General features: G+C 48.6%; 1 protein-coding gene across 1 annotated transcript; it reads right to left on the bottom strand.

Annotated features, from left to right (window-relative positions):
* Window positions 1-36,298: 36,298 nt before the first annotated feature.
* Window positions 36,299-69,897, bottom strand: C7H14orf132 (chromosome 7 C14orf132 homolog). The gene is made up of 2 exons (XM_060388125.1): window positions 69,521-69,897; window positions 36,299-41,853 (listed from the first exon to the last, which is right to left on the bottom strand). The coding sequence occupies exons 1-2, from the start codon at window positions 69,545-69,547 to the stop codon at window positions 41,629-41,631; spliced, it is 252 nt and encodes an 83-aa protein (XP_060244108.1). The 5' UTR covers window positions 69,548-69,897; the 3' UTR covers window positions 36,299-41,628.
* Between the last annotated feature and the right edge of the window lie 1,740 nt (window positions 69,898-71,637).

Below are 71,637 nucleotides of genomic sequence, written 5' to 3'. Positions count from 1 at the left end.
TATTTACATGTGCATGTGTGTATGTCTACATATGAGCATGTGTACATGTCTACACATGTGCATGTGTGTATGTTCATACATGTGCATGTGTGTGTGTGTTTACATATGTGCATATGTGTATGTCCATACATGTGCATGTGCCTGAGATTAGAGACCTCCCCTGAACTGGAATTACAAGCAGTGGTGAGGTACTTGATGTGGGTACTGGGAATTGAGCTCAGGTCCTCTGCAAGAACAAGACAGCACCGAGGCATCTGTCCAGTTCCCAAACCTAATTTTCAAAATGTTGTAGACTGTTAGAACTCTGAAAAAATGGTTCCGACTCTCTTCTGAATGTAGTCCATGGAACTCAAGAACCTTGCCATCCAGTGTTTGTGAACGGCATTTACACAAATGCTGAGAGATCCATCTTTAAAAGTCATAATCCTAGCCTGTAGTCCCAGCACTCGGGAGGCAGAGGCAGGGGGATCACTGTGAGTCGGAAGCCAGCCCAATCTAGGACAGTCACTCTACCTAGTTAGACCCTGTCTCAAAAATAACAAACCAGCCAAACAAAAACAAATAAACAAACCAGCCAAACAAAAACAAACAAACAAACAAACAAACAAGTCATTATCTTATATTCCTTTTTGTCTATGAGTTTGTGTCCACTTCTCTTTCCTCAGTTTTATATTAATGAGCATTTCCGGGTGTGGCGTGAAAGCATGGCTGCAAACATGGACGGGGAGATCATAAAAGCCTTTGAATACGTGTTCTAAGTGTTAAGACATCTTCTGAACTGATGTATCAGTACAACCACTGTTGTTAATAATTAAATAAAACAGGAGTTAGAGTGGTTATGCAATGAAAAAAGGACAATGCTTCTGGAGATGCATCTCCTATTGGCTGTGCCGGATTTTCTTCTACTGTTATTCAGTCATATGATAGTCCCGGGTTAGTTATACAAAAAGACACCAAGAGCTAGCATGTATGTGCGTGTGTGTGGTGTATGCATGTGTGTTTGTGTGTGTACACACTTGTGTGGTATATGCCTGTGGATATGCATGTGTGTGTGGTTTATGCGTGTGTTTGCAGGTATATACCTGTGTGTATGGTGCATACATGTGTGTATGTGTGCGTGTCAGGAGAGTGGGGCCTGCAGACTTCAGCATCAGGGTAGATATAAGAAAGTTGGCAGGTAAAGACTGGACTCCCCTCCTCACCTGGGATGCTTCTAATGAAAGCCACCGAATACAGAGGTGAGAGGCAGGCCCTTGGGAAAGTCATTTGGTAAAGGGCTGCGTATTCATCTGTACCCTAAAGCTTTTCTGCTTCTTCCTCAGTCTAGCCCATTCTTGGGAGTGCTTTTTCTTTCTTATTAAGCTCTCTCTGTTTCTATTTCTAACCACATGTCCCTGGGGTGATCCTTTGCCCTGGGACCAAAAAATAAATTAAAAAAAAAATCCTTGAAAACCTCTATAGATGCCAGGAGGAGGGAAATGGAGAGAAAACATTTTTTTTTAAAGTTAGGTGTGGAGGTCAGAGAAACAGTGGGAAAGTCCCGAGTGTCAGGGAAAACATAGCCTCGTTGAGCTAAGGACGTGAGTTCGAAGGATGTCTTATCCTGGGTCTCTGTCAGGTGTCTTCCCCTGTCCTATTTTCTAAGGGTTCTCACCGCTGAACCAGGACCTGGCTGATTTGGCTAGACCGGGTGACCAGTGGGCTCAGAGGATCCCAGTGCTCAGGTTCCAAAACTCGCGCTGCAGCTCTTGGCTTCTGGGTGGTGAGGGGGATCTGAGCTCACTCGGGTCCTCAGGCATGCGCAGTGCACATCTTACCCGAGCCCCCTCCCACCCCAGGGGCTACCATTTCTATAACTCTAGGGTAAACTTCTTTAAGTCTATGCGAGTCTCTAAGCTAGATGCCACTTGCTTTCCGAGCCACCTTCCAAGTGTGTGCTACAGATTGCTGTCACCGCTCTGACACAGCCTTGGGTGCATGCAACTGCAGTTTCCTCACAGGTGTGAATCGGGGATGGCCGCCTCATCACACGGCGTCTCTCGTGTGCCAGACACTTTTTAAACACACATGACTCTTACCCTCACCTGCCTTCAGTGCAAGCGGAAAACATCTGTGACTCGTTTCCTCAGTAGGGATCTCTTGGGGCTGGCTAGATGGCTCAGTGGATGAGCATTTGCTGCAAAAACCTGAGGATTTGTGTTCAAATCCCACCGTGTGATTAAAAGATGGGCACAGCCACTCGAGGGTCAGCAACTCCAGTGCTGAAGGTACTGGAGACATTAGGATCCCTGGTAGGGCTGTGGTCATAGTCTACCTCAAGGTTCATCGAAGACACAGCCTCCAAGGAATATGGTACAGTGGGATTCCTGGCATCTTTCTCTGGATTCTCTCTGTATATTGATCTGTCCATATATGTATCTAACACACACGCACACACACACACACACATACATGTACGGGCACACATACACACACGTGTGCATACAGAAGGATTTCTTGGCCACCTACTCATCGTAATAGGTAAGGTGATATGGAATATGAAAGTCTGACAGGCTAAAGTGTTCCCAGAGCAGGGAAGACACAGGTGTGTGTGATGCATGGAGTGGCTTGAATACGTCACTGGATGACCTAGCTCCTGGTGGCATGCTTCTGCACAGTTCCCTTCAACCACTACTGCTCTGTGTGACCCGCATCATATGGCAGAAGAGGGGAGGGGCCGCATGGTCCTCTGGTTCTCTAGCTGAGTCTCTAGTGAGGTGTCTCCGGGGACAGGAGGGGGCGTTGTTCATGACAGGAAACTCCAGCACCAGGCTCTGTGTTTGCCCATGGATGTTTCCAGTGTGGCTGTCACAGGGAATGGCTTTTTCCTGGCAGATGGCCTGATGTTTAAGAACCTGGCTCAGGACACAGTGTCGGTCTGACAGTAGACTTGTTTATGCTGGCCGACAGGCTCATGGGTCTTGTCTGACGTGTGTCCAGCTGTTCCTCCAAAGTGGTTGTCTTCGGGAGAGCCTTGCCTGAGAGAAAAGTTAATGGCTTGGGGTAGGATCAGGCGAGGCACAGAGGAGGTGGCTGAGCCCAATCCACGGGGTATAAGACAGTCTAGGATAGAGCCCAGATAGGGACAACTATTTGCCCTCTAGGGAAGAGTAGTAACAAGAGCCTGGGAGCAAGAGTAATGCCTTTCCTGACCTCTGAGGTGTTACCCAGTCAAGGGCTCTGATCAGTGAATTTACAGAAAGCTACTAGGCTGAGACATTGTGACACAGAGGTCTGGCCATGTCAGGTGTCTGCATGGAGCCTCTCACAGAGTTAAGTGGAGTAAAAACGGGAAACAGATAACAGCGACTGAACCCAATATTCAACATGGCTGCCAAAGCAACTTGAGAATAGTACAAATTCCCTAAGCAGTGGGTTCTCCCCAAGGTCAGGCCTTACAAGACTGTAACTTTGCTCCCAGCTTGCTCTGTTGCCTCACTCATTCTGGAAGCCAGCTGTGGGCAACTGTCAGGAGAGAGCAGAGTGGGGCATTAAGGAATTTTGCCAGCAGCAGGAGAGTGGATTCTTCTTGGTGAACCTTCAGGTGCCTGCGGCCCTGCCATCAGCTTGACAAACCTCCCAAGTGACCTGGACCACAGCCAGCTCTGACTCTGGATCCCTAGCTGCAGGAGATGGTGCCTGTTCTAAGCTGATGAATGTGAGGAGGTGTAAGTTGTTACATAGCCGTAGGTAGCAAATACACGTAAATCTAAGGATTTGTGGTCGAATACTATGTGGTAAGTTTACAGATAAAGACATGTAGATTAATCAGTGATATGTGATTTACCTTTAGGATGCTGCTGAGGGATGAAGTCTAACCGTCATCCAGTCCAGCAATAAAAAGGAATGCACAAAGGGCCTGTAGCTCAGTTGGTAGAATGCTCGCTTAAGCATGGACAAGGCTCTGGGTTCCAACCACACACCATCTCAAAACTAGATGTGGCAACACATATGCCTATAATCCCAGTGCTTGGGAAGTAGAGAAGGGAGAATCAGAAGTTCAACGTTATTTTTGGCTACATAGCAAGTTTGAGGCCAGCCTGGGTTACATGAGATTCTGTCTCAAAGCAAAAAACAAAAAAACAAGCCCCTTCCCTAACCCAACCAACCAACCAATCACCACCACTACCAAACCAGAAGAGACTCTGCATTAACTGGCCAGTGCAGAAAGAAGCTCTGACCAAGGTTAAAGGTGTCACTAATCCATGTATATAAATGTAAACATTTAGAAAGCAATTTGACAATGAGTTCATTTAGTAAGACAGTACTAGTATGTTCCCCATAGCTAGGACCCACGAGCTCTACGACTGTGGGCTTTTGATCAGGTTCACAGAGCAACACACGTATTTTTCTCTTGGGCAGATGGCCTCAAATCCAAGCTCAAAGTGGTTGGTAACCACCATAACATTCACGCCACTATTACACGAGCGGGCATCTTCATGAACTTCCACAACCGCAGGCTCACAGAACATCGTGGAAGAGGGGGTGGAAAGTACATAAGAGCCAGAGGATGAGGAACAGAGCTATGAAATACCATCTTCTAGACATGGCCACCACACTCACGAACTCACAGTAGCTATGTTGACCTGTGCAAGATCAAGCTGACAAGGTTAGTGAGAATTCCAACAGCCACCACTAGTTGGACTCGGCAGGTTATCATAGAAGCATATTTAAAGTAGGGGACATGAAGTGGGTGACATGCTACAGGTGACTAGGGGAGTGGAAAGAGGGAGTTGGAGGTCGATGTGATCAAGAGACACTGCTTATATTAAATAATACTAAAGAGAGAGAGACCGAACAAAACTAATTATTATTTAAAAGCTTTATAACATCAAAAATTATCAAGCACGCATCTAGACCCCCCCAACCTTTCAACTCTTCTGCCACGCACTGAGTGGTCTCCTAATCAACACACAGTTTCTTGAAGCTTGGCATCAGCCCTCTCTCATCCTTCACAGTTGTCGTGGCGATCATCATAAACTTGTAGGATTTTGTGGTATAAACCAGCCATGGCCCTCCCACGCATTTAAGCAAACATTCCCGGTATGTATTATATATATAACCTTATAACAAACAACCACAGACATGCTTTTTCCACTCCCTTTCCTCTAGTTTCTTTTGGATTTGTTCCCAGAAATGGAATGAACTGAAATGATAGATTTTTTTTTTTTTTTTTGGCTCTTGGTAACTAAAGGAATGCCTCCCGGAGAGGCTACTGAATGTGGTGCATTGCCCATTTCTGACAAGGCTAGAGGGGCAGAAGGTGGGTTCCCTCCAGAGGCCCACTATATGGAGGTTTGGCTGGCATCAAGGACAGACTGAGTCAACTCTGAGAGAAGGCTGAGGAGCAACCGTGTGTTGCTATTTTTTTGACAAACCAGTATGTGTATATGTCAGTCATATTACATTTACGGTTTTCCCTTAACGTTGGAACTGTGAGCTAAAATAAAATGCTTTCTCTAAGCTGCTTTGTTATCGGGCTGTTTTATCCCAGCATCAGAAATGAAGCTGGAAACTGGAAACTCAGACCTGTGAGCCTTGGTATCTGTGCCCTTTCGCTACGCAATACTGTCTTAAAATCCACTTTGATTGCAAACTGGCGTCAGAGTTTGTTGACTACACTGACCTCCAGCTTTCTCCAATTGGTTTTATCTGGGGACACCAGGTCACAAATGTGCAGCCCCCACTTACTCAGAAGCTCGCTCACGCTGGCCCACATACACCTCTGAACTTGAAACGGGTGGGGCTTGTTCAAGTTCAACAGGGCCAGATCAGCAACCCCCATTCCAGTTCACTGTTTCCTAGTTCACTGTTCCCCGCCCTGGGGACACCTGTACCCCAAAGAGAGCTGAAATTAACACGTTCCTCTTGCTCTCTGAGGAGAACTAGTTGAGAATCCGTTTACTCAAGTCTCCTCTTGTAGAGCGAGGGTGTGGCCCATTCCTGCATCCCCATTCTTGCAGCCAGACAAAGCCGGACCCTGACTTCACTGCCACTTCGGAAGGCACAGGAAGCCTGGAGAGAGGCTGCTGCCAAATGTCGAGTGTCCCCTTCCTTCCCAGTCTGCACCGCAGGACAGCGGTCCCGTTGCCCACGGTAGTTCCTGCGTGCTGCTTATTTTTCTTTGCTCTGTGTGGTTCTCAAAATAGGTGCGCAGGAACTGGCTGCGTTTTACTCACTCACTGCGGGAAGGCGTCTCTCAAGAATGGCAGAGACATCCTGGGATGGAGTCAGGGAAAGGGAAGGCAGAGAGACAATTGTACCTTTGGGGTTGGTCATTCGGGTCGGGACATTTCGTCTGATGCTGATGGAATTAATGAGCTGGCGGATGTGGGGTGGAGGCCTGTGCTCACAGGAGTGGCCTGAAGCAGCCGGAAAGTTGCTGTTTTTTTTTTTTTTTAATTGTATTTATTTATTTTTGATTTGTTTTGTTTTAGAGATGATTTCTTTTAGTGAAATCTACAGGAGCATAAAATGAACCACCTTAAAGCCTAATATTCAGTGGTATCCAGTAAATTCATGCCTCTGTCCAATCATCATACTGCCTTGCTCCAAAACATGTCATCAGCCCCAAAGAAAAATTCTGTAACCATTAAGCTGCTATCTATTCTTTTGTCCCTCCAGCACCTGGCAGCAACTAATCTGTTTCCTGTTTCTATGAACGTGACAGTTCAGGTATTTCACACATGGGCGCATGCCTAAGTTGGCTTCTTTCACTGGTTTGTATGTTCATGGTTCTTCTCTGTGGTGACATGTATCAGTGCTTTGATCTTTTTGATGACTGTGGTGGTTAAATAAGAATGGCCTCCATAGGCTCATATGTTAGATGCTTAGTCACGGGGGAGGGGTGCTCTCTGATAGGATTAGAAGGATTAGGAGGAAGTGTGTCACTAGGGTTGGGCTTTGAAGTTTCCAAATCCCATGCCAGGCCCGGACCCTCTCTCTTCCTGCTGCCTGAAGCTCAGTATGTAGCCTTCAACTATTTCTCCATCATCACACCTGTCTACATGCTAACATTCCTCTCTTTCAACCCTTACCTTCTCCACTGTCCTATTCTTGGATATAGGTTTAAAATAATTTATGTGCATATATGTGTACCTGGGTGTATTTTATTTGTATGTTTGTGGGTATGTGCATACATATGTGTGCGTGTGTGCCCAATGAGGTCAGAAAATGGCACATGATCCCCTGAAGCTAGAGTTACAGGTAATTGTGAGCCACTATGTGGGTGCTGGGAACCAAACCCTGTTCCTCTGGAAGAGCAGCAAATACTCTTAACCACTGAGCCATCTCTCTAGCTCCCCTTGGCTTTAAAAAAAAAAAGTCAGTAGTTTCCATATCACAGATAACGAACACCAATCAGATATGGTCCCTGGATTTCTTTCAAAAGTCCCTCTCTTTTGCCCGTACTCTAAAAAGCCAACTTCCAACGAACATAGAGTTCCCTCAAATGCATGCCTCAGCCATTATGAGCAAAGTGAATCTTGAATTCAACCTCACATTTGTCTCTCATCTCTGAGTCCCTTGCACAGGGGGCATAGTGTGTCATTTGTGCTGTGCATCGTTTTTGACCAGAAACAGCTTCTAGAAGGAAAGGGTTTTGGGCTTATGGTTCCAGAACATAAGACTCCATCATGGCAGCCAGGCTTGGCAGTGGGCAGACATGGTAGCCGAACCAGGAAGCTGAGAGCTCACTTCCTCAACCTCAAGCATGAAAGAGAGAGAGCGAGCAAATTGGTGGCCACTCAAGGCTTTAATCTCAGAGCCCACCCCTATCCATATGCTTTCACTTCCTAACCTTTCCCAAACAGCACCACCTACTGGGGACCAAGCTTTCAAATACTGTAACCTGTGGGGGACACTTCCCAAATTCAAATCCCTTCACACAGCAATTGGGATGCTTGGCTCCAGCTCTGGCTGAGGCATCATATCATTTCTTCTACCCAATATGCATGTCAGTAAAGCCCATAGCACCAAGTGTGGGGGTAGCCCAGTCAATGCTGGACACAGGATGCAAGCAAAGATTTTCTGTTTTGCATATAACCAAGAGCAAGGCCAGAGCAGCAGTAGCCCCAGGAGGACCAGATTCACTGGAAGCTGCCTTTCTGTTTTCTACGAGTTGAAGCAGCACGGAACCCTCCTCAGATGCAGCCCGCTGATCTTGGACCTCCAAGCCTCCAGACCACTGGTCCTTAGCTCTGAGATGTTTGTTCCTAGCATGGTGCTTGCTTCTGTTTCTTTTCTAGTGTTAAGCAAGAGCCTCTGGCTGGAAGCTCTTAGCTCTGAGGGAGTCCCATTGTAGATGCAGTCCAAGTCCACCACTCAGAGGTCATTCATGGGCTCTCTGGGTGTTCTCCTAAGGGGGAGGTCCAGCAGTTATCTGCTCCCATCCGGAAGGAATGTGCGTGTGTGTTGCGTCAGTCGGAAACTTTGTTGAGATGACTGAATAATTCCACATGGCTTATTGTTTTATATTGAATTATTTTGTGATAAACATAAATCATTTTAGAAAACCATCTTTTGGTTTCATTTATCACATCAAAGCCAGTGCAGGGTGGGACATGCCGCCCATGAAAGCTTGTAGGTGCCTTCTTCCTCTGCTGTGATGGGAACATGTCCTCCAAAGTTTATTTTTGGGGTCTTAATTCCCAGTGGAACAGTCCTGAGGTGAGGGGGAGCATTTAAGAGAACATTAGGTTCCTAAGAGAGATTAATGCCTAGATCTGGGGACCAGGCCTAATTATCTCAGGAGTGAGTGAGGTTTTGCCATCCAGGGATGGAACTGGTTATCTCTAGAGAGGACACAAGGCTGCCTGCCCCAGGCGTTCTGTGTCCTCTGCACATATCTCCTTTCTTGTCTCTCCCACCGTGAGTTGAAGTCACATGAAGCCCTTGAAGGCCCCACCACATGTAGACAACCAGTCTTGGACTTCCCAAGCTCTGGGACCATGAGCTAAAGTGAACCTCTGCTCCAGTTCATACTCTGTTGTTGATAACACAAGACCACAGGCTGGATAAGCTGTAAAGGAGGTTTATTTTGGCTCATAATCCCGGTCTGATGTCAACTGGCCACATCTGCTTCTTGCTGGCAGAGTCCCAAGGCCTCACACATCATCACATGGGTTCTCTTTAATAGAAAGCCACCAGGTTCAATCATGATGGCCCCATCCTGGTGTCCTCAGATAATCTTAATCGCCTCCCCAGGACCCTGCTCTCATCTACAATGGAGTTAAGATTTCAAGAGGTGTTCAGAGGGGGGAAGGTCACATTCAAACCATAGCAACCTCTTTTCTTTATAAATTAGTCTCAAGTATTCTGTTAGAGTAGCAGAAAACAATGCAATGCAATGCGATGCAATGCAATGCTTCCATCGCTCTTCTCGATCAGACACCTTACCTAGTTAGTGCTCTTCCCAGCGCTCAAGCCTAACCTTGATTGCCTTCCATGGCCTGCATCTCGTAACCAACCCATCCTCATCCTGCTGATTCTACCTCCACGATAGCTTGAACCTTGGTCTGCGTGAAGTCTGGCCCAGCCATAGAGTGACTCATGAGAGGGCAAGTTCCCTTTCCTGCACTTCAGTTTCCCCATCTGTGAAGCGACCCTGGAACTTAATACACTAATGATTGTTACTAAAGCTCTCCTATTCCCCCAGACCTGTGTTGGCTTGGGTGTAAGCTATGCAAGGTTAGATCAGTTTACGTGGATATTATGGTGCCTCTCCAAGGTTTCTTGCAACCGAGAAAAATCCCTTTAATCTGGTTGGTTAACGTAAACAAAAGGCATCAGCCATCCTTCAAGTGAGAACTACATTTGTCAATTGTAACCGTGCGTTGACTATGGTCCTAGGCTTCCTGTCTGGGAAGTGTCTGTCCTCTGCCACTTTCTTTGTTTCGACCCCTACCCCTTCCAGGGGAAGCCCCACAGCTGGTAACTAGCCAATTACAGATGTAAAATCCCAACACCTGTTTCTCAGTTTGGAACACCTCCAAAGACCCGTCCTAGCTCCTGAGGGATTCTGAGAAGTCTCGGTGCTCTATATTGGGGATCAGCATCCTATGCCCCACTTTTAGCTCCCTTTCGTACTGCAGTGTCACCTCCCGAGAGAGTTGCCCAGCACCCCACCTGGATCCCATTGCCCTCTTGATCGGTTTCCAGGGCATCAGAGGCCTGGGCTGTAGCGCTGTCAGGACCTTGCAGGGGAGCATGAGCACTCTGAAGGTGGGGTTGCTTGTGATTTGATGTGCTGGCTTTGGAGAAACGGCACGTGCTCGGCTCATCTAAGCTCTGGGGATGGATCTGGATGGACCTGAAGTCTGAGATGGCTACTAAACTGGTAAGACGACAAAGAGGTGAGTCGGAGGCCAGGCTAGGGGTCACCTCTAGCTCCTGCAACATAGGAAGGTGATGCCCAGAGTGGACAGGGGCGTCACAGCGGGCGGGCACAGATGACCCGTGTGTATGCATGCGAGTGTGTGGGGTGCCTCTGCCTGCACTGCCAGTAGACTCAGCTAAAGAGGACTGAGCCTTAAGGGTGTTGTCATCTCGAGTGACAAATTACATAGAGTTGGCCATTCCATTTACAGCTCAGGGTCCCTACATTTGAATTTGAAGCCAGAAAGGGGGGTGGGGTTGGTGCAGCTTAGTGAGTACATACTTAGGATGCAGGAGACTCAGGATTCGATTTCCAGCACTGGCCAGATTTAGACGCAAAACCTGGGTGTGTGCAATCAAATTCATTCGAATGACTTAACATTTTTATTCCTCCCCTGACCGCCATATTTATTAAACAGGAAGTACAAACACCAGTGGAGAGAAGACACCTCCCTTCTCTTGGATTGCTTTGCATTTTGTTCTGAATCAGAGCCTCCCATTTTCACCTCACAAGTGACACAGCAGCTCACAGATGGATCTGGCTGCAGAAGGGCTGCCAGGTTCTGTCTGGGCTCCACAGGGCCAAACAGGGGCCAGACAGGTACGTTCAAAGGAGGCAGCTCTGGTGCAGACACAATGTCTCCTTTGAGGAGCTGAAGTCAGCTGAATGGTTGTCAAAGACTTAAGCAATGTGCTTCCGGTTCTAGAAGGTTCCAAGCACAGACTGGAAGATGTCTATGGGAGAGACAGTAGAAGGGGCTCTTTTAATTGCTAATTGATTAGGAGGACCAAGGTCAAAAACAGTCTCAAAGATGCTGTGTAGAGCTAATAATTCCAAAACTTTTCCTTATGGGAAGATAGGTTTCCTTCTTAGAAAATTCCCTGGGAGATTATTCCAGCACTCAGAACCTCCAGATTATAGTTTGTGTGAGCTCCACACAAGCTCACTCGAATTCCTGAGGCAGGTCACAGGCATTTTATAAATAAAACATGTCAGGGACCCCACGCCCATGTCAGATTTTATGGGCACTTGCTTGGGGCAGGGCGAACTGTCCTGCTCTGTGTGATATGGCTCCAGGAATTGCAGTTTTGGACACGGCTGCTGCAGAGAAGGGATTGCAGACCTGGATGTGTGTTCTCGCAGCATCACACTGACCTGAACAAAGAGAGTCCCAGCAACCTGTGGACTTGGGGTACCTTAACTTTTGTAATCCATCAAGAGGCGCAGCAGCCATGCTATGGCCTGGATTGGAGGGGTGCACTTGACTCACCTCCAAGCCTCCTTTGCAAGAGGAAACCGAGGCTCGTGCATGCTGAGTACCAAAGGCAGGGCATCTTTGTGGAAACCCAGGATCTGCATTCAAACACCAAGCTCTCTGTGTAACCTGGTAGCCTGGTACATGGCACACAGAGAGGTCCTCTTGCCTGCTGTCCTGGCCTGCGGCTCTTCCTTATCTGGTGGTGTGTAACCAAGGCCCCAAGCCTGCCTAAACCTCCAGCTGCCCCATGATCTCCCCTGGTACCAGATGCCAGTCTTGTCCACAGTGACCACCTGCCACAACAGGGCCTGAGGAATATTCTGTTTAGTTTGTGCCCAACTTGACACCTGGGAAATGGGAACCTCAACTGAGGGATTGCCAGGATCAGATTGGTCTGTGGCCATGTCTGTGAGACATTTTCTTAATTGCTAATTGATTAGGAGGACCAAGGTCACAGTAGGGGGTGCCATCCCTAGGCAGATGGACCTGGCCTGCACAACAATGCTAACAAGCCAGTAGGTGTGTTCCTCCATGGTCTCTGGTTCAGTTCCTGTCTTGGCTTCCATCATTGTTGCACTATCACTTGGAGTAGTAAGATGAAATAACTTCTTTTCCCCGAAGTTGCTTCTGGTCAGTGTTTATCAGAGTAACAGGAGGGCCAACTAGAAGAGGAGCCATCTCTAGTACCAGGGGTCAGAGACTGTGTTCCCCTGTAACTGCCACAGTAGAGGCACACTAAGAAACCCATCACCCTTGAAACCAATCACCGCATACCAAAAAGGATGTGTCCTTCTTTCCAAATGTTCTCCCAGCCTGTGCAATTGAGAGGCGTTGGGAAGCCCCGAGCACCTGCACGCCTATGGTGTCCATTCCTGAGTGCCACAGAGAGCTGGTACTCTTGTTCATACTCCCTACCTGAGGTCTATTATAGCATCAGTCTCTCCCCACAGGCAGGTGGAGGGCGCCCAAGCCCTGCAGGTGAGTGCTGTGATTGGGCAAGTTTAAGACCCACTCTGTTTACTTTGGAGGAGAGACCAACTCCTTCAAATTTGCAAGTGCAACATTGTATAACTTTAGTTACAGACAAGACCTCCCACTGGTAGCCTTTTCCAGGCCTCTGGGGTCAATTCCTCCCTTTGTCAATGTATAGGTGAACATTTCCAGCTCCTTTCTCACTCCCACACCTTACCCACACCCTACACTGGCCTGCCTGGGCAATCACCACTGCTTTGAGCGAGCATGGTCCCACTGTTTCACCTACCCCCTGTTGAGATCTCAGAAACAATAAAGTTCCCTTGGTAGCCAGCAACCTCATGTGTCCGACACCTGCCACAACTCCAAGTTGACTTGTTTCGGCAACAATCTGATAACCATGGTAGCCCAGGGGGTTTCCATGTATCTGCTTGCTGAGTCTTGGGAATAGGGTATAGGAACAGGTTGCCTGGTGATTCAGCCTGTGCATAAGGCCTCTCTCCTCCTCCTCTCTTGAAACTGCAATGGCCACCACATATGTCCTGGATGAATATAGGAAAGAGAGCCCGAATCCCCATCAGCTCTTAGGGGATAGCCTGCATGGGCATTTTTTATGCTCTTTGCTTTCTGCAGGGTAAACTGTGGATCAGAGGGTATATCCTGGGGACTGTCTCCCCTAACACAGCCTGAAGGACATGGATTTCTATTCTGTTTAGAAATTGTGTCACATCTGGAGTTGCCTCAGAAGTGTCCACTGCTTGAGGACTTCCTGTTTCATCATGCTCTCATCTTAGGCTATAAAATTGCAGGAAAAGAGTGACTTACACATCATGAGATGTTGGAAATGCCTGAAGATTAGAATTGAGGTTCTGATGTGGGAGTGGTAGCTACTGGAGTCCAGCAGCTGTGCCGTTTGCTGGCTGCCTGGCTGTCTAGTTAGGGTCTCTACTGCTGTGAGGAAACGCCATGACCTCGGCAACTCTTATAAAGGAAAACCCACAATTGGGGCTGGCTTACAGTTTTAGAGATTTACTCCATTACCGTCATGGAAAGAAGCATAGTGGCACACAGGAAGACATGGTCCTGAAGGAAGGAGCTGAGACTTTCTACATCCTGATCCACAGGCAACAGAAGCAGCTGTGAGGCTGAGACAGTGGGTATAGCTTGAGCACATAAAGCCTCAGACCTCGAAGCCTGCCCCCAGCAGTGACACAGTTCCCCCACACGTCCTAATATAGTACCACTCCTATGGGTCAAGCATTCAAACATGTGAATCTATGGGAGTCAGTCCTATTCAAGCCATCACAGGGGCCTCAGAAGAGTTTCTCAACTCTCTGGACCTTGACATAGAATGGGGGTGGAGGGGGATAAGGAGTAGGGTAGTAGACATTTTGGTGTCTTTAAAAATTCAGTTATGTTATGTAAACATGTTTTTGTTTTAATCCCAGATGTGGGATGTGGGACTGATTCAAACTGTCCACAGCAGCAAACTATTTGCCTCATGTGGACTCTGAGAGGGGCTCTTTGCCAGCTGCAGATAGTTTAATTCTGAGGACTCTGGAGAGGGAAAAAATGCCAGAGCCCAGAGAGAGAGAGAGAGAGAAAGGAAGAGGTCTCCAAGAAAGAAGAAGGCTTCTGGTGCTCCCCCTGCTGCTCCTAGTTGTTACAGTTTGACAAGAAGAAGATATCCTGAAACAAAGATTGAGCTTGCCCAAAGAACCCTAACCAGCAGGAAATAACTAAGGTGAACTACACCCCTCTCTCCACACTAACCTTCTCTCTCTCCTACCTGGTGTTGGGGTATTGGAAGGGATTGTGGTGGAGAAGAGAGGAAGAGATATTAGAAACCAAAATAAAAATAGATTTTAAAAAAAGCACCCCGACAGAGTAGATTGCAAAAATGCTCACAGTCCTCTACCTCTGTTCAAATACCCATCATTCGTCATGGCTTCACTGTCCTGTCCATCAAAAAGTGGCACTTGCTCCCCCTCCTGCTCAGAAGCTGGGATTAGCCACCTCCCATCAAGCACTGGGTCAGCACACAACCCTGGACAGAATTTACGCAGTGGACTGCTTATATATCCGGGTTTTAAGGCCTCGTGGGTGGAGTTCAGGTGTCCATTGAAGCCAGAGATATCAAGTCTTCCTGGAGCTGAAGTTACAGCAGATGTGAGCTGCCCAAAGGGGGTGTCGGGCACCAAACTGTGTCTTCGGCAAGAGCAGCGCATGCTTTCAACTGCTGAGCCATTTCTCCAGCCCCTTCACTGTTGAATATTAAGTACATGTGAGTTTTTAATATAGTTTGGACACAAATACTTTGTTAGACCTATGTACAGTTAATATTTGATCCACAATGTCCTTTTCCTTAAGGGTCTCTCTCTCTCTCTCTCTCATACATAATATATATATGAGATAAATACATATATTTATTTATCTCGTGAGAGGGACATGTGTGTGCGCGTGCTCATGTGTGTGTATGCCATGGCATGAATGTGGACAGCAGAGGTCAGTTCTCTCCTTCCACTGTGTAGATTCTAGAAGTTGAACTCAGACCACAGGCTTGACAGCAGGCCCCTTTATCTGCGGAACCGTCTCTCCGGATCTTAATGGCATCTTTTGGAGAGCTGAAAGGCTGGATTTGTATGAAATCCAGTTCATTCCCCCCCTCATGTTTTTGTTTCTTTGGTCTTGCATTTCTGCCTATGCCAGCTCATAAAATATTATCTCCTGATCACTTCTGAAGTTTTATGCTCTTAGCTCTCAGCTTTATGATTCACATAAAATAAATGTCCTTATGCTGCAGAGGGCTGAGGGTTCATTGGCCTGCTTTAGGTACTGAGTCGCTCCACCACTGTTCGAAAAGATTCCCTGTGGAATTGCGCCAGGAACTCTGTGGAAAATCAGGTGACCGTATGGAATGACACTACTTTGGTCCTTTGTCACCCTGCCTCTTAAACTATGGGCTGTGACCCCTTATGGGGTGTCATATAACTGAATATGGGAGCTTCAAAGATTTTTGGTAACAGTAAGAGGGATCTGAGTATCCAATGATCCAATATTAATTCAACATCATTGGACCACGCAACGAACCCGTTTCTGGCAGTGATCTCCACATTGTGTGACTTCACTGCAGCCTTGGTGTGAGCACACAACATGCACATTGGGACTTCCATCCCACTGTGCAATGCCAGCAAGCTCTGTTTGCCACACTTTAGGTCATATCTGAGATTACTGTATGCTGAGAACCGCACTGTTTTCTGCTCTTATGGAAAATTAATGGTTTAATTACAGAAATCGAAGGCTTCTGAGATTTCCCTACCACCATGACTCTGCACAAAAGTGATGTATTAGTTTATCTTTAGACTGTTTTGTGCTAGAACGTTTGGTTTTTAAAAATAGCTGAGTTGCTAACTTGAATTTTATTAAAAAGAAAAACTTCAAGTGAACTTTGACTTGGGCTTAAGACAGATTTTCCAATGTGCCTTGAAATTCTTCTGCCATTTTGCTGGGAGCCAAAGCTATCTAGTGGAGACAAAGCCAAGTAGAGAGCAAAGGTCATTTAGTGGAGACCTAAAGCTATGTAGTCAAAGGGTTATCTAGACCCTAAATCATGGGTCATAGATTGTGAGGACATCCGTTTGTTAGAGCATCTGTAAGATATCTTTAGAAACCATTCTTATGGTATCTTGCAGGTGCAATATTTAACCCATGAAAGCACTCTTCCTATTTCCTGCAGCAGTAGATTAACCTTCCCCCTTTCCTGCCTTCTCCCCATATAAGTTGGGTAAAAATTTCTAATAAACGGAAGCCTTGATCAGACGAACAAACTTGGCTTTCATTCCTGTGTCTCTTGTCCCCTCCTCCCATTCCTTCCATTCTCCTACTTTAGGAACCCCGTTGAAGCCCCTCGGGTCGGGGCACCATTTTGTACTAATGTATTTATGGGAAGAGATGCCTCAGCATAGATGCTTAGTAAAATGTAAAGCATGGCTCATTGTTGAACAGTGTTGAAGATCCTCTGCACCCTGAGCTATGAAATCTTCAGCCAAGATATAGTTCTTTATGTAAAAATCAATGCGCACTCCATCTCATTAGTGTGCTCTGGGCATCAATAGATGGTAAACTTAATGTATACCAAATAATCATTGTCAACTAAATTCCTTTATGACCCATTACTGTAAGTTCTTGATTTGTGCATCTGTTTTATTCACCTGTATACCCAGGGGCAGGTAGAGAGCTCCTAGGCATGAAGCGGTCACAAGTGGAGAAGTTGAAGACTTTACTCCAACAAGTCATCATGATTTGGGTAATTGAAGACCACAGAGACTATTCACTCACATTCTCAGAGGTCTCCCAACCAGGTGATGGCCAGCCTTGGTCCCTCCAAAACCTCGTGTGGAGAGTCCTTCCTCTCTGTCTTGGCCCCTGCTGGCCCTAGGCTTTCCAGGGCTTGTACCTACTTCACTTTTTTGCCTCAGGCTTTCCATGGCTGTCTCCCCTGGTTCTTGACACCTCTAAGAACCAGCCACTGGGTTTAGGGCCACCCTAATTCTAGTCTGATCTCATCCTGTCAAGGTAATTCTTAAGGAAAATCTGTTTTAAATAAGGTGACATTTGGAGATTCTAGGTGGGAATCGATATTTTTAAAGGTCAGGTGTCATTCTGCATTCTGCAGTTACTATGCCCTACTGACCTTTCTGTTTACCTCCTGCCTTTTTGTTTCATGGTGCTGAGAATTGAACCTAGAGTCTTGCACATGCCAGGCAAGTACTCCACCGCTGAGCTACGGCCTCCATCCCTATTTATTCTTCCCTAGGCTGATACCATGCTCCCTCGATGACTAACTTCAGCTCTAGGGCGTGACTTCATAGCAGCAAATAGCCCCAGCCAGCTCCCTTTCAGAACGGGTAACATCTTAATATAAAGATAAAGCTTTCCACCACTTGGAAATTATAACTTGATGCACATTGATGACACATGTCGATCAGCTTCACTCTGACGTTCCCATACACTCATCTCTGTATTATCTTCTTACTCTATCCATCTATCTACTCTATTACTCTCACCTCCCTTCCTGGCTATGATTCACCTACCCTGGTGGGGGACTTCTCTGCTGCTTTCAGGATATTATTATTATTTTGGTATCAGATCACCCGGAACTGGAGTTACAGACAGTTATGAGCCTCTATGTGGATGCTGGGAATTGAATCCAGGTCCTCTGGAAGAGAAGCCAGTGCTCTTAACCGCTGAGCTGCGGAAACCAGTCCTAGGATATTATTATTTGAAATGCTAGCTTCTGGGTGTGAGAGACAATATGAACTACTTGGGCTTCTGATCCTGGGTTGTTCTAGTTAAGGTCATGATCTGCACATTCTCCTGCAAATGACAAGATCTCATTCTTCATTATTGGGGAAGCTAAGGTTTTTTTTTTTTTTTCCTGTTCCTTTTATATGGCAAGCTTATATTGTTTCTATCTCCATTTGTTGTATGTTTCCTGAGCAAGTATGATGGCTTCTGTGAACACTCTAGGCATCTAAAACATATTTATTTTCAATTCTGTGAGATTCCATGCATTATAAAATGTTTCTCCATCCAGAGTAAAGATTCTTATCACTTAGTATATTTATTGACTTACTTAGTATTAATTTTTTATGTTGTTCCTTTTTTTTTGGTAGATGGAACTTAGCTATTAATTTTTACTAATTATCTGGGAATCTCATGCATTATAAAGAATTTTGATCATATTCACTTTTACTTCCCCTTCAACACTTCCTGAATCCTTCCATGGTTTCCTCCTATATTTGTGTCTTTTAAAAAAAGATTCAAGGAGTGCAATCAGGGCTCTTTGTGTGTTAATGGGTGTGTGGCCATCCACGGCAGCATGGTTGACATACCAGAGGGCCACACCCCTGAAGAAAAGTGACTCTTCCTTTCCTAGAGCCATCAGCTGCCAGTAGATCCTCACCTTGGGATGGGACCCTGTGCCCCTTCCCCTCCCCAGCTGGAGAGCCTGCTGGTTTGATCTGATGCCCGTCTTGTGCAGTCAGCCACATGTGCTGTCATCTCCTGAGTGCGATGGTCCTGTGTTGTACAGAAGACGCTGTGTTTCAGATGTCCCTTTTGACCTCTGGCTCTTACAATCTTCCTGTCCCTTCTTCAGTGTTCCCTGAGCCTTGTGGGGAAGAGGTATGCTATAGAAGCCTGATATTTTGTTTACATATTCAGTAGCACTATCAAACTTGAAACTCACAACCTGTGCCCCAGTCCAGGTCTACCCACCCAGCCTCAATAAGCCAGTCAAAAGAGTCATTTAAAAACAGATTTATTCAATGTGGCCACAACAGGAGGAGGGGTAGAGATCCAGTGAATCACCCAAGTCCATCTTTGGAGTCCTGGAGTAAGACCGAAGCTTAAATAGAGGGCCAGGGATATGCACCTCTAGGCAGCTCCTGCCAGGGCGTGGTCCTAGCCATCTGAGCTGGTCTCACCCTATGGGTGACCCATTCTTTGTGCAACCTCCTTCCAGATGCCAGACTCTCCCTTTGGCTGGGGACGTGTCCTTTTCCCAGCACCAGATTCTTAGAGACAGTCCCACTTCTTTGGAGTTCTCTGTTTCAGTAGTCTGACAGGACTGAGGAATCTCCTTAGAAAACTTCTTTTCTGCCCGGTTGATTACAATAGTAAATTTGAGTTTCCTTTGTTTCTGATTTATTTTTATTTTTATTTTTTCACTCTTCTGGTCTCCTAACCTTTTTTTTTTCTGTTGCTTCCACTTGGTCACATAGACAGCTGAGAAGAAAGTACACTTGTAATTGTTTGGTGTGTGTGTGTGTGTGTGTGTGTGTGTGTGTGTGTGATGTGATGTATATGTAGCTATACATGCATATGTGTGCATGTGGAAGCAGAGGTCTTCCTTTGGTGTCTTTGTCCATTGCTCTCCACCTTATAATTAGAGGCAGGATCTCTCACTGAAGGTGGAGCTCAGCTCCACCTTAGACTAGCTGTCCAGCAAGCCTCCTTTTTGGAGAGTCTTTTGTCTTCACCTCCCCCATGTTGGCACCACAGGTCATGTTTGTTAGGAATTATACAAAAGAGATGTGGAGGTTACAGAGGTTACACGCGGGTCCACAGATCACACCACGAGATTGGTTCCACGCGGGAGGTTTATTAGGTAGAGGGGGTTACAGAGAGGGAGGTAGATAGAGATAGAGAGACAGAGAGAGGGAGAGACAGACAGACAGAGAGAAGGAGAGAGAGAGAAGAAGGAGTGAGAAGGAGAGAGAGAGACAGACAGACAGAGAGAGAGAGAGAAGGAGAGAGAGAGAAAGAAGAAGAAGCGAGAGAGAGGAAGAGCGGGAAGAAGCGAGAGAGAGAGCAAGGGCAGGGGCCCCAGTTCTTATAGCATGATCCAGAGCATGCACAGGTGGTTCCAGGTGGTCAGCAGGTGGTCTGGGTGTCTTTCCAAATGCCTGATACCTGCCGGGTCTGCCGGGCCCCAGGGGCTGCCTGTAGAAATGCCTGCTTGCTGATCCCAACAATGTTAGCAACCAAGACTGCTATGTGGCTCCAGATCTAAATTCAGGTCCTCAGTCTAATGCATCTCGCATTTTAATGGTTGAGCTGTTGAACCCAGGTCCACACACTCTCTTTTTTCTTTTTTTGAGGGCCTATAAGGTTTTATAGGCCTCGCCAGACTGGCATTTATTATGTAGACCAGGCTGACCTCAAACTCACATAGATCTACCTGCCCTTGCTTCCTGAGTGCTAGCAACTCTTGTCAATTGATGACATCAAAGACCATGACGTTGGAGACAGCGAGGGCCTCGGGCAACGGTTGAGTTTCTCTGAACCAGCTACCACCAGACTTTCTTACCGTAAAGACTCTAATAAAACTAGAAAGCCACTGGCATAAGATTATAGGCAGGTTTTTTTTTTCCTCTCAGCCTCATGTGTGAATTTTACACCACATTCCCACTGTGACATGGGTCAAAACCTAAGCCTTGCCACCCTCACCTCCATTAGCATACCAAATGATTTGGCCAACCTTACTGGAGCTAGTGCACCTTTTTTTTTTTTTTTGGTTAGGATGTGGTTGATTCGAGCCGGTTAAACTCATAAATGTTTATCGTGGTCTGCTATGTTTGCTTGGCCAGATTTGGGGTTGGAACATTGCAACAGAGCATTCTTAAGGCATGCAGACGCTCCTAATAAGGTAAGGTAACACTTGCCTGATTAACCCTCCCCTGGAAGCACTCTGCTGGTGCCTGAGGCCTTAAGAAGATTACCACTGGTCCTCAGCAGTAGTTGCTGGTACAGGATCCCTGTGGAGAGTTTCCTTCTCTAACAGGCAGACAGAGGCCTCCCCCCCACCAGTAGTATTCCCCACCCAGCTTCTCTGTTCAGACTTAAGAATTGTCTGCTTGCAGCTGGGGGGCAGGCCAGTGACTATTCTAGTGGGGGAGGGCGAGGGAGGGGGTACTCAGAACTGCAGTGGAGGCTGCGAGGCTTGGATTTGGGATTTTTTCTTTTTTTTTTCTTTCTTTCTTTTTTTTTTTAAGTTTTTTTTTTGTTTAATTTTTTTCCCCAATCCATTTTATTTTATTTTTTCCATCTTTTTATTAGTTACAGTTTGTTCACTGTAGCCCCCTCCCCCATTTCCTCCCAATCCCACCCTCCCTCCCTCTTCTTCTCTTATGCTCCTCCCCCAGTCTAATGATAGGGGAGGTCCTCCTTCCCTTCCATCTGATCATAGTCTATCAGGTCTCATCAAGACTGGCTTCTTTGTCTTCCTCTGTGGACTGGTAAGGCTGCTCCCCCCAAAGAGCCAGCTACTGAGTTCATGTCAGAGACAGTCCCCGTTCCCCTTACCAGGGTACCCTCTTGACACTGAGCTGCCACGGGCTACATCTGAGCAGGGGTTCTAGGTTATCTCCATGCATGGTCCTTGGATGCGGTATCAGTCTCATAAAAGACTCCTGTGCCCAGATTTTTTTGGTTCTGTTGCTTCCCTTGTGGAGCTCCTGTTCTCTCCAGGTCTTTCTATCTCCCCCTTCTTTCATAAGATTCCCTGCACTCTGCCCAAAGTTTGGCTATGAGTCTCAGCATCTGCTTTGATACCCTTCTGGGTGGAGTCTTTCAGAGGCCCTCTGTGATAGGCTCCTGTCCTGTTCCCTGTTTTCTCCCTCTTCTGATGTTCGTCTCATGTGCCTTTCTGAATGAAGATTGAGCATCTTACCTAGGGTCCTCCTTCTTGATTAGCTTCCTTAGGTGTACAGATTTTAGTATGTTTATCCTATATTATATGTCTAATATCCACTTATAGGTGAGAATATACCATGTGTGTCTTTCTGCTTCTGGGATACCTCACTCAGGATGATCTTTTCTAGATCCCACCATTTGCCTGCAAAATTCATGATTTCTTTGTTTTTAATTGCTGAGTAGTATTCCATTGTGTGATTTTTTCCCCCTAGTTTTAGCATAGAGATGTGTGTTGCTTTGCTAGGGCTGCTGTCCAGAATCACTAGGGGCTGGGCAGTATAAACAAGCAGGTGTTCATTTGCACCTAGTCCTGGAGGATTGAAGCCTGGAGGCAAGACCGCTTCCTTCCAAGGCCTCATTCCTTGGGTTGCAACTTGTCACCTTCCCAACACTTTTTTTTTGTGTGTGTGTGGGGGGGGGGAGGAGGTCAAGACAGGATTTCTCTATGTAGCCTTGGCTGTCCTGGACTTGCTTTGTTGACCACCTGCCTCTTCCTCCCTGAGTGCTGGGATGAAAGTCATGCTCCACCTCGCCTTTAATATTCCTGCGATATCTGTGTGTTTTAATTACCAAATCATGCCACCATGCCTGGCTTTTTGGACATGGGTTTGGGGGTTGCTCAGGTTTTGGGCTCATTGACTGAGCCATCATCTCAGCTGAACAAGTTTGGAGGCTTTAGATCTATGTAAGCAAATGTATTAGAGAACACTTTTCTCTCTATTGCGTGACAATAATTTTGACATTTTTGTGGTTTTGGAAGTCCTATCTGTTGAAGGTCCAAACTAGCTTTTAATGGCTGAGCCATCTCTCCAGCCCCAACCTGAAGCATTTTTGAGCACTCACTTACTACTATGAGCAGAAAATTCCACACTTGACTTTCCAGGATGGGTTGGAGTCAAAACAAAGGTATGCTGCAGATACTGTCTAGGATTCCAGGCTGTGCGTGGATGGTAAATGAGCCCCACATGGATTGCCTGCTTGGACTCCTGAAGGCATCTCAGAGGCAAATATTTCTGGAACATTCCTGGCTCAAGCGTTTCAGGTAAGGGATACTTAGCCTGTATTTTCAAACATTGCAACAAACCACAATGAGAAATCAAATCAAATCAAAACAAAACAAAACGAGTAATAACAACAGCAAACCCAGCAAAAGCCCAAGCAAAGCAAGGACTCAGAGGAGAGGTGGGGTAGCCTAGACAGTGGGCTACCCTGGGTGTCCACTCTGCTCATCTTTGTGCTGTCCCACTATGTGTTGCCATCAGCCATGACCTGTTTTATTCTAGCTTCCCATTTCAGTAGACCCTGCTTTGGCATCTGGCAAAGCCTAGGACCAAATGAGGCTCTGAGTGAAAACTAACAAACAAACCACCACCACCAACAACAACAAAAAACACAATAGGATTTTGTTCAGCCATTAAGAAAAATGAAATTACACAATTTTCAATTTTTGTCACGTGTGATAACAAGAAAAGTAGTCTCGTAATACATTTGCTTACACAGATCTAAGTTGTTCAAAATTTGAAAATGGATGAAACGGGATGAGGTGACTCCAGCTCAGAAAGGCATATTTAGATCTTTTCTCTTCTATTTAGATCTGAGCGTCTCCATTTTCATATGTGCATTTCTTCCTGGGAATGACGGAAAGAGGATGCTAGCATGGGGCCCATGAGAAACAACTAGGACTTTTAACCACTGAGCCATCTCTCCAGCTGCTCCTATGTCCTCCCCCACCCCCTTTTAAAGATCTCCATCTTACCAAGAACCATTCTTTACTGATTTTCTTGAAACAAACTTTCCTTCATCCTGGGAGGCAAGTGTCTCATGTACTGGGTTCTTCCAGCTGGTGGGTGGGCTGGTGGAAAGCAGGCACCAGCGTTCCAGAACAGCCACTCGGTGAGAGCCTGCTGGACCCTGGGCCTGCTGCCAAACGCTTCTCTGTAATATTTAAAATTTTATCCATCATGGTTTTATTTTGTACTAATTTGGACTTTTAAAAACATTCCTAAAACATTCCTATCTCTTCATGTTTTTTAATTTTTAAAAAAGACCTACTTTCTGATAGGGTGGGTCTTTGGTTGGGCCAGGCATTGGTTGGGTATTTCCTCAGTCTCTGCTCTATCTGATCCATTGTTATTTCTGCACTTCTTGTAGGCAGGGTACTTTGGGTCAGGGTTTTTGTGGGGCGGGTTGGTGTGCCCCCCCCACTAGGAGACTAGTGAGTTAGAGGATGTCCTCTTCAGGATCTATGTCCTCTGCTTGAATCCCCCTCATATCCTCCCAGGAGCCTACCCTGACTCAGGTCTCCAGCTTCTCAGAGAGATAGCCCCACCCTCAGTTTCTCTTTTCTGTCCTCTTGCCCTCCCTCTCCTCAGGTCTGATCTCCACCCTCTTAACTCTGTATGTCTCCTCTCCTACTTTGTTTCCTCTCTTTAACCACTGTCTCTCCTTCCAAGTGAGATTTATGCATCCTCCCTTGGGTCCTCTTTGTTATTTATCTTCTTTCGTTCTCTGCCTCGTAGTATGCTTATCCTGTATTATAAAATCCTTTTATAAGTGAGTACACACCATGTGTGCCTTTCTAAGTCTGGGTTGTCTCACTCTGGATGATCTTTTCTAGTTCCATCCATTTGCCTGAAAAATTCATGATTTCTTTGTTTTTAATAGGTGGGTCGTATTCCATTGTGTAAATGTGTCACAGTTTCTTTATCCGTTCTTCCGTTGTGGGACATCTAGAGGTGCCAACCCCTCTGCTAAGCTTGGAGACAGGAGCCTGTCAGAGCTGTCCTCTGAGAGACTCTACCCAGCAGGGCATCAAAACAGATGCTGAGACTCACAGCCAAACACTGGGTGTTGAGTAGGGAGTCTTGTGGAAAAGTGGGAGGAAAGAGAAAAGGACCTGGAGTGACAGGAACTCCACAAGAAGACCAACAGAGCCAACTAACCAGGGCCCAGAGGGGTTTGCTGAGACTGAAGCATTAACCAAGGACCATGCATGGACTGGACCTAGGCCCCCTACAAAGATGAAGCAGGTAGGCAGCTTAGGGTTCATGTGGGTCCTCTAGTAAGGGAAATGGGGACCGCATTAGACATGGACTCACTTGCCAGCTTTTCAATCACTTCCCCCTGATGGGACTACCTTGCCAGGCCACAGGGGAAGAGGACATGCTCAGACCTGATGCAACTTGATGAGCTGGGGTGGATAGGAAAGGGAGCTCCCCTTTTCTGAGAAATAAGTGAAGGGGGAAGGGAAAAGGAGAGAGGGTAGGACTGGAAGGGGAAGAGGAATGAGGCTACAAGCAGGATGTAAAGTGAATAATAAATAAATACATAAATCTACTTTTAATTTTTAATTATGTGTAAGTGTCTCTGTGTGGGTATTTACTGAGGCCAGAATTTGACGCCAGATCTCCTGATGTTATAGATGGTTGTGAACTGCCTGTTGTGGGTGCTGGGAAATGAATTCTGGTCCTCTACAAGAACAACATGTGCTTCTAACCACTAAGCCTTCCTGCTAGCACTATTATTGTTGTTGTCATTGTTATTTTAAGACAGGGTCCCATGTATCTCAGGCTGGCCTTGAGCTTGCTGTGTAGCTGAACATGGCCTTGAACTCTTGATCCTCGTGCTTCCAGCTCTGACGGCTGGGATGACAGGCATGCACCACCACACCAGGTTTATCCAGTGCTGACCTCAGGGCCTCAAGCTTGCTAGGCAAGCAATCTACCTATGAGCTAACTCTCTAGTTTCCAAACAGTATATGTCTTGGTGTCCATGATCTGACTATCAGCAAGGGGCATCCTTTAAGTCTTTGAGGATGTCAGTCTTGAACTTGCCTGGTCCTTAACCCTACCTGTTGATCTCAACGCCTGCTCATAAACCATGTGTGATGCAAGGTTTTAATTGTTAAATGACAAAATCTAGAATCATCTGAATAGAAGGTCTCAGTGAGGGTAAGAGACTGTCTGGTTTGGGTTGGCCCATGGACATGTCTATGAGAGGTTTTCTTAGTTGGGTTAGGTTGGGAACCCCTGCCCTGAATGTGGGTGGTACCATCCCCTAGGCTGGGGCCCCTGACGGTATGGGAATGGAAAAACTGAGCTGAGCAATAGGCATGCATGCAAGTTGTTCCTCTGTGCTCTTGGATGTGATGTGATGAGCTGTCCCCAGTTTCTGCCTTGGCTTCCCCAACACCCTAGACTGTAACCTTGGATTATAAGACAAATGACCCCCAAGTTGCTGTTGTCAGGGGGTTTATCACAGCAACAGAAATGAAACTGGGACACCACATGGATTCCTGCTGCTCTCCTGAGTGGCACTTGAGGCCCACAGGTGTCACTGTCCCTGTCCTCACTGCCTTACTTCACTTATAAATCTGTGGCCAGGTGGTCAGAAAAGCAAGTGGCTTGCAAGTCCCTTCTAGAAGCCACCTTGAGTGAGCTACTTCAGTACTGGCCCTTTCCCTCTACCACTGTTCGCTCTTAGTGAACCCCACATTCTTCTGGACTATGCTTGTGGCTTTTGCCCTTCTCCCATCTCTGTGACACTTTCTCTTCTCCCTTTCCTGTGTAGACTCACCAGGATGTAAGCTTCTAGTTAGCAGGATTTTTTCAGGGGGCACCTGGTGGTGATAGTGCTCGGAGGTTATAGGGGTCACCCCAGTTTGTATTCTCAGCCTCTGTTGACAACTTGTCTGGTTGGGGGCTTCATGACAGGTTTGTATCGGAATATTCCACAGTCTGATCGGGTAGACTCCCTGCGGTTTGTCAAACCCCTACTCCTGGCTACCTTTTTCTCTTTAAAGTCCTGGGCAAGGAGTCAATCCAGGCATTCTCCATGGCTCTCATTGCAACTACTTGTTTCTCATCTCCATACTGAGCATTTGCAACTGGGCTTGTGGCCCAGAGGAGCCCGTGTGTGTCATTCAAGGCAGGAGCCACCTAGATTGGTACGGAAAGTGGGGCTAAACTGGTTTGAGGCTTATTTATCTACAGGCTGGAAAGAGACAGTGTGCAGGAAAGAGGGTTACCTTCCCTGAGCCCCAACCTTCCTGCTGGGGAGTTATTTTTCCCATCATGTTCTTGAATTAATAATGACAGTGGCTCCCTTGAGGAAAGCAGTTGCTTTCAGTAAAGCTTCAGCTGCTTTCTGGTTACACACACAAGGGGCTGATGTCTGCAACATGCAGTCTGTGCCTCTATATTCCCAGTACTGTGATCTTGGTTCACTGGAAATGAAGAATGAAAAGAAAGGCATGCACATTAAGTTGATTCTCTGCTTAGCACATAGTAGGCACTCAAGACACATTTTTGTTGCTTGGATGGGCGCATTGGATCTTGGGGATCACAAACATAGCTCAGAGTTGGCAGATATACTTTCCCTCCTATTGTCTCTCTCTTGCTTCTTCTTAGAGATCTACCTGCTTCTGCCTCCTGAGTGCTGGGATTAAAGGTGCTACCACCCTTGGGCTTCCTAATACATTTCTTGTGGTGTCTCTGTGGTGGCTTGCAGCTGTAAGCTTTGCCTCTTTTCAACTGTCACTGACACTCAGTAAAGAACCAGGTAGGAAATGAGCCATTTTCCCAGCCTCTTCTAGAAATGTGCTGCTTTAGGCAAAGGAAGAAAGACAACATTTACCCTTGATCCACATGTCGTTCAAGACCAGGCAGGTTGCATGTGCCAGCCAGCTGAGAAAAGAGGCTCAGAAAGGTGCAATGATTCTCCTTAATGATTGGTGGTGTGATCTGAAGTCAAGCATCCTGGAGGGAAGATGAGCTGTAGAAGGTCCCAGAACAGGGTATGGGGACCAGAGCTGGGTCAGAGAGAGGGTAGTGTGTGGAGGGTGAGTGATGGTCCCTGTGTGCCTGCATGCTGTGGCGCTTAGCCTGGTTTGTGGGCTGCCGACAGGTTGTCTGAGATTAACTTCTTCTTCCACCAGTTTCTGCTCTGGAGACCAGGACCAGAGCTGTAGTTAATGTATTCAGTGCCACACTGGCTCCTCCAAGGTGGGGCAAGTCCGGAAAAGGGGCCAGGATATAATTACTCTGATCTCTACCACATGGCTCCCACTGGCCTCTGTCCCTTCCGAACAGTCCCTGTGACTGTTTCCCCAGTCTCCTCCCCATCTCCTGCCTGGCCTTCCTGTACTGCAGTCATCCTGGGGCCAGCAGGAGAGGCAGGGAGGTGGAGGTGGGGGAAGCCTCCTTAGGGACTTTGTGGGAGAGTGACTGAGCTCTGCCTGGCACTTGCAAGGAAGCAGCTAGTGACCCCTCACAGCCAGTGGGGGTCCAGGCTTGATGCTGTGACCAGCTGAGCACCTTAGATCAACATCTATTATCTTGCAGTTCCTGGCATAGGAGTCAAGAAAGTCCCCAGCTCAAGGCAAGGTGGGACTGGGCTATCCTGCAGCTCTGGGGAGACTCCTTGTCTTCTGTAGCCCCTAGCAACCCCTCGCTCCTCTGCCCCTGCTCCCTCCTTGCAGCTCTGTCCTCTGCTTTGGATCCTATCTCTTGTCCTTCACTTGACCTCATGAGGTCACTGGACACCTGCAGAGTCCAGGGTCACCTTCCATCCGTAGGTCCTTAGCCAAATCAATCTGTACTCCCCATTGAGTGGATGGTGATGTATTGCCAGGCCTGAGGATTAGGATCTGGGCCTTCTTGGAGAGCCTTCACCATTCCTGTCTTCATGTTGTAGATGAAGACCAAGGCTGGGAGAGTATATGTCTGCTACCCAAAGTCAGGGACAGGATGGGAGGCAAAGGCCAGGAGCTGGAGGACAAAGAGAGGGTGATGTCCTTGATTCTGGACAGAAGTAGTCCACTGCAAGCATGTGGCTGGAGAGACGATCAGGTGGACATCGGCCCTGGCTGAGGGGCTGGAAGCGTCTATACGGTGAACCCTGTACAACCTAAGAAGCCACAGAGGACCTGTTATTTCTGTGGCCCCTCTTATCTCCAGACTGGCCATGGCTGTCTGGAGGAGAGAGTGGGTTGATAGGCAGACAGGTGGGGCTGCTCCCCACGCCTTCTCCTAACCTCTCTAGGGCAGTCACTCACGGTTTACCTCTGAGCTCCACTGGTGTTCTCGTTCTCTTATAGCGGTTGTTCATTGGTACTGAATGCGCAGGGGCCTAAGGATATAGACCCTTGTGGCAGCGACCTATTAAATTCACAAACCCACTCAGGCCAGTCACGGAATTCTGGAGTCCCAAATACCTCAGAAAGGTAAAGGCAGAGCAAGGAAGGGTCTTGGGTTTGGGGACCAAGAGGGACCCAAAGGGATCACTCTTTGGGTACGAGATTAATTAGAGAATTATTAACATGGAGACAGCAGTATGGCAGGGACTGGGAGGCGGGTTCCCACGCACATGGCAGAGTGTGTATGGCGGGTTGCTTTCTCCTCGTAGGTTTCAGAGGAAAAGGGGGAGGGGGTTGTGCCATGGAATTGGTGAGCAGTTCACAGGAGAGGCCTGCAGACACGCTGTCCCCAGTTTCCAGAGGTCAGGGAGAAGAGCGGTCATCCTGCATCGGGGTGGGGGTGGGCTAGGTGGGAGAGAGAGTTGGGAGAATGTATGACCCTGAAGACGTCAGGGAGGAGAAGCACTTTTAGTTATAGTGGTCACTTTTTGTGACCATTTCACAGCTGGAGAATACGTTACAGAGCAACCTGGTGATGTCTTTGTAGCCGGGGCCCATAGACTTTCCAGGAGTGAGAAACATGGCACCTGCTATTTGATCCCAGCGCCTGGGGAGTCTGTTAGGGGCTTGCAGATGTGTAGATAGGCTCCTGAGTGGGGCTTCCTGGGGGGTCTTTGTGGCAGGGGTTCTCAACCTGTGGGTCGAGACTCCCTTGTGAGTCAAAAGACCCTTTCACAGGAGTCCCGAGTACCAGGTATTTACATTGTGATTCATAGCAGTAGTAAAATTACAGTTATGAAGCAGCAACAAAATAATGTTATCCTTTCGGGTCACCGTAATGTGAGGAACTGTATGAAAGGGTCGCAGCGTCAGGAAGGCTGAGAACCACTGCAGCTGAGAGAAAGGGGCTGGTGCAAGTGGGCATGGCTGAAAGGGGGTGGCGCCTAGCCCTAAACCTAAACGTTGGGTGGACATATTGTCCTGGCCCTTTGAGGCCCTCTCCTTTACGGGAAAGGATTGAATGAGGTAGGCAAGAGGACAGGGAAGGGGTCCTGGTGGAGCCCTTTGACTGGGCCAGGGATCTGGTGTAACCTGGGGAGTGTGGAGCCCTTTACAACAGACTGTGCCTGACCCAGATCCCCTTCTGTCCCCATTCCCCTTGGCCAGTAGCCACTGAGCAGATCTTTCCATTTGGTCAAGCCAAACCAGAAACCAGAACCCCCTGTCAATGTTCTTGTGGGCAGCTGGTTATATCTCATGGCAGTACAGGCTGAGGGGGTTTGGAGTATGCTGGGAAGATTTGGTTTCCTATGTTGATTCCTGGTCTGTGGGTGTAACAACTCTGAGGACTTGGGCATTTTTCTCTGTGTCATAATCTGAAAATTCAGGGGAGCAGCTTCAGCCTGTGGTCTCCAGTCAGGACTCTGTGGTCTCCAGCTCTGTATGTAGGACTGATCCTTGGGGACCCTCTGGATCAGCAGCTTCTCCTTGTGAGGTTTTGCAAATGACAGCAAGGTATAGAGGCTGTGGGAGAGGGCCCCTGGCCTCACAAAGCCCTTATGCTGAAATCTGCAGGATGTGGTGGGGTGGTGGAGGTTTCTGGGGGTTCTTTCCACTGTTTTTAGTGTCACACTGCCCCCTGCTGCGGTGGCTCATACTCTGCCCTTCCAGGGTGTGATCTGTCACAGTAAAAGTCTTTGGGAGTGCTCCTCTTAACCTTGTGCTCGGGGGTGGGGTGGGGTGGTGGTGGTGGTGGTGGATTAAAGGGATGAATTAGCTTTCTGGATTTGCCTGCCTTGACAGGGTCTCTTATGGACTCGTGGTACATGAATGCAGGCTCATGAGGGTGGGGCATCACAGGTGGCCCCTAACAGCTCTTCCAGCTCCGCGTGATGCTTGGGTCCTCCAGGCTTGTGTACCGGGACAGGAGGCAGGGATTCATGGCTCCAGGGTGCCCCCTAAAGGTTCTCTTCTCCAGCCTGGCTACCAGAAGCACCTGACACTCTCCAGTGGGCTGGACTGTGACAATCGGTTGTCAGGTGGAATTAACACTGTCCTGTTCACCAGGCAATGCATTGGCCTGCCCTCTCAAAATGGAGCTCACTCTTAGCACATGAGGAGGGGCTTGAGCAGATGTGGGGGAACCTTGTTGGGCTTTGTAAAGAGCAGCTTAGCCTGGGGGCTGTCTCTACAGTGAAAGACCCTGAGTGCCTGGGGCTGTCATTGCCTGGTTCTTCTTAGCTTTTCTGGAAGGAGAGGGCCACCTCCACCCTAAGTACCACATAGCTGGTTTGCAAAGCAGGAAACAGGATCCCAGGGAAACAGCACCGAGAAGCAGGCTGCGACTGTTGCTGAATGTTTTCTGCCACCACTTGTGTCGCTCTGACGGCCAATCTTGGTTGCCAGCTTCACTGAACATGGAATCAACTGTAAGCCCGAGCTGGTGGGCTCTCCAGCAAAGTGATCCTTTGATCATATTATTTGAAGCTGGAAGGCCTACCCTAAGTCTGTATGAAAGGATAAATCCCAGATGACATGATATAGAAGCAAGAAACTGCTTTTTACATGATCGCCCCCACTCTTCCTGGATGTCCATCTGTCCTGCAGCTGTAGCATTCAATCCTTTGCCCATTTCAGAACCAGCCTCATCAGGATTCCAGTTTATACTGAAGGCCAGTAGCGATCTCTAGGAGTCCTCTAGAGCAGTGGTTCTTGACCTTCCTAACGCTGGGACTGTTTAATACAGTCACATGAGGACTGTTTAACTCCTCATGTGGTCCTGACCGCTAGCCGTAAAATTATTTTCTTTGCCACTTCATAGCTGTGATTTTGCTACTGTTATGAATCATAATGTAAATATCTGTGTTCTGCGATGGTCCTTTGGGGCTTGAGACCGTTGCTCTAGGCCTCCAACACCAGGCTGGGACTCCTGAGACATCCAAGCCCTGTGGACTGAGCAATGTACTGGGTTTTCTGTCTCTCCAGTGTGAGACAGCCACTGTTGGAAGACCGGACCACAGCCTACAGGCCAATCTAATCACCTGCTTCATTTGTCCTTTCAGTTTCTCTCCTTTAGAGAAGCCTGGCTAATAGTCACAGAGGGTGCCCGCCCGCAGGGGCTGAAGCTTCTGGCTTCTAACCACAGCCTCCTGCCTCGGGCTGTCACTTCTCCCACATGCTAACGCAGAATGACACCTGATCTTGAGCTGGGACAGCCGGAACCTTAAGGGAGCAAAGCCTTTCCCTTCGTTCATTTTATATATATATATATATATGCATGATATGTATGTGTGGAGTGTGCATACTGTAGCACGTGTGGAGAGGTCAGAGGGCAACTCCGTGGAGCTGGTTCTCTCCTTCCACTCTTATGTGGGGTGCCAAGGTTGAATTCAACATCAAGTTTTCCCACTGAGTGACTTTACCCTCTCGAGTTATCTCCCCAGCACTACCCTATTCTCTTTGTAAGTTAACTGTGTCGGGCATTTCCTGGAAGTAAAGGGACCCAACAAATGCATCCTCCCAGGGGCCCTGGGCAGAGCACTGTTCAGACCATGACATGTTTGCGTGCTTCTGCAGTGCCTTGCTCTAGCTTCTATAACAGAGCACTAGGCAACGGATGGTTTATAAACAACATTTTATTTCTTGCAATTCTGGAGTCTGGAAGACTGGGATCATGATGTCAGAGCGTGGGAGCAACTCAGGTCCCTTTTCAAAACTGTCTCTAGCCTGAGCCAGTGCTCCACCTTTCCCCGGTCACAAACACCCTGACCACAGACCCCAAAGCCACAGGTGCTTGTCCTAAAGCCCTGTGCTCACTTTAATCCCTCGCCACTCAGCTCCTATGTGCCACCCCATTGTGTGTGTGTGTGTGTGTGTGTGTGTGCGTGTGTGTGTGTGCACCTGTGTGCATGCATGTGAAGTCTGGACAATAAATTTGGGTTTTGTTTCTAAAGTACCATACTGGATAGTGTGATGTCAACTCGACACAAGCCTAAGTCATTTGAGAGGAAGGAAACTTCAATTAAGAAAATGCCTCCATAAGGTTGGTCTTTACACAAGCTTGTGGGGCATTTTCTTGGTTAGTGGTTGTTGGGGAGGACCCAGCCCTTGGGGAGTGGTGCCATCTTTGGGCTGGTGGTTCTGGGTTCTATAAGAAAGCAGGTTGAGCAGGCCACAAAGAACAAGCCAGTAAGCAGCAGCTTTCCACGGCTCTGCATCAGCTCCTGCCTCCAGGTTCCTGCTCTGTTTGAATTCCTGTCTTACTTCCTTCGATGATGAATTATGATGTGGAAATGTGAGCCAAAGAAACCCTTTCCTCCCCAAGTTGCTTTCTTGGTCATGGTGTTTTATCACAGCAATAGTAGCACTAAAATAAGCACCATCTACTTTTTATTTTGAGACAGGGTCACTCTGACCTGGAGCTTGCCCCAAGTAGGCTAAACTGAGCCAGGATCCCCTCTCTGCACCTCTCAAGCTCTGGGACTACAAGTGTGTACTGCCAGACATGGTTATTACTATTATTATTTTAAACATGGGTCTGAGGATTGAATTCAGATACTTGTGCTGGCAAGGCAAACACTTTACCAACCGAGCCACGTCACCCCTTGCTCTCCTATTCTGAAACCAGCTCCTTTATTTGCCCCTCTGCCTTCTCCATCCAAAAGATGAGACTTTGTTTTTCTCACCTCCTAGAACAGAGCCTGGTTCATCAAGCTACTGACCGCTCTTGAGCAGGTAACAGGTTTGTTTTATTTCTTGTCAAACTCCGGGGTCTTGATTGTCTGGCCTGGGGTGCCAGGCCAGTGCAAAGTCTTTTCTGGCTTCCTCTTACTCGACTCTAGGCTTCTTGGTGTTGTGCCTTTCACTTGTGATTGGCAACTGGCCATTTGTTTTCTCCCAGTAGGAAAAGAACAGCTTTCCTGGCTGCCGTGTGGAGGCACATGCCTGGACTCTGGTACGGAAGTTGGAGGGCTGGGCTGGAATGTTCTTGCAAACTCTTGGGCATCATCCATGCTAGTGCTGATTGCCAGGGTGGATAAACGCTATTTGTGCCACCTGCATGGATGGTTCCAGCATCTTGGTTTGTATAAATGTTAGCTTTGGGACTGCAGGAGACAGAGAAATCAGAAGGCAAGGGGAAAGTCTCAGAGAAGGTGGGTTTGGGAGACTGCAGTGGGCAGCTAAGTAAACAGACCCACCTGGTGGGAATCACGGAGGAGGCCATCAGAGTGCCCGGATCTTGTCCCCTTTTTCCTTGCCTTTCTTCAACTCTAGAGGTGCATCCAGCTTTGATAAACTGATGAAGGAAGCCATTGGCCCAAGAGGTGTCAGGATAGGGTGCGGTGCAATGCGTCATCCCACCCTCTTCACTAGTTTCTTAGCCGATTCCTGCTGCCTGTCTGTTTATCATGTAGGCAGAATGCACTAGTATGCCTTTCTGAGACTGGGCATTGTGAAGGCCTGAGAGAGAGAGAAAGAGAGAGAGAGAGCGCATTTGCCTTCAGGAGTGTACCTGAAAGGGAGGACAAGCCCATCCCCAGGAAAGATAGCTGCCTAGCAACCCATAGTGTAGCAGGATCCTGCACAGGGACAGCTGTGTCTGTTTCCACACGTCTCAGCAGACCCCAAGCCAGTGTGTACTTCTATCCCAACAAACCTGTCTTGCACCACACAAGCCAAGAGGACCAGGGAACAGGACACAGCTTGTGAATGCTTGTGTTCACATGCCAAGCTTGTAAATCTCCAAATGCAGGACAAATGCTGGCAGGCAGTGTGGAGCTGGGAAGTGGACAATGTTCAATGGAAGCGGACAATGGTCTGGGCTGGACCAGCTGTCGCTGCTCACAATACAGAGTTGGCAGTGGTGGGATGCAGATATTGCCTTTGTAGGAAAAGATCTCATAAATGGCCTTAAAAAAAAAAACAAAACACATTTCAAATGCGGGTCTGGGACCTGAGAACAGAGTCCACACTGCAGTATGAAGGCTCTGGCCATCTTCCCAGAAACGTGATGAGTGGGGAGACCCGAGTCACCAGTAGACTTGGTCCTGGGGTGGGGTGGCTTTTTATAGAGTGGAGAAGGTGGTAGGTCCAGGAGCAGGCTTCAGAGACAGAGCAGGAAGCAGGAGTCCCTTCATGGTTCTCTTGTTGCCTTGACACACCTGTCACCCCACCCTCCCCAGAGACCACCACCTGCCTCTACTGAGCACCAGCCTTCTCAGGGACACAATGATGGTGACCACTGATCTCTCAGGCTCCCCACTCTGATGTTCCAGCTGTGTCCCCCTGTCTCTCTCCCCTCATGGCTGCCTTGACCTTTAGACTCCAGCAGCCCTGTTCCTGGAAGCCTTCCATGCTGGACCCTCATCCCTCCAGATGGGCAAGGTCCAGTCCTTTCTGAGTCTTCCTGGAGTCCTCAGTGGCATGCCCACGGGCTTTCCTCCATCTGGGTGAGTGTTCAACACCCCAGAGAAACCAGGCTCACTTACCTGCAGCAGAAAGTGGACCATGGTGGCCAAGATCTGGTCTAGCCCCTTGCAGGACAGCCTCCGCTTCCCAGGGCCTGACAGTCAACCTGAGACAAAGCTGCAAGCCTCCTTGAGCCATGGCCCCATAGTCAGAGTTCCCGTGCTGGTCACCAGTTTCAGGCCTTGGGGGTGGGGGTAACCTTTGTGCCTCAGTTTTCTCTTTTGTGCAGTGGAGATGCCTGTAGTGCCTACCCCTGACAGCTGACATGTAGGCAATGGGCTCAGGATACCACCACCTAATTGCTACTTAAAACAAACTTTTTTTTTTTTTGAGACAGTCTCACTCAGTAGCTCAGATTGGCCTCAGACTCATGGAAATCCTCCTGCCTCAGACTACAAATGGCTGCTGACTACAGGGATGTCACCCCACCTGGTGGTGTTTCTGTGAATAACTGGACAGCACCGTGACTGCATACTCAGTGTTCCTTGGCAGCATACTGAGCTGGTCGTTCAGGCATTAGTCATTATTTACTCATGCCCTCCTTGAATATCTGCTGGTTATTGCCCGTGCATCAGGGACGGGGCAGGTACTGAAGGTGGGAAGTTGAAGGAGATAAACTTTGCTCCCCGATGGTGGGTACACGAGCAAGGAGAGCTGACGGGTTGGCAGTATGCAGCCTTTTCCTTTTAGGTGTGATGGTGAAGGGAGCTCAGAGGGAAGCAGGGACGAAGGAACCTATTACCATGAACCCTGGAGCTGTGGCTTTTAAAGACAACCGGATGGGAGCCAGACACAGGGTTAAACTTTCCTTCTGTTTAATTATTGCAATAGAAAATGACAACTGTAGCAAGAAAGCTAACACAGGAAGGTGTCACCGTCAGGCCTTCAAAAGAGCACACCGAAATCCCACATCAGCAAAGAGCCTTCCCAGGGCAAGTAGAAGCCAACAGCACATGGAGAACAGGTACCTGTGCAGCAAAGACCTGGAACAATGGTTAAACTTCCTTCATGCCAGGTACACGTAGTTACAAGCTGACTAGAAAAAAACAAAACCAAAAACAGGAGCTAGGCTGATGTTCTCCTCATGAAAAACTGGCATCTGTAGGCAGCAGGTGATGATTAAGAAATCTGGAAAAATCTCAATAGTAGAAAGAGTCAGTATGCCTGCAGATTTGAGGATCAGGGATGGGGGACACAGAGAGAGCTAGAAAGGAGGCTGGGTTTGTCCCACAGCTGTTCCTCAGCCTTCCTGTCCCTGTCAGAATCTCTCCAACCATGCACTGGTGAGGGTCAGAGCCCACAGATCCTGGGACCACTGTCACTTGTGGGGGGCAATTTCAGCTTCAGCGTTACAGCTGTATTGCAGGGTTGTCTCCACACAGGGTCTTCTCAAAAGAAAACAGTCACATGGGTTTCCAAGGTCCAGTCCCACACCTGAAGTTTCCTCAGCTTGGGGCAGCCCAGCCCCTGTGCTCACTGCTCCAATTCACACATGACTGATGTAGCTTTTGAAAACTCCCCATCACCCTGGACCCTTATGGCATGTCTCCCATCTTTGGTACTGTTGGCATTTGGGGTCTGGATAGCACTCGGCCACACGTCTGTCTTGTGTGTGGATGAGCACCGCTTCTGGCCTCTACTCACTGGATGCCAGCAGGTCCCCACTCCTCTGTAGATTTTGTTAAGAATGTACAAGGCATTGCCAAATGTCTCCTGGGGAACCCAGGAGCCTGAAATGAAGAACCATGGGAATTCTGTGGCTGGACGATCTGGGGACAAGACCCTGCTCTTCTGCTGATAGGTTCTACCTGGCAATGCCCCCATACCCACTAGAGTTTGGGCTTCCATGCCCTTGCTGCAAGCCTTCACACAGGACCATTGGTGATGTCAGAACAGCACGATGGACTACAAAGGCAGTGATTCTCAGGCCCAACTCTTTGACATTTCAATACAATGACACCATTTTCAAAGTTTTCACCCCCAAACCAGGTAACTGGGTTACAAAAGACAAAAAGAAAAAAAAAAACCCACCTCATTTTAAAACCTTATGATTTTGTGTTGAGTGGGAGATACAGAGCTGTCCTCAGCCACATACAGCCTGCGAGTCTGGAAAATGGAGAAAGAGTGCAGGAGGCAGGCACAGCAACTTGGGCTATTCCGCCAGACAGATGGCTCCATGTAGAAGCAGGGCTCTCACGTACCCCGTGGCCAAAGCACACACATTCCCTGCACGATGCACACACATTTGCTGGGATTTAGCCCACGGGAAAGCAGGTTTGAAAGCTTTTGAGGCAGAAGTCGGCTGAGAGAAGAACCAGACGCTGAGACCATACCTTCTTGGTGCTGGGGTGTAGGGGCAAGGACACCACTGTGCTCAGGGCTGTCCTGGGGCAGGGGCTGAGTCCTCTGGGGTCCCTCTCCCTCCCCCTCTCGGTCTATGTGTGTGCCGTATGGACACACATACAAGCGTGTGTCTTTTCTGGGCGCATGCACATAGAAGCCAGAGGTTGACATCAGATGTTCTCTTCAGTCGCTTATCCAGCCATCATTTAAAACAACAACAACAACAACCCCCAAACTGTGTCTCTCACTGAACCCGAGCTCACTTTTTTGGTTAGAGTAGCTGGCCAGTGAACCCCATGGACCTGCTTATTTCCCCCGCCCCCCAGTGCTGGGATTACAGGTGTGCACCACCATGTCCAGACCGTCTACTTTAACATGGATCCTGGGGATCTGAACTCGGGTCCTTATGCATGACCTACCAAGCAATCTCCAAGTCCTCTGGTTTTATTTCTCACCAGTAAGACACAGATGACAAGCACAGAGAGCCAGGACAATTGATAAAGACTTACATCCCAGGTGTAGCCCCCACCCATCCTGACTGATGACAAGGTTTTGTCACTCCAGAAATAATGTGAATTGCCCTTAGCCATGTGGTTTGTGTGGTTCCCTCCCGCCACCATGACACTTCCTGCTCAAGCGCTGATCTCAGGAGGGTTGCAGAGGGAGTCAACAGAGCTCATAATTTCACTCCCTTGGGATTCTCGGAGGAACCCCTCCTCTCTCTGGGGCCTGTGCCCTGCACCTCTGGGCTCTCAGTCCCAGCTCAGCAGCCTCTCTTCCCTACCCTGCACTGAGTGGTCATAGGGCATAGAGGGTAAGAGGACTTGGTACAGGCACACATGTGCCATCCTGTCCCTGGCCACCCCTCCCTGGCCTCAACTTGGGAAGTATATGAGCTTGTAAGTAGGACAGGCACCAGGAGCGATGGGCTATTTCACTGCACACTGATCCCAAAGGGAAGCCATGCTCCTGCCAGAGAGGACTAGCCCAAGAGCACACATGTGCTCCCAGACAGATCATGATCAATGGACAGGCATCCCAGCCAGGACTAGAAGCTGGCCTGCTGCCTCCCTGACTGGGTGGCCCTGGCCTACCCCCTTTTCCCACTCTCTAGGATGCTAGAAACTCATGCATGGAGGAAGAGACAGTGCTCTCTCTCTCTCTGGGATGGGCAAGGAAGGGACTCATTAGGCTCACTAGTCGGATTGCATGGACCACATGGAACATTCCAGCAAATGCAGTGCTTTTCCAAGGGCCAGCTATGCAAAAGGCAAGGTCTTTCCTGTCAAATCACCTTACTTAGGGTGAGGCCAATCGGGTTCTGGCTGGGATCCCTAAGAAGGTGACACCCCTGCTTTGGAAAGCTTTGAGGCTCACAGAAAGACTGCACCCCAGCTTGAGTCAATTTGCCACACAGGCGAGGTCTACACTCTGACCTCAATGCTGGCCACTGGGACCCTGCTAATGTGCAGTTCCTTGGGGATTACATACCTTGCCGGGTCCCTTCTATGCGCACCCAAGAAACCCTACCTCAGGGACCCTCTTTGGAGACGTACATGGAGACTCAAGGTCAATCTTAACCCTCCCCCTGGAGTCCAGGCCAAGTTGAGGCTGCCCCTTTTTGATGGTCTAAAACCTGTGGGTGGCCCAGGCCATCCCAAGCTGTGATGCCTTGGGAAATACCTTCTGAGGATTCAGGTCCAGTTCAAATGTACCTCAATGGTGCCCTATACAGTGCCAGAGAGAGGCAGTTGCAGAGCCTAGCTTCCCAGGTCCCAATCCCAGATCCTCACTTCCATGCTGTGTGGCCTCAGGAAAGTTACTCCATTCCTCTGAGCCTCTGGCTTCCCTTCCGTGCACGACCCTGCTGCTGTGAGGTGAGAGAAAGATGAAGGCTGTACATGAAGTCTAGCACCGTGCCTGCTCACAGTACTCAAGCACTGAGCTCAGGCCTGTTTGCCCCTGACCTGATGACCGCAGACAGAGTGGAGCAGAGGCAGGGAAGATAGTGCAGTCCACTCTGGCTACTCTGACTGGAATCTGCCATTTACTCCTCACTGTTATCTGTGGTGAGCAAGTTCAGACAGGAAACTGTAGGAGACAGTAGAACAGAATGGGACCAGTTTGTCCATGGTGCCATGGAGACAAAGGGGCTTCCCCTGCTTGAGACCATCTGCAGCAGACAAGACATCAACACAGGTTAACTGACTGCATGAGTGTGCGCGTGCATGCATGTGTGTTCAAGTCTAAGTACTGACACACAAATACATTATGAGGCCAGGACCTGTCCTTAGCTTTCCTCCCACTTCCTCTCATTACAGCAGGCACAACTCCCTCCCCAATATGCTGACTCCATGGAAGCAAGGTAGGGAGCACCACCAGCTGCAGCTCCCCTGTGGTAAATGAGACAGTACTGGGAAAAGGTTACAGCACACACCTACTTCCATCCCTACCCCTGGTTCTCTCATGAGGATGTCCTCCTCCTTGCTCTAGGGTAGGACTCAGGGGAAAGGGAGGAGTGATGAGAAGGAAGGGTCCTGTTGGTGAGGCAGGAAGTCAGAGCAAATATCCAGCAACTTCCACCTCCAGCACACAACCGTTAACTGCCAGCCCGGCACCCTGCCCTCCTGATGACTCTAAGCATCTTCGCAGACACCCTACACCCTTCCCCTTAGAGACAAAGGTTGGACCAGTTCTCCCTACTAACAGCTCTCCCCATCACCTCAAACCAGGGCCAAAACATTTGCAGGTATTCTGGGTTCAGGGATAGGCGTGAGGAATCAGAACCGTGAAGGAGGGCACAGCATCTAAGCCAATTTACAGCACTGACACTAGACGACCTGGGAATGCCCAAGATGGACATCTTGCCTCGGCTGCTGAGGTGGGGCCATGCTTACTAGAGAGTTTGGCTAGGGTGGAGCCCAGACTCAGCAAGATCAGGAAATGCCCTGCTGCTCTGGCTCCTATATCATCTAACCACACCATCACTTCAACCCTCTCCAGGACATCTGTCCAATGACGAAGGGAAACGACTAAATCATCTTTACCTCCCATGAATCCTCGGAGAAGAGACAGTCACTTCACCTGGGTGGTAAATGGTTAATGGCTGGAGGATCTAAATCTTGAAGACACCCTCTGCCTTTCTTACAAAAATCAGAAAGTTCATCCCAGTCCCTCGGTTTTCTGATGCACTTGGAACAAGTGCAAGGGACCAAGTGTCTTGGTGACAAAAGTACCTCTTTTAAGTTAATTCCACAACATTCTGTGACCCTACACCATCAGCATCATATTCCAAGAAATGGGACATAAAATTAAAAGGTGGGGAATTCTAATTTGTGAAAGTTCTTCCTGTCCCAGCACCCACACACTGGGTTCAGTAAGTCCGAAGAAAAATACAACACAACGGATGGCAATTTACTTCTAGGAAAGTCTCAACAAAACAGATCTACATTTTTTTAACCCATAGGATGTTCCTGGGACTGACCGAAGCTTCAAGAATTTTTCATTTTGCTATTTGAAGGACCCAACCCATCAAGCTCTTAGGAGCTGGAAGCACCATCTTCAAGGTGTTCTGATCAGCTCAACCCACAACATGGATTATTCTAAGTCAGAGCTGCCTGGAGGAAATTATAGATTTCCTGCCCCTGCAGAGGCCATTCAAGCTTAGGTCTAGAACACAGGTGTCTCCAGTGGCTGGGACAAGATGGAGCCACAGGGAAAACCTTGGCAGTCGAGTCCAGAGCAGGAGGCCTTTCCCATGGCTTTAGCATCACTGAGCCCTCAGAAGGTGAAGGCATACACCACTCCTACCACCACTATGTTCCCCAGAGTCGCTATGATGGCAATCCAGAGCAGAACAGCATCGTTGGTGGAGCGAGGAGACTCCTCTGGCTGGCTGTGGCCATTGGAGGTTGCGTGGACGTTGGCCGGGGAGTTAAACAGGGAGTATTCGGTACTGAAGTCCTCGTTGGGTGAGTCCATGAACACTCCTCCCATCATGGGCAACTGTAAGAAGAACAGATAGAATGAGCCAGCACTGCCCAGCAGGGAAGGCGCACTCCTAGAGGGGACCAGTCCAACAGGCGAGCAAGGAAGTACATCTTGTAGGGCAGTAATGCCCATTTTAACTCATAAAAATGAGTGTTCCTAGCTGGCTATTGTGCATGGCTTTAATCCTGATACTTAGGAGGCTGAAAGGAAGTTCACATGTTTTTAAGGTTAGCTTGGGTTACATAGTGAGTTCTAAGCTAGCCCAAACCTAAACCAAACCAAACAAAAATAACAACCCCCAAACATATGCATCAAGCTTTATGGCAGATACTCTGGAGAGCATTCCACACACAAAGCTTAATGGATCTCACCCCACTAACTCCCTCCAACCCTGTGCCAGGCTCTCCCACTCCAATATGGCTACAAAACACCCTTATTCCTATTCTAATGTTTTCGTTTGTTTGTTTTCTTTGAGACAAGGTTTCTGTGTAGCCTTGGCTGTTCTGGAGCTAGCTCTGTAGAGCAGGCTAGCCTTGAACTCACAGAGATAGCTTGCCTCTGCCTCCCGGGTGCTGGGATTAAAGGTGTGTGCCACCACCACCCGGCTCTTATTATGATTTTAAAAGGCTGGTGGTGGTGGCACATGCCTACAATGCCAGCCCTTAGATGGCTGAAGGAAAAGGATCATGATCAATATAGCTGTCTTAAAATATGAAAAAAAAAAGGATAAATAAAAAGTAGTAATAACATATGCCAGGGAACACTACAAACCACCTTGTATTTAGCCAGTTAATATTTTGTTAACTTTTTATTTTCTTTTCTGTGTGTGAAAGAGAAGAGGGGGAAGCAGCAGGGATAGAGGTTTAAACATGCAGCTTTCTAGTCAGGAATTAAAAAGTCCAGACCCCCACTTTAGAAGACCTCCCCCTCTGCATACATCACAGTTTCTGGGCTGGGTCTACCCAGGGTGCTACACTGCCTGCACCCTAGGGGCCTCCAGAATGTTCTGGTGGATGCTTGAGGGAGGTCTATAAGCATCCAGGGGAATCTGTTGGGTTCGAAAGATGGGCCCCAGAACACAGTGTGTCTTGGGACAGACACAGGACAGCTCTTGAGTTACAATAGAGAGGTGCCTTTTTTCTGGGTGTGCGAGGAGGGTGCTACAGATTCCAGAGCTGAGCTGCAGGTGAAGATGCTGGCGTCTGACCACTTTCCCTCTCAGGTTTCCCTGTTCTTCAGCACAGACAAGGAAAGCTGCCACTTAAAACCCACAGGCTTCAGACTATGCATCAGACCTCAGAACCCAAACTAAGCTTCCGTGCATCGGACAGACAGAAGAATGACGGTATTCAAATAGACCTGCTGTCTCTTCACAGATCCAATGCCGCTCAAAAGCCTTTCAGCCTCAGCTTGGGCCACGAGCTACAGGATGGCCACAGAGTCCTAACAGCCCCTCACTCTGATGGCAGCACGAGCACATCACCTTCTGCATCTCCTCACAAACTGGCGTCGCCGCCAGCCTGCCACTCTCCTCCACTGGGTGGCAGAGAGGCTGATAACCTCAGAATGGTTTGACGGGACACGATTCGCCCAAGTAAGGCTGTACGCCAAAGCTTTCAGAGTCAGATTATGTGACAGGTACATTATCTTTCCGGAGGACAGCAAGCAGTGTGGTGACTTGAGAGCAAGTTCCTGAAGTGGAGATGACAGACAACCGGCTAAGCATAGCCTGCTGGCCCGGGCTCTGAAGAAACAGCTCGTTTCACTCCCCAGTGGGGCTCCTGCAAGAGTGTGCCCCCTTCCATTTAAAGACCCTCTCACACTACCAGTTACCACCACCAGATCCAGGGGCAGGAAGCATGGTTTTCATTGTGACTCCTGGATCCAATGATGCTCGCAATGTCTGTCCAAATGACCATCCAAGTTGCTGCTAAATTGGGGGAAACGCGTCTCCTCCCGATAAGATTACTTGGTTGGAACAGAGACAGAGAAAGTCCTTCTTAAGGATACCTTCAACTCCGATTGTCTGAATTCATTCAAAGTAACAGACATTTGGCGAGATAAGCAACTGGAGACAACCATGAGGAAGATGACTCAGCTACAGACCAATGGGATGACTGCCCCTTGGCAGTTCCACTTATGGAAGGAAGATTGACACTTCCTTTGTCTTCCTTCAGTTTGGGAATTACAGCAGCAACTTTTGCTTAATGAAAAAAAAACCAAAAAAACAAAATTTCCAGATCTTGCAAAGCTTTTATAGACTTGGTTCAAGGGAAGAAAGAAAGAGCAGTAGGCAAGGCACGTTGTCCCTATTATTAAATGTCAAAGTAGGGTGACTGAGTACAGATTCTTGCTCCGAACCATCCTTGATGCCACACAAACAAGGATCAAAGGCAAAAAGGATCAAGTTGACCCCCCATCGACAAGGAAGAGGTAAGCTCGGTGTATGAGTAACCATCCACGAAACAGTGTGCACAGGTGGGTATGGGTGTGACGTCTCTGGCACCACTTTTAGCATTCCAGTGTGTGTGCATTGCGCTGTCACACACAAGGGGGAGGGCAAAGGCCTGCTGGCCCAAAGTTGATTGCATCCCACGTGGTGGTAGACTTTCCTTCAGTTCGGAACAGCTTCCCAGTAGGAAATACGTCCCAGTGTTTCCAGCAGAGAAGCCTGTGGGAGGCGAGGAATACCTCTGTGCCCAGCCCATGGCAAGCCACGAGTCTCAGTTTGGGGTCACCTCGCCTGGCTGCTCCCTGGATTCAGCAAAGGCATGGCTCTCACAGCACAGGACCTGTGAAGTCGTCAAAAACTTCCAGGTGTGCACTTTGTAAAGCGCCACAAGATTTCTAGAGGACACTCTTGCGGAAGCAAACAGCAGCATTTGACAGCCCTTTAACCATCTACTTTAGGGACTTGAGCGATCTTACCACCGTCACCAGGGCTGTATACCTGTACCCATTCCTTCAAACACCTACATCTCGGAGTGAGGATTTCCTGCAGGGCCATTTGGCTTTAACTTTTGAGGACTACAAATTGGTGGCTGTGGTGGTTTGAGTGAGAAAGGCCACTATAGGCTTGTATGTTTGAATGCTTGTTTTTCAGTTGGTGGAACTGTTTGGGAAAGGAGGTGTGGCCTTATGGGAAGAATCACGCCATTCCTAATTAGCTCTCTCTGCCTTCTACTCACAGACCAGGATGTGAGCCCTCAGCTACTGCTTCAGTACCATGGCTGCTGACACCTGAGCCTGACGCCATGCTCCTTACCATGATAATCATGGACTCTAACCCTCTGAAATGGTGAGCCCCAAATGAAAGGTTCTTTTATAAGTTGCTTTGGTCATAGTGTTTTGTCATGGCAGTAGAGAAGTAACTAGGATAATGGTCCTCGGTTGTCTCTCTATGCCTGCCTCAGATAAGGTTAGAAGTAGGGACAGAATAAGGGACAGAGGTGTGAAGCTAGCAAAGAAAAGAATAGCGGCACACCCACCCTTCCATAGAGAAAAATACAAGGTCCATCTACACAGAAGAGAAATTCCAAGAGAAGAAAGCATTAGCAATGAACCCAAACATGGGTGGCATCCTTTACAGAGAGACGATTTTGAAATTAGCTGAGATTCAGTTGAAATCATACCTTGTACTGTTTATACATGTATAATTTCAGTTTGTTCATACTTTAGAACATATTTTCATTGCCTTGAAGTTTGCCTTTCTTATTGTAGAAGTAAAACACCTGTTGTGAAAAAAAATATTGGGGCTTTGGCAAAATCCCACTTTATTGTATAATTTTCTATTTTTAATTTAAATTTTATGCACACAAGTATCTTTGCTCACATGTATGTCTATATATGATGTGCCCACAGGGGTCTGAGGAGAGAGTTGGATCCCCCAGAACTGGAGGTTCAGATAGTTGTGAACCAGATGTTACAGATGATTGTCTGGGCAGGCCTTATATTTGTGACCTTGTTGCTTTGGCCTCCTGAGTAGCTGGGATTACAGGTGCACCATAGCACCTGCTTTGTGTAATACTCTACTGCAGACCCAAGCTGTAGTTCATGAACCCTCTCCCTAGAGTTAGGGATTTTTCCTTTTGCCTGATTTCCTGTTTGGTTTTCTTTTTAAAACAATGCTAAACACAGTTGTGCACATACTTATGTGGGTTTCTGTCCTTGCTTACGTGGTTTGACTTATGAAGATGGTCTTCCTATATGCACAATTTCTCCCCTCCCCTTAAACGTTTTATGTATGTGGGTGTTTTGCCAGCATCTATGTTTGTACAACAGGTGCATGCAATGTTCATGGAGGTGAGAAGAGGGCCCTGAATCCCCTGGAGACAATTGTGAGCTGCCATGCAAGTTCTGGAAATTGAACCTGGGTCTCCGCAAGAGCAGCCAGTACTTGTAACCACTGGGCCATCTCTCCAGCCCCATGTATAATATTTCTTGTTTAACAACTATGAAATGTCAGTTTCTGGTGCTTAGAGACAAAGTGCCCTTGCCCCTCAGCCTCCCTCCTCTTTTAGGAGACTAATTTGAATTCCTACAGCGGGAGTTGCACATCACATCTTATAAGAATGTTGACATTATGTTCCTGGAGTTCAGCACGCCCTATCTTGATTTTTTTAAAGGCTCCCAGTTGCTCACTCAGCCTTCAGCTTTGGGGTGAAGGTGACAGGTTATTCACTGAAAGAAGACTAGGCCTGAACACATCAGTACAAAGGCCCCTCCTTGCTCTAGGCTGTCCCGGACCTTGAAGGAGCCTCTCCAGAGGCACAGTGGACATACATTAAGCCTCAGGGATGACACTGGCACCTGGAAGGGACACAGCTGATGGTTCTTTTGAATGGAATCTAAATGGATAGCTAGGAAGCCATGTGTCCTTTCCTTCCTGCTAAGGCAGTCAGCATGATCACAGCCTGACAGGGTCACTCCCTGACATGGGGAGCAGCTTGACCTTGATACATAAAAGGAATCTGGTTGCTCCATGCTGTGCCTACACTGGACCTCAGCGCTGCCTTGTAAAGAGCGGTCATCACAGTCTGTAAGTGGTTCCCAACCACCTCCTTCAGCTAAGAGCAAGCATCTTCTGATAGGCTGGCATTCAGGGGGACGCTGTTCGAGATGGATTCCGGAGCTCTGCACATACTAAACAAGCATCCTAGCTAGATCTTGATTTCATGATCCTCCCTCCTGCCTCCATCACCTGAGTGCTGGGATACCAGAGCTGGGCCATCATGTGTGGCAACACAGCAACTGACCTGGGGTGTAATAATTGCAAGAGGCTGCTAGGAGGAATGCAGAAGCAGGATGTGTTGCTAGTTCTGGGGAGAGCTGGCTTGAGGAAACCTCTCATCCATACGCTTTAACATGCTTGCTTCTGATATGACTGTTATCCCATACGGATATACGGAATTAACACTGTTAGCATATGGACACAACATAACAGCAGCCTAGAGGGGGTCCTCAACATTTCCTAGACTAGAGGTTCCCAACCTTCCTCATGCTACAACCCTTTAATACAGTTCCTTATGCTGTGGTCACTTTCAACCCTAAAATTATTTTCCTTGCTACTTCATAACTGTAATTTGCCACTTTATGAATTATAACACAAACACCTGTGTTTTCTGATGGTCTTAGGCGACCCTGTGAAAGGGTCCTTTGACCCCTACCCATGGGTTGAGAACTGCTGTCCTACACTCTATGACCTGGAGTTACCTGATAAACCTGCTCTGAGTTAAAACTGTTGTGAGCAGAAGTGGCTTGCTATGCCAGTCCTAGCAAGTATCAGAACTCCTCGGTACAGGTAACTCCAGAGTCGTCTCCCCCATGACTCAGCAGGGAGGATGGAGTTGTGTGCAGCCTGCTGCCACCCAGTTTCCAGGGTTTGGCATGACCCATGTCATTAGCACAGGGTCATGCCAAACTTAAAGAGTCAAAGGAGAGGCTGGATCAAGTGTGCATCACTTTACAAAGAAATCCTTAAGAGAAACCATTATGTATTGGGGAATCTTCTATAGAGAGTAGCTATGAAAGCTGCAGCTTTTTACCCATCACACATCGAAGAGAGGGTTAACATTAGAGTATATATAAAGGGCTGAAGAAAACTGGACATAGAGAAAACAAGCAACTCAATTAAAGATGGGTATAAAACTAAGCAGAGCTCTCAAAAGATGAAGCCCAAATGGCTAAGAAACACCTAAAGAAATGTTCAACATCCTTACCCATCAGGGAAATAAAATTTAAAAGTACTTTGAGATTTCACCTTACCCCAATCAGAGTGCCAAGATCAATAAAACAAATAATGGCACATGCTGTAGAGGATGTGGGGAAAAGGGAACAGCTATTCATTGCTGGTGGGAGTTTGAACTTGTACAGCCACTGAGGAAACCAGTGTTGGATTTTCCTCAGGAAGCTGGGAATTACTCTATCTCAAGATCCAGCCATATCACCCAAAGGACTATCCATCTTATTACTGAAATATGTGGGTGTGTGAGTGAATTCACGTGGAGGCCAGAGGTCAGCCTTGGTTATGGCTGTTCAGGCATCATGCACCTTGTTTTTTTTTTTTTTGTTTTTTTTTTTGTTTTTTTTTTTTTTTTTGACAGAGGGTGTCTCTCACTGGTCTGGAGTTTGTAGGATGGCTGGCCAGTGAGCCCTGAGATCACTGTCCCTGCTGCCTCCAGGACTGGGATTACAAGTGTGGGCAAGTGCTTCTTTATTTCTTTTGGTTTTTGGCCTCGAACTCGCAGAGATCTGCCCGCCTCTGCCTCTCTGAGTGCCGGGATCACAGGTAGGAACAAGAACAGGGTCCAGAAAGACCAGGCTAGGCTTGGAGAGTGCTCAGGTGGGTGGGCGATTCCCATTTACAATATACATGGCTGAGCAGACTGTATGTCCAACCCTACAGTCTGTTGATGGTGGAGGAACAAGGTCTCCCAGAAAGGCCACGTGTGCTGGGAAATAAACCTGCGGGTTCCTGGACTGACTCCAGGTGCAGGAGGGTGGCATCCCAGGTGGTGGCTGGGCTGAAGGGGGCGGGCGCGGCCTAGCTCAGCACCAAGGACAGCTCTCGTCTCTGGAGCAGGGTTCCATCCAGCGTGGACCGCCCCAGCAGTGAATGTTCTGCTCCGTTAACTCCCTTCCCGCCAAACTCTGGAAGGTACTGGAGAAACGCTAATGGCTGCGGATCTGAAGACTCCCCCAGAGATGGCGGCTGACCCCTCCCGGGTTGTTCTTCCACAGGGACTGCAGCTAATGGAATTATTTGCCGCCTACCTGCAGAACCTGCCATTTTCGTTGCCTAGCACCCATGCTGCAGAATTTTCCCTGTAAAACATAGCGGGTGCAGTAAAAACATAAGTAACATTTACTCAAGAGTTTGCTCCAGGCCAGGTATGATGGACTGGGACCTTTATAACTTGCTATAACTTGCGACTGTTTTGCCTTCGGACCGTCCACGAGGTAGGACTGACACTCTTGTTCTCCAGGTGGGGAAACTAAGGCACAAGATGAGAGTTACTGAGTCGAGGCTCAGGGAAGCACATTGCCCAGCTCATAAGTAACTGACCAGGAACTAAACTCTTCGTGTTGCAACACACAAACGCCACCGTCATTCCCGGGGCCACTGTAAGCACTGGGTCACCTGTGTTCCACCATCCCAGTAACAGAGATGCTTCCTCCCTCAACAGGGATCTCAGCTGGTGAGGAACTTACAGGTCAGGCTGCATTACCCAAATGTGGCCAGGCCCATGGGTACTGGAGACTTGAGGGTCACCTGCACTGACAGCATGCTTGGTGGTGCCTGTTTGCTTTCTTGCCTCCCTCAGCAGCACCTAACCCTTGAGCTATTAACATTTTTCAGCAGTGACTTCCGTGGGGTCCCCTTGGAGCCCAGAGATCAGTGGGCCTGCATCCTAGCGATGAGGCCAGGTCCTAGGTCTTCACGGGGCACTGTGCTCTCTTGCCTCCTCTGAACCACAGTGCCAGGGCCCTCCATCCACTTTACTGCTAGCTCACTGGCCCTACCACTGCCCGTCCTGTGGCCCTCTGCAGACACTCATAACCCCCAGAGCCACTCCCAACTGTCCCAGGAGCTTGGTGTGAGTTGGGCAGGGTCTCCCAAGAAGAGCTACCCTATGCCGGGGCGGGCATTGTACTGTCTGTTCACAACAGCCCAGCATGAGGCAGGGCTTGGGACTCAGAGAGGCACAGTCACTTTCCTGGGAACTCACAGCTCATGAGCAGCTGGTCAGAAAAGGAACTGCAAATCTGCCAACTTCTAACCTTTGTCACCCAGTCTGAGTTCACAACTTTCTCTGCTAGAGTCCAATGCCACTGAACCCGCACAGTGGGCAAAGTATTGGTTACATTACGTGTCCCTTTACTTATTACATTACCTTGCCTGCTACTATAATTAGCCATGCACTTACATTATGGGCGTGTCTATCTTTCTCTGGGCTGGGAGCTTTTTAAAGACAGACAGGCTGGAGTTAAATTCTTCCTGAGTCCGGGTGCACGGCACAGCCGCTCACATAAAGTAGCTGCTAAGAGCACAGTACAATAAAAACTGCATGCTCAACTGACAGCTGCAAGCAGAACTCTCCAGCATAGCATACACTTAGCTGCCTACTCTACCACCCAGCCCCCCCCGGGGGCCCAGGAAAAGAAGGGTATTTTTGGAAAACCTGAGAACACTGCAGAATTAAGAGTAAAAAGCAAATAGATTCCTTTTGAGGCTGTTGCCATAGTAACTCAGCGCACAGCAGAAAAATGCTGTCTCCACGGAGCCATCATCTTTGATTACTAATAGTGAAAGGAACATTAGCCCTGGGGACAAATATGCCAGATGTGGCTGGTCACCACCTGGGATCCATCCTCTGTGGTGTAGCCCAAGGCTACAGTGAAAGCTCAGAGGGCCATGAAGCTTCAGTTTATCTTAGAAGACAGTGGTTCACTGACTGAGAACATCAAGGAAAAATGTTCAAGACCAGCTGGATGGCTTCTCCTCCTGGCCAAGCCTGGCCTCCCACGAGTGGCTATGGTCAGTCCTTCTGTAGGTCAGCGAGTTTCTGGGCAGTTTCTTGAAGTGGGCAGAGGCAAGACAATGAGTTGAAGGCTTTCTCTTGGAGGGAGCAGCTGGCAGAGGATGGCCCATACTGAGCCTACTCTACCTCAGAGGGCTCCAGCACTCCTCTGGAGTGACTCAGTCACACTAATGGAACCAAATGTGTATTCCCTTTCCCTGAACAGAGCAGGTTCTAGGGCCGCAAGGCTATGGCTCCTGAGAGAACCACTGTCACAGGGACATCTGGAGGAGCAGCAGACACACAGAGGCAGCTGTGCCTTGCTGACCCCACCCGGCTCACTTGCGGTTGTTTTTATATGTCCAATTGGGTCAGAAGCCAGGGGAGAGTCACCCATCTCTGGTGGCATTTGGGAAGTGCCATCCGAACCCTGACTGGGCACTGGGAACAAGTCATGGTGCCACGAAGACGGGGGTGTGTGGGGTCAAACTCCCCTATTAGCCAGTGGCTTCTCCACACAGTGGCTCTCACTAGAATACAAGGGTCTCGAAGGGACCTTCCAGATAAGCAAACACAGTCACCTCTCAGAGGATGCCACCAACCTGTGCCTCCGCAGAGAGGGCTTTGTGAGAAATAACTTTCTAAGTCCATGCTGCCACTGCAGGAGAAGTCTGAGCAGTGAGCTTGGCTGGGGAAGAGCAGGCAGTCAGGAACTGGGAGCTGTGACTTTGTCCCACAGTTGCAAACTGATCCTACATCAAGACTCCTACATTTACCACAGTCAAACAGATGTTGGGCAAGCCTCGGGCTAAATAATTTGTCTCTCTTGGGGTAGAGGTTCTGTTTTTGTACACTGACAGCTACTTCTAGGGCAGTCCTGACAGGAGAGACAGGTGTCTTTGATCCTGACTGTTTGGGCCCATCTCAAGTACTCAATAAAAGCTCGCCGCATTGTGTAATATCATGCTCCACTGAATATTCTCCATGCTAGAGACAAAATCATCTTAGAAGACACAGTGTATTGTTACCAAGAATATTTAGGGCATCAGAGCAGTAGCCTGGTCTTGGCTGCCCAGGAGTGAAGATGGCACACTGACCCTCAGTTGAAAAGCCCAGGTCTAGTTCCATCTGCCTAGGCCCACAGGGCCTGTTGTGGCCATTGCTCTGGACTTCTGGGAATGTGCGCAATCCCAGAAGCCTTTGGGGCACTCGGCAGGTTTATCCCGCTCACATGGACCATGCTTTGCCTTCAGCTGAAAGAACTAGCGAGGGTGTTTCAAATGATCTGGGTGCAGACGCCTGTGGGCGGCTGTGCCATCTGAGCCTTTGTGAAATGATCCATGAGAGACTGCAACAACCACGCTAATTAAGCCAATTAAAAGTACAAGCCAATTAATAAAGGCCAGAGCTAGAGTAGGCTGACTCCTCCAAAACACCTGTTGGTGCTGAAGCTCAGGGCAGTTTAAAAGACAAAACCCATAAAAACCACAGTTACATCAGTGTGTGTGTGTGTGTGTGTGTGTGTGTGTGTGTGTGTGACTTCTGTGTTAGAGGGAACTGGACTAACCTTACAACTTCTGTCTTTTTGCAGATTTTAGCAGGATTTTCCAGACACAAAATTTGCAACAAGTAGACAGACATATCCACGAACAAAAGAACTCACAGTGAGAAGGTGCAGGCACTAATGTGCTTGCCTCACAACGTGAAAAACTGAATTCAATCCCAGAAGCTGTGTGTAGAGAGTTGGGTGTGGCTCAGGTGCTGGTAATCCCAGTGCTGGGGAGGCTGAGACAGGGAGGTGCCTGGGAATCTCAGGGCAGCCAGCCTGGGCCCCTCCCCAGTAACAGGCCAGTGAGAAACCCCACCCACATCCCCGCTTCATGTCTGTTAATGGGATAAAAATACCTTGGCCCAAAGCAAGTTAGGGAGCAAAGAGTTTATTTGCCTCACAATACCAGGTTACAGTTGATTACTGTGGGAAAGTCAAGGCAGGAACTTAAAAGCATTGTATCTCCACTCAAGAGCAGAGAGAGACTAGAGGCATGGATTCTTGCCTTCTCTCAGCCAGAATTCTCCTCTCTTACACTGGACAGGACCCCTTGCCTAGGGAATAGTGCCACCCACAGTGGGATGGGTCTTCTTGGATCAGTTAACAAGGTAATTCCCCACAGACCTGCCCACAGGCCAACCTGATCTAGATAATTCCTCTTCAAGGCTTTTGCTTTTTTAAAAAAAAAAAAAAAAAAAACTCTTGATTTTTTACGTTAATTTTTGTGCGTTTTCAGCCTTTCACTTTTGCCGAAATTTTCTCCATTTCCACATACAGTTATATGACCCCACATGAGACTCACAACCTATACTCTAAGCAGCTTCGCTGTAGACATTTGAATGTGCTGAAGGGCCAGGCAGCAGCGGACTGAGCCTTGAGCGTAGGAGGGTCAAACCTGATTAAAGTCTCATTGAGGTGGTGTGTGCTGACCCAGGGAGGAGAGGATATGAGAAAAGCGTGGATTTCCATTCAAGTGATTATCTCTTTTAAGTCTTGCTGTCCGCAGGGACCACATGGTGACTAATGAATGGCCCTTAAAAGAGATGCAGTCTGGCTGGAGAGATGGCTCAGTGGTTAAAGCACTTGTCTGAGAGTGTGAGCACTGAGTCCAAACCCCCGGAACTCCCATAAATTCCAACTGGGAATGGCAGCCCCCCCTGTAATGCTGCCTCAGAAAGTGGAGAGAGGGGACCCTCAGGCAGGGCTGTCTGGCAAGACTTGCTGTATTGGTGAGCTCCATCTGGGTGTGACTGACAGCCCTCCCTCAGAATAAGATGGAAGAGTGGTCAAGGGTGGGTTTGCAGCTGTGGGTGGAGTCCTTCAGCTTGAGGTGCTTTGCAGACCCCTCGGACCACCCTGCACAGCCCCCAGAGGACTTGCAGATGTGAACGAGAGCCCCAGCTACCAGCTGCAGCGGCTGAGAGAGGTCTTCGACTCCAAGCCATCTGCCATCTCTCCTCAGCATCTCTGAAGTTACTCAGGCAGGGTGAAGCGTCAGGCCTGTCTCAATTCCTGACATATTTGTGCTAAGGTTCAAAAATATCTACTGCACAAAAGCTGCGGTGAAGGCCTGCCTGAACAGAGGCACTCAGGAAGGAATAAGAGTGTCACAGAGAAGGGGGCTAGGCACTCCACCAGGCAACATTTGTCTCCCACAGCCCACATTAATGAGGCTACTGGGGCAAGATCCAAAGAGGGTTTTCTGAGAGAATCGTGTTCTAAGGAAATTGCTTTATACAAACACCTGGGGATTTTCATAAAGCTGGGGACAGGGCTCAGCTGTAGAATGCAGGTCCTGCAAGCTCAGGGCTCTGGGCCCGATCCCAGTGTTAAGTCTTAAAGCCATGAAAGGAGGTGACACAGAGGGAGGGGACAGGACGACCACTCAAGCATCGTACCTACTGGCATTTGCACGGCCCTGTGTAGCTGCTCATTTTTCATCTATTTTCTTTATGCCGGAGCCACAGAGCAGTGCCCTAAGAATGCTAGGAACTGCTGTGTGCTTTCACACCTGCCTCCTCGCTTGCTTCTCTTGTCCAGACGTGTGCTGCGTGCTACTGTGGCCTCTGAACAGAGAAACTGAGGCTCAGCCAAGTCCAGTGCCTAGATCCGAGTGCCGAGAGGCAGAGTCAGGCCTGGGACTCGGACCTGTTTCCCATCTCAGGCACTCTCCCAGGCTCGGGGGTGGGGGGGTGGGGTTGTGTGTGTGGGTAGGCTGCCATTTGTGAGATGGTAAGACTTGCCGCCTAGGATGCCAGGCAGAATGGGAAAGGGAAGAAGGTTGCTGGCTCAAGACAGGAAGGTCACAGTGAAGCAGCCAATTTGTCTGACGCTTCCTGGTGACACACTGCTATATTTAGGCTGCAGACTCCCGAGACTTCTGGTAACTGACCACAGATCCCCTCCCTGCGCTGTGAGGCCAAGCATAGCAGAGCGTGGAGAGGTTCAGTGGCTTCCCACCAGCCCAGCAGAAGGAAGAACATGGCTACCTGCCTCCCCCTGAAGCCACTGCTTTGAGAGCTAGTGAGGCAACACCCCCCAGCCCCCATCACTGGAGATGCTGACACAGTGGGCTACTCGCCCTCGGTGATTTAAAACCTGATTGGGCATGTGAGATTTGGCCATCACGATGAAATGGTTTGTCAGAATTCACATCCAGGTTTCTAACTCCGTGTTCTAACCCAGGCCTGATGGTTTAGAGAGGCACTGGCATTTGTTCCCTAACCTGAGGGTCTCATAGAGAAAGGCAGATACGTGCAGAAAGAAAAACAAAAAAACCAAAAAAACACTGTATTTGTTCTGTGGGGGTGTGGCTCAGGTTGCCTGGCACATTCATTCTCAGTCTCACCAGACATCCTACTTCTTCACGCTTCCTTACCATGGCTGTTGGGGGCCAGTGGGGTGAGCTGTATGTATGGCCTGTCTGGGGGTGTTCCCATGGCTGTGCTTCCTAACATTGGGTGGCAGTCGTCCTGAGAGGATGAAGAGAGAGGAGTCAGTGACATCCTGCTCTCTGTGTGAAGCCACCTATGGCTGTTGGGGCTTGTCCGTGGTTGGGGTGCCCTAGGGCTCTGAAAGGAGGTGACACGGAGGGCTGCAGGGGAAGAGGAGCCTGCTTCATGCTGTGGGGCAGACAGCCCGGAGGCATCAGCTTTCTGGGACCTGCGATGTGCCTGCGTCCTGCTACCTCTTCCTGCTTTCCCGACATCTTTCTACAAGCTGCCGGACTACAGGCAGAGTGGACAGCACTCATCCTCAGCCATACCTCGCAGAAGCTAATCGAGTTTCAGGGTGTGAAGCCACCAGGGGTGTCCTTCAGAGCTTTGGCCCACATTTCTATCCCTGACCGAGCAAATGGTAGGTGGGATGTTCCAATGCAGCAAACAGCTCCCTCTCACTGGTGAAGACCAAACCCTCGGGAGTGGGGGTTGCGGGGGAGCGCACTCAGGTGCATGGAACTCTGGGGCAGCAGAGCTGTCTTCCCTGAGCCCTCCCAGCTGGCCCCTGTGGGCAGCAGAGCATCCTACTTTACCTGGCACCATCCTGGTTTCAGAACTGCAATCCTCCAGTCCTCTGACAGCTGTGACAGTTGGTCGTGGCACACTTGAGTGACTACCCTGACAGACGAGTATGGAGGTTTTGAGGGTCAGACCTTTCTTCAAATGCATCCCCAGGGCCTATGGGCTGCACCACAGCAGGGCAGGTGTCTCCATCCTTCCGGCTCTTCCTCCCCTAGTAAACTAAGAGGCACCTGAGATGTATACCAAAGACACATCCTCAGGGGTTGTAACAAAATGCCAAACGGAAAGCCAAGTGTGCCAGGACCTGGCACATGGCAGGCATTCTGCAGGGACGAAGGGTATTAGGAAGGTGAAGTTTGAGGGACAGAGCTGGACTCTTTGTGCTGGCAGGAAGTGCGGGCCCTCTAGGCCCACTAGGACATAGTCTGCTTCCCGGCACGCTTTGCTTTCATTGACATCTGTGCCTGACCTTATTTCATTCATTAAATATTTACCAGGTCCAGCCCTGGGCTGTGGCACAGCAAGATTGGTATATATGAAATGAAGGTCTTTGCTGTCAGGGAGCATCAGACAGAGCTCCTCAAGACAGAAGGCTGAACAGGGCTGAGGGGTGCAGGGGGGAGGAGGGCTGTGTGTGGGAAGCAGACGTTCTGTCTCAAGCTGTGGGCAGCTGCTTGCCTGGCGAGCTTGCTTTGTTATAGATTATTCAGTGAAAAATATGCTCTAGCCTTTACCTTGAGACAGAAATAAGCAGGACATTTTGTCAAGTTTCTTTAACTTGTCTGTGAGACCGTGGACCATGCCTGCCATACAGGAAGCTAGTCTTTGAAAACAAGCTTATCTGCTTCATGAACCCTGTCCTTGGATCAATGTGAACTGTGTTTACTTTGTCTTTAAAAAGGAATTGGAAAATGAACTTGGTGCTTTCAGTACTGACTGATAGCCCTCTCGAAACTATCCTAAATTATTCTGTCTCTTTCTCTTAACATGTCATTTCTCAGTCCCCACTCTCTGTCATGTCCTGAATTACCTACGTATGGCTGGTTCCGTCAGCTGTGTGGAAGGACATGGCCTTCCTTCCTTCCTTCCTTCCTTCCTTCCTTCCTCCCTCCCTCCCTCCCTCCCTCCCTTCCTCCCTCCCTCCTTCTCTCCTTTCTTTCCTTCCTTCCTTTGTCCTAGTTTTGGCACCAGTCTATCCAAGCCTTGACAACTCCCTCAGCCACTATCCTTTCTGCCCACATAGAATCATAGAATCTGGGTCTGAACAGGATTACGGCAGGGGAAAAAAAAATCATGTTTCTGAGCCTTAGATCTTCTTCCAGCACTCTGCAGTTGATTAGTCTTTACTGGCTCCTGTTCTTGGTCATAGCTTAGCAGCTCTTGCTTTGCCTGCATGGCTTTGGGTCCCGTCTTAAGGCCTTTGAGCTTATGGGTCTTTTCCTCTCAGATGGGTGTGTTCACTGGATTTCCCTTTGAGGGTGGCCTGATCCTGACTCATCTGTCCCTGCATCTTCTACCTGAGGGCTGAGTCCCTGCCTCCATGATGATGTCACTTCTTTTTGTCACTTGTGCTTCAAGATAGGGGTGAGTGACAGCATAGGGGATGTGGACTAGAGAAGCTGCTCTAGGCTCCTCAACACTCTCCTGACTGCCCATCTCCACAGCTCAGAACTCAGCATGCTGATTGATTGGCACAGCAGGGCCAGATGAACTTCTGCAGGAGGGAGAAGGAAGGGCAGGAAGTTAGAGAGGAGGAGGCAGCGGCGAATGTGGTGCCGCTGTGGCTGTGGCAGGGTGAACAGTGGAGCGCCCGGCATGGAAGAGCACATTAGTCACCCCTCAGGCCTCCCTTGGCACAGAAGCCCAGTCTTAATGCATTTCTAATCAGCTTCCAGAGCTGCATGTTGAGGCTACAGATGGGGGCTCCTCGTGGGACCTGCAGGGGCCAGGCTGAGTGGGAGGCAGCCATGCTGAGCCAGCCTCACTCTGCAGCATCTACTCCCCTTCCTCACCTTCTCCTTTCCAAGGGGCTTCCCAGGGTCTTAATGTTGGGACAGAAGCCTAAAGAAACTCAGGTTTAACCAGGTGGGGGGTTGGTTACTTATAATCCCAGCATATGGAAAGTGGAGGGAGGAGGATTGCAAATTCTAGGGCAGTCTGGCCCACTTAAAACACCCCTCCGTAATCCTATCTAGACCCAGCCCCATCACTGAAATGCAACCCTGCTGGATTCCTGATATAGCCTCAACATCTGGATCAGACACCAGCCCCGCAGCCTCTTCTGGAATGTCCAGTCACAGGACACAAGTGCGCACACATACATACACACACACACACACACACACACACACACACACACACACACACGGAAGAACCCAAGTGGCCAAAACAAGCAGCATGCACATGGGTTTAGATCTCCAACTCGGGTGTCAGACTCTTGCGTCCAGTGTAACAATCTGAGCTTCTTGAGTTGTGTGTCCTTCAGAAAGAGAAGCTCATGTCCGGGGTTCCAGAGTGGATCCAGTGTACATTTCTTTACCACAATGGGAGAAAGATGGGTAGAAATACAGATGCTAAAATCATAGGGTTAAGAAATTCTGCTTCCAGTCCAGATCGGGTCACTGGGACCGAATCTACTCACTCAACTGGAAAAACAAACAAACAAACAAACAAACAAACCATAATCAGCATATGAAAAAATAATCTTCAGGACTTTGGTGTCAAGGAGGTAAGGCTTTAGTATGGAGAGAGAGAGAGAGAGAGGCATGGTGATCCCTGGAAGTCTGCAGAGGGCGCTCGTGGTCCCCACACACTGTGGCTGGTGAGTCATGTGTGTTCGGACAGAGTCTGTCAAATGGAGAGCAGCAAACAGTGCCTGGTGCCCACACAAAACCACCACCCCTCCTTCTTCCCGTCAGCCACTTTGTGGATCTCATAACTCACAGGGCAGCAGGAGGAATGGCCAGCTTCACTAGCCACAATAGTTACGATCAGACTAAATATGGCAATGGTAATGCCTAGCAAATCTTAGAACAATCCATGAAGAATCCGAGCTCTTCCCAAATGAGTGGTCTTCATCCAGAATAAAGATAAAGAATATTTAGAGAATCCAGAAAGGTGTGGTGGTGCACACCTTTTAACCCCAGTGCTAGGGGAGGCAAAGGCAGGTGAAGCTCAGAGTTCAAAACCAGCCTGGTCTACAGAGCGAGTTCCAGGACACCCAGAACTACACACACACACACACACACACACACACACACTTGTCTTAAAAAGAAGAGAGAGAGAGAGAGAGACAGAGAGAGAGAGAGAAGGAGGGAGTGAGAGAGAGAGAGAGCAAGCTTGGTACCTGACCAAGAAGGACCAGAAATACAAGGAGATGCATCCCAAAGCAGGAGGTGAGGGGTTCACTCAAACTCAACCCAGCCTAACAAAAACTGAAGAATTAGTGTGAGAGGACATTTAAAACAGGTGCTACATTTGTGTTTCACTCATTTTAAGAGGCTTAGGTAAACATTGAACATGTTAAGAAAAATGCAAGATAATTTTTTAAAGGGCACAAATTAAGTGCTAGAGACAATAGCCACAGTCTCTGAGATAGTAACGCTCTGGGTGGCCTTGCCATTAGTTTAAAGATGGCAGAATCAAATGATGGTGATCCTGAGGATGTGTCAAAACAGCTGCTCAAACAAAACAGAGAGAAAAAGAACAGAACACCAATGTGCTGTGAAAAAAATTGAGGCAGTCTAATATAGGCATGAAGAGTTTCTAAAGCACTGATGCCAGAAAAGTTTCCAAATGTGATGAAAATACAATCTGCACGTGCATCTTCTGATTTATTTTATTTTTGTGCATATTTATGTGGGGCTGGTGTGTGTACATGTGATTGCAGTACCCACAGAATCTGGAAGACAGTATCGGAGTTGGAGTTACAGGGGGTTATGAGTAGCCAGATGTGGGTGTTGGGAACCAAACTGGAGTCTTCAGGAAGAGCAACTCTTTACTGCTGAACACCTCTCCGGCTCCCTGCACACACATTTGAAATTTCAATCACCAGAAACAGGAGGAGGACTGCACAAAGGTACATCTTCAAATTTCTCAAAACCAGGGAGAAGAATCAACTCTTAAAAGCAGCCTTAGGGGAAAAAGAGGATCTACTTAGAGGAACAGAATACAGACAGCAGAAGATTTTCTCTGGAAACAACACAAGCAAGAGGTAAAGCCATATTTTTAATTAAACTGCCAACTAAGAATGCTCAGACATACAAAAGCTGAAAGAATTCACCCAGAAATTCAGTAGCACTAGACATGTCAAAGCCCTTCCAGGCAGAGAGAAAATGATGCCCCAAAGAAACAAGACTCCATGCAAAAGAAACAAAAGACCTCAGTAGTAATTACCACATGGAAAAAATACATAAGGTTTCCCCTTATTATTCAAATAAACTGAAGAAAACTTATTTGTAACAAAGATAGTAATAATGTTGGTTTATAATATTTATAATATAATAATTATAGTTTATAACTTACATATAAGTAAATGTGTAAACCACCACAGTGCAAAAACTGGGAGGGAAGAGAGAGAAGCATACTACTGTAAACATTCACTCTACAAGTGGGCTAAGAGCTAAAGATCTTTAATGCAAATCCTACGTAACTATTAAAATATAAAAACAAAGAGTTGTGTCTAAGGAGATAACATAGGAACAAAAATTTCTCATTTCAAAAGAAGGTAGAAAGCAGGAACAAAGAACAGATGGAAAAATAGAAAACTGTGCAATATATCATACACTTAAGCCTCACCATATCAACAAATACATTAAATGTGAATGGTTTAAATACTTCAATTAAAGGGCAGAGAACTTATCCCCCCAAACCTACAGACTTTTTTTTTATAGCAGGTTCATTTATCAACAATATAACCTGCCATCAACCAAGATGGGTAAGCAAATGGTTCATCCAAAATGACTGTTAGCCAATGCTAAAAAAGAGTGAGCTACCACGCCATGAAATGACACGGAAAGTTTGGGGTGAGGACACACACACTTGAACAAACTATGGAGACAGTAACAGATGACTGGGATCTTTTGCCAAGAACTGAGGGTGGGAGAGAAAAGACAGAGCACTGAGGATGTTTGGGGGCAGTGAAAATACTCTGCATGATACTATCATGAAGGATGCATGTCATCATACATGTGTCCAAATACATGGAATGTCCAATACCAAGAGTAGTGCAAACTGTATGCTTTGGCTAAAGATGAGACATCAACACAAATTCTCCACTGTGTCCCAAGAACACTCTAGTGATGGATGCTGATGATGGGAGAGGCTCTGCATGCCAGACAGAGGGAATATGGGAATCTTTACACTCCCCTTCCAGCTTTTCTGTGAACCTTTAACTTCTCAGAACCAATTTCAACCACCACCACTGCCATCACCACCACTACCACCACCACTAACCACAACACCACCCCCACCACCAAAAATTTAAATAAAAACAGGTAACAGAATACCCATACTTGCTTCCTCGCTGTAATACCATGGGAAGGTGGCCTTACCTCTGTTTCCTGATTGGTACAATGCATCCCCACAGAACCCATCTGGTGGGATTCCCTGTGTGGTTAGGTACCCTGCCTGGTACCATGTAAATGTGGGATAAATAGCAGCCATGATGGGAAGGGACTCTTGTGATGGAAGAAGCTAGGGTTTGGCTCAATAGCAAGGCGGGGCACATAGAAGCTGATATATAAGCAATAATCATTGGTGGGTGCACACTCCCATACCTGTTCTTTACGCTCCGTGAAGTCCTGGGTTTTAAAATACTGTCTAGAAATTTGACCCAGAAAAATGTCTGCGATTCTTTTGCCTTTGTTAATTGCTCATTATACCCCTGCAGAAATGATGCCACAGCTTCTCCTGAGGAGGGTCTTATGAGAATGCCCAAATATTTACTAGGTTTTTTTCAGTGAAGATTTGAAGGAGAAAGGTCCTCTGGCTAGAAACATCTGAGATAACTGAAAATTTGTATTTTTTTAATGACAATTCTCACTTTAAGAAAACGGGCTTTTGGGGGCACCAAGGTCCTTGCGCCTACAGAGCACTAGGGAACCAGGGATGTTGAATACTCAGAGGTTCTCCTCAAAGGAGGAACTGCCTGTTTTCTGCCCAGAAGGCTGGGAGTGGATACTATTAATGACCTGGTGACGTTTCGCTATAGAGGCAGACCTCACCCAAATCCCCCAAAATGTTTATCCCAGACCCTCCCTCCCTAGATTCATGGTCCATGCCTTCCCACCTCCCTGGACGTGCAGGCTGAGCCACATGGATAATTGGGGCTGGTCCCCTCCCTCTGCATCTAGACTGTCATAGGGCTTTCTCAATCAGGATGATGCAGTTTCACAGACACTGCAGGACATCTGAGGCCAGGGCCTAAGGAGCCTAAGGTACCTTCTACCTGGGACCCCTGGACCCCACTTTAGTGGGAGCCAGTGCTGCATAGGGTATAGGCAGACTGAGAACTCTGTGCCAGGAGGAGGTCCAAGCTGCTAAAAATAAACCCTGCAGAGTGGAATACCACATAGAGAGGGTGGCCATCTGGGGAGGTGTGCAGAAGCCATGAGCTGGATGCCTAGATGTCAGGCCACCAAGGCCACTGCAGCAGATACCTACCTAGCAGACTCCTTCTTGAATTTTGTCCCACAAAACTGTCAGCAGTTTACATGACTCCTTTTGATCTCTTAGCAACCTCAGTAGTCAACAGTAACTGAGCAGCCTGGGCTGTTTCCTACAGATTTCAAATTAATCATTAGCATCTCAAATCCAATCTGGAGGCTGGAGAAATAGCTCAACAGCAAGCATAAGGATCTGAGTTGGAGACCCAGAACCCACCTAACAAGGCAGGCACAGTAACACATGCTAACAATCCCAGTGTTGGGGAGGTAGAGACAGAAAGACCCCCGAGGCCCACTAGCCTCTTGTTCTCACAGTGACCTCTTGTAGCCCACAGTTCTCTTGGTGAATTGGTGAGCCTTAGGTTCAGCGAAAGACCTTGTATTAAAAGCTAAGGTAGAAAGCAACTGAAAAACACTCACTCATGACCTCTAGCCTCCACATTTATAAACAACACACACACACACACACACACACACACACACACACACACACACACACACAGCATGTGAATATCACCATTTCTACTTTCTCTAAAACACACACGTACTACCCGGGCCTGTGTGTGTGTTCCTGGCACAAGTGAGAACTGCAGCATGGGGGCTTGCATCTCCCATACCTCCAGGTCAGGCCCCTACTCTTCAAGGCACCCGTCACCACCCTGCTCCTGTCCATGAAGCCACCCAGTTGGCCCCAGGCTCCTTAGCCCTGTCTCCTGGTCCTTCATCACCTGTCCCTCTGTCCCAATGAATGGCTCATAGTAATTCCTAATGGAAGCATCATAAGGACACAAAATCCCCAGGTTGGCTCTAGGGAATCAGGACCCAGCTCTGGGCTAGCTCTTAAGCAAGTGAACCCTAACTTCCAACAGTTCCCGCAACCTGCCCTTCTTTGGGGGTGACCCATCTCTTCATGTTCTACCCACGTGTAAATGCTTGTGGAAAACAGTCACTACCATCATAGATGGAGGTGGGTTTAGCAGAGCTGGAACTGGGGTGAGGAGAGAAGCTGGAAGGATGTCAGAGGCTGCCTTCCTCTCTGCATCCAACAGAAGCTGGTGTTCCCATGGTTACAAGACAAACTGATCATTACTAACTAACCTTGGGGCTGGCTAGAGCATCCATAGTTGCCATGGTGATTTTCCAGCACCTGTGGGCAGGGCCTGTAGGAGTCTGGATGGGGGGGGAGGGGTGTTTTTGTTTTTGTTTTTGTTCTTTTGTAATTCATATTTCACTTGGTCAGTTTGTTCCTGCCAACAGATGGCATTGATTATGTGCTCAGCACCGTGCTAGCTGGAAGGCAGAAAAATATGAACGAGCACATCAATGGAAGACACACTAAGGTTTGTTGAGGACCTACTGTGTGTGAACTCTTGCAAGTCCTGTTAGCCTGGAGTTCTACAGATCAGAATGCCACCTGTCATGGAGAGTGAATAATTTACCCAAGGGCATGCAGTCTGTGAGGAAGGAAGCTGGTTTTGAACCTAGACCGTAGGATCTACAGAGGTTCTGTGTTTTCCCCTCCTGGCTTCACCCTAGGGACACATTCCAAGGTGGCTCCTCTCTTCTCTTCCTCTGGAGGTGCTGGCACCATGGTACCTCCTGCGTAGCACAGGTTTGGTTCTACTCAGGATTGCTTCCTCCTGCTATAGATCTGTCTCACTGTCCCCATAGGATGAGAAGAGGTATGTTTTTTTAAATCTGTAGGACACAGCAGTGTGTGGGAGTGAGCACTCAGCCTGTATACACCTGGTGTGTGTGCAGTGTGTGTGAGAGAGAGACCTCATTTCCTCTGCCCACTCTCATCTGTCAGTCAGTGCCTGCAGAGCGATGTTGGCACACTACTTACTTCTTTAGCACCCTGTGTCACATACCCTGTCAAGCACTAGGACAGGAGTGCTGAGGGACAGAGTGGGGTGGGCCCCTCTTTCTGGGTGGTTATAAGGTATTGGTCAGACCAGGATCCAGCAAGAAAAATAGATATGTGCTAGACTCAGCACGGAACAAGCACATAGTAGGTCTCCAGAAAGTATTAGATGGTTGGAGGAGGGTGAAATGAGATGTGTGCTTGTGAAAAGGCACTCATACCAACAGAGGGTGAATGCAAGATGTCAAATGTGAATGCTGTCACCAGAACTTTGAGAAGGAGGCAGTGGACATATTGGGAGGATAGGCAGATGGTGATCCAGGTTGGCTCCCAGGGGTCCTAGGCCATATCTTGTCTTGTCCCACAATCCACTATGGGCTTGACATGCACAAAATCTCCCACTCACTCCATGAACAAAATGAGTACCGTCTTGTCTCAAAGGTGAGGAGTTTGCTCACTGGAGAGGAAACTGCTCACTGACTAACGGGAGGGTCTCCAGATTCACTGTCGGTTGAATTGTGTCTCCTCAAGAAAAAATGTCCTAACCAAGCACCTTTACTTTTAAAAGTCTCTGTATATGTGCAGAAGGGTTCAAGATAAGCTGCCCGGGAGACTTTCACTGGGGACCAAGTGGGAACACAGCAGAAAGAGTGAAGACGCCACGCCAGTACAGAAGCAGGGGCTGGAGTGAAGTGTGTGGAGACCAAGGGACACCAGCCATGGCAGGGAACAGACCTCTTTCCAGGCCTTTAGTGGCAAAGGGTAGGTGGGCATCTGTGTGAGAACCTCTGGCCTCAGAGCTGAAGGACAAGAAAGTCTTTTGTTTTAGCTGGCTGTCTACTCCTCTGCTCCTTCAAGGACTTGTTTAAATTAAACTTGAACAGAAACGTAATGCATTGTTTATCTGAGAAAATGAGAGGTTCCCTGAGGCGGATTCTGGAAGGGCCCACTGTACCCCCACTTCTTGGTCTGCTCTGTCCATCCACATGCTGGCTGGCTGGAGGGGTGACATGGTGAGATGGTCCTGGATGAGTACAGGGGCCTCCACGCTCCTGCTTGTGGAGGAGGTGGCGGAACTTCCAGGCTAACCCGGGTTCCTCCCAGTCTGAACAGTGGGAAGAACAAAGCATCCGCCGGCCTGCAGGGGACAGTCTAAGGAGAGAGACTCTCACATTTGGAGCAAATTCTTAGCTTCAGTATTTTAAGCTCTGACATCAATATCATGTTTGGGACTTTTCAGGGCCACATGTCTCTTTATGACCTAAGACTGGCCAGAGAGCCAGTGACCTGCCTCAACCAAAGACAGGGAGGGGATCCTGCTGGCTGACTGTGTACTTCAGGTCTCCATCTTGACGGGACACTGGAAATGCTACTGTGGTGTGGATACTGGGTGGGCCTAGGGGCAAGGGTTAGGACACTTCTAAAGCCCCTAGGGGATCCTAAGGTCAGGAAAAATTGATTATTACAGGCCAGACACCACTCAAGGTAGAGACAGTCTAAGTTAGAAGCATGGCTGAGTTCTCAAACATGCTTGGCCCAAAGTGCCTGGGAAAGTGCGGCCCCTGTCACAAACCCTATGGGGATGGCCACCGGCTCAGCACACAGCAGAATCTTTCCACCAACACAAACATCCCAGCAACATCAGTCACATTCCCTGCAGGGCTTCCCCTAGAGTACACCAGTCCTGGTGGCTTCTCAGGACACAATCTCGGAAGTTCCTACTTGTCACCAATACAACATGCTCAGGATCTAGAAAGTCACTACAGGCAGCCTGGGTTTGAAGGAGAGGATCCTTCCAGGTTTGAAGGAGCAGATCCCAGCTCCTGAAGGGAAGGAATGGATGGAAGAATGGGTACAATTATCTGGGCTCCATCCTAGAGATCTGTGACCCTCCCTCTTTCCCCAGCCCTGAGGTCTTGGTAGCCCTGCCCATCCGATCACCTCTGGCTACAGAGAAATGGATGTCTTGGACATCCACAATTTCTAGAGCTTCTGGGATCCAGGGACTGTGAGGGACCGTGTGGTGAGATGGCCAAATGTCCAGGCTGCTGTCCAAGGGCTTGAGGCTGAGCCTCTCCTATGGCCCCTCTCAGTCTGCTACAGAGCATGAAGAATACACCTCTGCATGGGGTAAGATGTCTGCACTGCACAACTGATGGGCTGTTATCTCAACACTTATTTTTTGCAGCCCCAAACCCTTCGGGAGGCTTATACTCTCTAGGGCACGTTAAGCTGCAGACAGGAATCCTTTGTAGCGTTAGCTGTACCTGAAGGCAGGAAGCCCGGGTCTGGAGTCAGGTGGATCTGGTCACATTTCTATACCAGTGAACAACACTCCAGACCCTGCCCATTCCACCAGCTTCCATTCACTCTCCAAGGAGTGGGGGAGGGGGCACATAGCCGAGGCTTTAACTATATGCCATGTCTGTGCCGTAGACCCCACAAAGGCTCCCAGTGCTATCTGATTCAACCCAAACTTCTCAACGGCCAGTCAGCATCTTCCATAACTTGGTCCTGACCCCCGTCTCTCTCAGACCCACGCTGTCTCCTGTCCTCTAGCTCTCTGAAGGGCCCTGAATTGTCCTGGGCTTCTCTACCTCCACGCCACTTCCTTGAGAAGGCTCCTTCCCAGGCTCCTTTGGGACCATCTGCCTATCCTCCCAATATGTCCACTGCCTCCTTCTCAAAGTTCTGGTGACAGCATTCACATTTGACATCTTGCATTCACCCTCTGTTGGTATGAGTGCCTTTTCACAAGCACACATCTCATTTCACCCTCCTCCAACCATCTAATACTTTCTGGAGACCTACTATGTGCTTGTTCCGTGCTGAGTCTAGCACATATCTATTTTTCTTGCTGGATCCTGGTCTGACCAATACCTTATAACCACCCAGAAAGAGGGGCCCACCCCACTCTGTCCCTCAGCACTCCTGTCCTAGTGCTTGACAGGGTATGTGACACAGGGTGCTAAAGAAGTAAGTAGTGTGCCAACATCGCTCTGCAGGCACTGACTGACAGATGAGAGTGGGCAGAGGAAATGAGGTCTCTCTCTCACACACACTGCACACACACCAGGTGTATACAGGCTGAGTGCTCACTCCCACACACTGCTGTGTCCTACAGATTTAAAAAAACATACCTCTTCTCATCCTATGGGGACAGTGAGACAGATCTATAGCAGGAGGAAGCAATCCTGAGTAGAACCAAACCTGTGCTACGCAGGAGGTACCATGGTGCCAGCACCTCCAGAGGAAGAGAAGAGAGGAGCCACCTTGGAATGTGTCCCTAGGGTGAAGCCAGGAGGGGAAAACACAGAACCTCTGTAGATCCTACGGTCTAGGTTCAAAACCAGCTTCCTTCCTCACAGACTGCATGCCCTTGGGTAAATTATTCACTCTCCATGACAGGTGGCATTCTGATCTGTAGAACTCCAGGCTAACAGGACTTGCAAGAGTTCACACACAGTAGGTCCTCAACAAACCTTAGTGTGTCTTCCATTGATGTGCTCGTTCATATTTTTCTGCCTTCCAGCTAGCACGGTGCTGAGCACATAATCAATGCCATCTGTTGGCAGGAACAAACTGACCAAGTGAAATATGAATTACAAAAGAACAAAAACAAAAACAAAAACACCCCTCCCCCCCCATCCAGACTCCTACAGGCCCTGCCCACAGGTGCTGGAAAAGCCCTGTTTATTTTGTCAAATCACCATGGCAACTATGGATGCTCTAGCCAGCCCCAAGGTTAGTTAGTAATGATCAGTTTGTCTTGTAACCATGGGAACACCAGCTTCTGTTGGATGCAGAGAGGAAGGCAGCCTCTGACATCCTTCCAGCTTCTCTCCTCACCCCAGTTCCAGCTCTGCTAAACCCACCTCCATCTATGATGGTAGTGACTGTTTTCCACAAGCATTTACACGTGGGTAGAACATGAAGAGATGGGTCACCCCCAAAGAAGGGCAGGTTGCGGGAACTGTTGGAAGTTAGGGTTCACTTGCTTAAGAGCTAGCCCAGAGCTGGGTCCTGATTCCCTAGAGCCAACCTGGGGATTTTGTGTCCTTATGATGCTTCCATTTGGGAACAACCCTCCATATTCAGTCTGGCTTCTGAAGTGACATTTTAAACAGACTTTCACCACAGGGGTGAAGTTTGGAGAACAGAAAGTGTCCCTTCAGACATCACTCCCCAAAACAAGAGGCAGTGATTGGGGTCCGTGACACACCCAGGAGACAAAAGGGTGACTTCCTCATCACTCTGCTCCCAACACAACCACAGAAGGTGAAATGTCTGATTTGTGAATCAGGACTGTGGTCCAGTCAAATGTAACCTCTTCCACCGTCGCTGTGGTCAGCTCGGGGTCTCCCCAGGGGCCACACACGACCCCAGAAAAGGGCGTGTGTCTTTGTTCTGGCTCAAGAGAACACCTAAGATCATAATTCCAGGAGATCCTCCAGCAGCAGAGACCAGGCAGACCACCGAGGGGTCATTTGTCTGTCTGCTTCCAGGACAATCTTTTGTGTGTGTGTGTTGGGGGTGGTGGTGCTGGTGGTCCCCTGTTCAAACCCAGCACAAAGCAAAAATGGATCGAACCATTCATCTCTGTCACAAAGCCCTGTCACGGCAGGGACTAAAATCCCACCCACGGTGGGGAGGAAGGTAGGGTTCCCCGAGGGCACCAACAAGTGACAGAGTGCCAGCGCCAAGCAAAACCAGAGTGGGAAGAGCAGCTTCCCCTCTGCCAGTCCGGGGGCTCCAGAGCAAACAGCGGGTGGGGGAGGGGCAAGGAGGGGGGACTCCAGCTGCCCAGACTCCTCGGAGCTGTCTTGCTCCTAAGCGGGTGCTCAATAGAGTCATCTCTATTGTACCCTTCCGTGTGAAAGGGCCACGGGCCACTCCACCCAGGACAGCCAAGTTCCTGTCCCGGGTACACGCCCCAGGTGGGGCTGCTCGGCTTGGGACAAAGGACCTCGCCACGAATGCTAGAGCTCCGTCGGGAATGACAGCGAGGCTGGGGTCCTGCAAACTTGGCGACCCCAGGGCTCCTGGGGAAGATTCCAGATTACCTGCGCGGCCATAAAAGAAAGATCCATGGTGTCGCTGCTGGCGTGGCTGCCGCTGCTGCCTGCGCTCCAGTTTTCGCTGCTGCTGCTGCTGCTGTCGCCTCTGTCGCTGCTGAGGGTCCAGCCTCCCGCACAGCTATCAGGGAGAGGGCGGAACAGCGAGCAGGTGCCTCGGGCCCCTGCGACCCTGACCTCAGCAACCTCGGCGCAGCGGCGCCGCTTTTTCTCGCAGCGTCCTCCCTGGCTCCAGGCTCAGACTCCAGACGCCGCCTGGAGAGGGCGGGAGACCCCGGGCGCGGCGCCCCTGCACGTGACCACTCCCAGCCCCACCCCTGGGGGCGGGCCCAGCAGGACCCCTGATTTCTAGCAAACGTCCCTCTGCCCTGGCCAAAAGGGGAAACCGAGGGCTGGGCGGGACAGCTGGGTTGGTGAGCCAGCCTCCAACCCAAATCCAGCGAGGTGAGTGCTCTTCCCAGAGCACCTGACTCCATCCCTCCTGGGTCCTCCAACAGAGCTTTCCTGGGCTTGTTTGTGTAGACAGACCGAGTCCTGCTCCCAGACTCCTGAGTACTTGGCTCTTGAACTGGGCAGAAAGAAGCGGAAAGTCTATAGTTTTTTCTGTATCGTGTGGTTTGGGTAAATCAGTGTTTGGTTGAGCCTGGGTATCCTCATTTGCAGAGTGGGAGTGGGGTTTGTTTCCTCCCTTGCTTTATGGCTCTTTAACTCTTCGGGGCTCAGCTCTTCCTTATTTCCCTGCCTCTGGCACCCACTGCTTCTGCACCCTTTCAGCCCAAGTACTGGCCTCCAGTCTCAGTGTCCAGAATCACCACCTCGGGTCCCATCTCTCTGTGGCACTGGCTCTCCCTAATGCTGAGACCTTTTAATGCAGTTTCTCATGTTGTGGTGACCCCCCAATCATAAAAAAATATTTTTGTTGCTACTTCATTACTATAATTTTGCTACTGTTATGAATTATAATGCAAATGTCTGATATGTTGGATATCTGATATGGGGTTCTTGTGAAAGGGTCATTCAGCCCCCAAGAGGTCGAAACCCAGAGGTTGAGAACCACTGCTCTATGGTCTGGGAGGTCCTCAGCCTACTCAGAACCGTCACACTCCACTGTTTCTCTGCACATCCATCAGGAAGACCTACACCCGCAGAAGTGTGTGTGTGTGTGTGTGTGTGTGTGTGTGTGTGTCGGACAACTTAAAGAACCATCTCCCCCACCCGCCCCACCCCAACATGGTCTAAGAGAAAGAATAAAGCGGATGGCCCAGCCATTAAAGGCTCACAATTAGGAAGAATAACGAATGGTCTTTAAGCCCCAAGGGCAGCTCTCTTAAGCTTTCTTGCGGGCTCCATTGCCTCTGTTCTCCTCTTCTTAAAGCTCCACCCGACTTAAACCTTTATGGGATGAAGACTCCCTCTGGGATGCATTCTTCCCTACCTCCCATTTCAGTCACACCATGTCTGTGTCAGTGGTGATCCATGCCACCAGTTACATGCTGGTATTTGCATGCTATCCAGGCTCTCTCCTAGAGAGTAATGCTTCCACGTACCTCCCCACTGGTTTTTTTCTTTTTTCTTTACCTCCCACTGGTTTTTTTCTCCGTCTCTGTAATTTTATCATGTCAGGAAAGTTCTATAAACGGAATCATGACTAATAACCCTCTGGAGTAAGTGTCAGCCAGCCTGGTTACCTGGAGATTCATCCCAGGCTGTTGTGATAGCAACAGTTGGTCCCTTTTTATTGCTGGGTAGTATTTTATTTTATTGATATAGCACCGTTAGTTTAGCCGCACATTTGTCAGAGGACACCTGAGATGTTTCTGTTCTTTGGTGTTTACGAAAACAGCTGTTTACACACATTTATGTCTGAAGTTTTATATGCACACGTCCTTCACCCATTCCCACAGAAGTGGTCCTGGAGCAATGTCACATCTACAGTATGCCCCATAGATCAGGGCCTTGCATGGCTCCTTGGCCTGCAGGCCTGGCCTTGCCCACTGAAAAATACAGACTCCTCCCTACGGGGCTCTGGAGGAAGAGAGAGGCTGGGTGGAGGCAACCCAGTTGTTTTATTTCTGTTTTGCAAACCCAGATCCCTTAGCATCCTG

This window comes from Meriones unguiculatus, chromosome 7 (assembly GCF_030254825.1).
Source record: "Meriones unguiculatus strain TT.TT164.6M chromosome 7, Bangor_MerUng_6.1, whole genome shotgun sequence".
Taxonomy (NCBI): domain Eukaryota; kingdom Metazoa; phylum Chordata; class Mammalia; order Rodentia; family Muridae; genus Meriones; species Meriones unguiculatus.
This window is presented reverse-complemented; position numbering and strand designations above follow the sequence as displayed.

Excerpts from the sequence above, each read along its gene's own strand:
- C7H14orf132 (XM_060388125.1), bottom strand. The coding sequence starts at position 69,547 with ATGGATCTTTCTTTTATGGCCGCGCAG. Across the intron at positions 41,854-69,520 it reads TTTCTTTTATGGCCGCGCAG|TTGCCCATGATGGGAGGAGT; the intron begins GTAATCTGGAAT and ends TTCTTCTTACAG.